The sequence below is a fragment of the Ranitomeya imitator genome, chromosome 4 (assembly GCF_032444005.1).
Source record: "Ranitomeya imitator isolate aRanImi1 chromosome 4, aRanImi1.pri, whole genome shotgun sequence".
NCBI lineage: Eukaryota > Metazoa > Chordata > Amphibia > Anura > Dendrobatidae > Ranitomeya > Ranitomeya imitator.
In genome coordinates this window covers 181,962,346-182,034,434 of record NC_091285.1, presented here as the reverse complement: position 1 = coordinate 182,034,434, position 72,089 = coordinate 181,962,346, and the positions used below count along the sequence as shown (strand labels likewise).

Here is a 72,089-nt window from a genome sequence, read left to right as displayed (position 1 = left end):
TGTCCTCTGCATTTGGGAGACCTTGTTGCAATGGACGGCGTTGATAGTTATTGTTCCCGCCTGAGTGGGAGTAGTTATATCGCCCTCGCTGCAGCGTGTGTTGTGAATTCTGTTAATGAACTCCCTCCTGTGGTCGTGAATGGTACTTCGGCGAGTTCTGTCCATGGACTCTCTCTGGTGGCTGTGAGTGAAGCTGCTGCTTCTGAGGTTCCTTACACAGGTGACGTGGTTTATCCTTTGGTTGGCTGCTCTATTTAACTCCATGATTTTTAACTTTCATGATTTTGTCTTGCTAGCTGGAAGCTCTGGGATGCAGGGTGGCGCCTCCGCACCGTGAGTCGGTGCGGGGGTCTTTTTGCACACTCTGCGTGGTCTTTTGTAGTTTTGTGCTGACCGCAAAGATACCTTTCCTATCCTCTGTCTATTTAGTTAGCCTGGCCTCCCTTTGCTAAACCTGTTTCATTTCTGTGTTTGTGACTTTCATCTTAACTCACAGTTAATATTTGTGGGGGGCTGCCTTTTCCTTTGGGGAAATTTCTCTGAGGCAAGGTAGGCTTTATTTTTGATCTCTAGGGCTACCTAGTTCTTAGGCTGTGTCCGAGGCGTCTAGGCCTGTTAGGTACGCTCCACGGCTATTTCTAGTGTGTGTGATAGGATTAGGGATTGCGGTCAGCAAAGTTCCCACTTCCCAGAGCTTGTCCTGTGAGTTTAACCATCAGGTCATTCCTGGTGCTCCTAACCACCAGGTCATAACAAGCGTGCCAATTAGCCAGTACAAAGAAGGCAGACTTTCTGGCTACTAATTATCCTAGGTGCAGTACCCTTTCTGACCTGAGGGTAAGGGGGGGTGCCATAGAGCTGCAAGTTCAAAACCGGAACTTTGAAGTGGGACAGAAATAATTCCCCTTCAGAAAGAAGTGAGCAACCTAACAACCCCGGTTCATGTCCTATTGGTGTTAGTGGCGGGGATCATAAAGTTATCCTCCCTATCAGGAACATGAGGTATTTGATTGTGTATTATCGCACACACCGAGCTCTGCTACAACCAAGAGCAGAGAACAGACGCTGTGGGTCATTCCGACCCCCCTCTTCTGCTTTCTGCTATGAGTGTAATTCAAAACCCTCACTAGAAGTTATGGCTGTAGCTGCCGTTAGCAGTCTCTGTGAAGGCTGCTCATTTCCCCCCCTCCCACCAAAGACTAGTTTGAACTGGTGTAAAGCCCTGAGTTTCTTTGTACTATTAAAGTTATAGCGCCACTGATTTCAGCTACAAAAATAAGAATTATATATTCCGGACATCCATCGATAGATCTATCACACACTGAAAGCGCTAGCAGCTAAACCCAACGAGGGCAAAGTGCAGATTTTTCCGTAAGCGGTTCAGGGAATCAATCCGTACTTACAATTAAAAGAATCGCCCCGACGTAGTGCACCGCTTAATCCTGGTGTATTTCATATACGAGGTTCATACAGTGAGATATGCATAAAAATGGTTTTAATATTTTCAGTAAAGGGGAGGTTTCAGCCCCAGAGTGATGTCACTACAGGGGGAGTGCCTGGGTTTTTGGGCTAAGAATATTTTTGTGTTTCAGCATTCCAGCAGTCTTGGTGCAGGAAGCAAACTAACAACAGCTCGGTAAAGCTGTGCTCATGCATCTGCATATATGGAAGCCCTTTCTCCTCCTGAGCACAAGGCCGCCATGATGATATCAAATGACCTGAACGACCTGTAATTGTTCTCTATTCAATGAGTTTGTCTTCTTTAGAACATCTTTTATACTTTGTAAACACTGTCTTCCTTTTTTTATGGAGTAAAATATCTAATTTACTAGCTTGTCTCCTATGCTCTATAAACGAACTGTCGCTTCCTCTTAAAGGGCCACTGTCACCCCTGTTATGATCTGGTGGCCTTGGAGCAGCATGAGACGTACTCTGGAGAACGTGGTCCCTGTACTGACCGCAAACCCTGAACCTAGCAGCGCAACTAGAAGTAGCCGTGGGGGGTACCTAACACTCCCTAGACCCTAGACCCCTCGGCACAGCCTAAGATCTAACTACCCCTAAAGACAGAAACAGGAAACCTATCTTGCCTCAGAGAAAATCCCCAAAGGATAGATAGCCCCCCACAAATATTGACTGTGAGAGGAGAGGGAAATAACATATGCAGATATTAAATCAGATTTTAGCATAGGAGGCCATACTAGCTAAAAAGAAAGAATAGAACAGAGTACTATGCGGTCAGTAGAAAAACACTAGAAAATATCTACTGCAGAAAATACGGATCACCACATCTGACTAAAGACATGGTGGGTATATCTGAATCTCCAGAGAAATAGCTAGGCTGCAAAAAATCCTTCACAGACAAAGCTGGACAAGACAAAAACATGAAAATGCACAGAACTATAAGGTCCACAGCAGGTGGACAGCAAAAACAAAGCCAGGACTTATCTTTGTAGAAAAACACAGCAAACTGGAGAGACCAGCAGGGAAGTGAATCCTTCAAGAACAATGGACAACTGGCACTGACTAAAGGATCCAGCAAAGCTATATACCCCAGTCAGTTTTGCAATCAGCAGATACACCTGTCCACTCCTGCAGTCCAGGCACAACAGCATTACCCTCTACAACCACCGGAGGGAGCCCAAAAGCTGAATTCACAACACACCCTCCTCCAGCCGTTATAAACTAAAAGAGCCACCTTGTGCAGCAGTAATGCTGCATTCTAACAAGGTGGGTCTTAGTTTTTGGTTCATGTATTCCGAAAATAAAGCGTTTTGAAAGTTATGCAAAATACCTATCTTTGTCCATGGAGGCGGGTCCTCACTCCCCAGCTTGAACCGCTACTCTGCCGTCACTCAAATCTTCAGGGGCTTTCGGCGCCGCCCCCTCTGCGCTGTTTTTGCTTCAAAACCGGAGCCTGCACTGTCTACTACTGTGTTTGCAGGCGCAGTAAGCTCTGGCCGTCTGACGTCCCAGCCAGGCTTGCACACTGCTCCTGTGCGGGCATTGTGGCCACCCACCTTGGGAATCCCTGCCCCGCACTGTGTTATGCATTATGCATAGTGCAGGGCAGGGATTCATAGGCAGGGCAGCCGCACACGCGCAGTCTGCAAGCCTGGCTGGGACGTCAGACTGCCAGAGCTTACTGCGCCTGCCCCACACAGTAGTAGACAGCACAGGCGCCGGTTTTGAAGCGAAAACAGCGCGGAGGGCGCGGCACCGAAAATGGGTTGTTTGCCCACTTTGATGCCAGTTCTGGTGCCCAGAACCGATTTTGGTGTTGGCCTAATGCATATTGATCTGTATGTATTGCAACAACTATTGTTTGTTTAATATGATGTGATTTATATATCTGCATGCATATTGTTCACATGTCAACAAAGTAAAAAAAAAAAAAAAAGTCCTCATTTACAGACAGGATGTTCCTCCTCCCCTTCCCTGTGAGCACATTTCTTTCTTGTGTGGAGCTGAAACAGAAGGACTCACAGCAGATCTGTCTCTCTCTCAGAAACCAGATTGATCCTGTTCTCATGTTTTAAGCTGGATATTCTTAATTCTTAATAAATGAACATTCTCTGTTGCTCGTTGTGGACATCACGCTGATTAACCCGCTGCTAACATTTGGCCAGGCTGAAGGGACCTGGGTTTGATGCAGGGCATCACTGTCTGTGAATTTTAAGTGTCGTATTAATGGCCCAAAGGCATTTAACCCCTTAAAAACATCACTTATTCAAATCTGTGAAAATTGGCTGTTTGCCCAATTTGATGCCAGTTCTGGTGCCCAAAACCCATTTGGGCCAGGCTGAATGGACCTGGGTTTGATGCTGGGCATCACTATCTGTGTATTTTACGTGTCAGATCAGTGGCTCAAAGGCATTTAACCCCTTAAAAACATCAGTTACTTATTCAAATCTGTGAAAATGGGCTGTTTGCCCAATTTGATGCCAGTTCTGGTGCCCAAAACCCATTTAAGCCAGGCTGAATGGACCTGGGTTTGATGCTGGGCATCACTGTCTGTGAATTTTAAGTGTCGTATTAGTGGCCCAAAGGCATTTAACCCCTTAAAAACATCAGTTACTTATTCAAATCTGTGAAAATGGGCTGTTTGCCCAATTTGATGCCAGTTCTGGTGCCCAAAACCCATTTAAGCCAGGCTGAATGGACCTGGGTTTGATGCTGGGCATCACTATCTGTGTATTTTACGTGTCAGATCAGTGGCCCAAAGGCATTTAACCCCTTAAAAATATCAGTTACTTATTCAAATCTGAGAAAATGGGCTGTTTGCCCACTTTGATGCCAGTTTTGGTGCCCAGAACCCATTTGGGCCAGGCTGAAGGGACCTGGGTTTGATGCAGGGCATCACTGTCTGTGAATTTTAAGTGTCGTATTAGTGGCCCAAAGGCATTTAACCCCTTAAAAACATCAGTTACTTATTCAAATCTGTGAAAATGGGCCGTTTGCCCACTTTGATGCCAGTTCTGGTGCCCAAAACCCATTTGGGCCAGGCTGAATGGACCTGGGTTTGATGCAGGGCATCACTTTCTGTGTATTTTAATGTCAGATCAGTGGCCCAAAGGCAATTAACTCCTTAAAAACATCAGTTACTTATTAAAATCTGTGAAAATGGGCTGTTTGCCCAATTTGATGACAGTTCTGGTGCCCGAAACCCATTTGGGCCAGGCTGAATGGACCTGGGTTTGATGCAGGGCATCGCTATCTGTGTATTTTAAGTGTCAGATCAGTGGCTCAAAGGCATTTAACCCCTTAAAAACATCACTTACTTATTCAAATCTGTGAAAATGGGCTGTTTGCCCACTTTGATGCCAGTTTTGGTGCCCAGAACCCATTTGGGCCAGGCTGAAGGGACCTGGGTTTGATGCAGGGCATCGCTATCTGTGTATTTTAAGTGTCAGATTAGTGGCCCAAAGGCAATTAACTCCTTAAAAACATCAGTTACTTATTCAAATCTGTGAAAATGGGCTGTTTGCCCAATTTGATGACAGTTCTGGTGCCCGAAACCCATTTGGGCCAGGCTGAATGGACCTGAGTTTGATGCAGGGCATCGCTATCTGTGTATTTTAAGTGTCAGATCAGTGGCTCAAAGGCATTTAACCCCTTAAAAACATCAGTTACTTATTCAAATCTGTGAAAATGGGCTGTTTGCCCACTTTGATGCCAGTTTTGGTGCCCAGAACCCATTTGGGCCAGGCTGAATGGACCTGGGTTTGGTGCAGGGCATCACTTTCTGTGTATTTTAAGTGTCGAATCAGTGGCCCAAAGGCATTTAACCCCTTAAAAATATCAGTTACTTATTCAAATCTGTGAAAATGGGCTATTTGCCCACTTTGATGCCAGTTCTGGTGCCCAGAACCCATTTGGGCCAGGCTGAATGGACCTGGGTTTGATGCAGGGAATCGCTATCTGTGTATTTTAAGTGTCAGATCAGTGGCTCAAAGGCATTTAACCCCTTAAAAACATCAGTTACTTATTCAAATCTGAGAAAATGGGCTGTTTGCCCACTTTGATGCCAGTTCTGGTGCCCAAAACCCATTTGGACCAGGCTGAATGGACCTGGGTTTGATGCAGGGCATCACTTTCTGTGTATTTTAAGTGTCAGATCAGTGGCCCAAAGGCATTTAACCCCTTAAAAACATCAGTTACTTATTAAAATGGCAAGAATTGACTGTCTGCCCACTTTGATGCCAGTTCTGGTACCCAGAACCCATTTGGGCCAGGCTGGAAATAACTGGTTTGGATGCGGGGCGCCCTGTTCTATATGTCTGCAGTGTTAGATCAGTGGCCCAAAGGCAATTAACCCTTTCTTCAGCGCTCTTTGGTGCCCACTTTGATGCCCATTTTTGTGCCAGTTTTATTATTTTTGTAGCCGTTTTTAAGCGTATTCACATCAGGGCTCCTCACTGCATTGTATGTTATTATTGTGATGATTATTTTTAGTTGTTAAACTTATAAAAAACAGAAAAGAAAAAATTGGCGAATAAGAAACCAACTTCAGCTCCGAATAAGAAACTGAACGAATAAGAAACCAACTTCAGCCTCGTGCTCCTGTACTTAGTGCAGCGCTCCATGTTCCAAACCAGGGTGTCACATTTTTATTCCTTCATTTTCCTAGCAACGATCTAAACCCAAATGAAAAAGAAATTAATAGCTTCTATTGTAGCAGACAGGCATCAATTGAACTTGTAAATGGTTAAAAAAAATCCTCGGTCAGCACCACGCTTGTCTGCAGGCTGTGTCTGGTACTGCAGCCCAGCCCTATTTATAGCCCAGGCAGGAATTTCAGTGTCCTCTTCAGCTATGTCAGTCAATATATAACTAAGTGCTCAGTAGCAAATCGATAAGATGTGGCGCATTTAGCCCTTGGCCACATCAAGACTGCACCAAATGCCCTCATTTGTAAATTTATTATTTGTTGTTGTTTTTTTTTTTTATTTGGGGGGGGAATAAAACTAAACCGCTAAAGCCCCCGTCACACATAGCGAGATCGCTAGCGAGATCGCTGCTGAGTCACAAGTTTTGTGACGCAACAGCGACCTCAGTAGCGATCTCGCTATGTGTGGCACGTAGCAGCGACCAGGCCCCTGCTGTGAGATCGCTGGTCGTGTCGGAATCGCCTGGACCTTTTTTTGATCGTTGAGGTCCCGCTGGGTAGCACACATCGCTGTGTTTGACACCTTACCAACGACCTCGTTGACAGGAGTCCCTCATTGAGGTCTGTTAATCGTCATGAAATAACTGCCATGTGACATCGTTGTACAGGTCGCTACAGGTCGCCGCATCGCTGCTGCGTCGTTGGGGAGATCGCACTGTGTGACATCTCACCAGCGACCACATAGCGACGCAGCAACGATCCCTGACAGGTCGTATCGTTGTCGGGATCGCTTTAGCGTCGCTAAGTGTGACGGGGCCTTAAGCCACGTTCACAAGGTCAGTATTTCATCAGTTTTCCACCTCAGTATGTGTAAGCCAAAGCCAGGAGTGGGACAATCAGAGAAAAGTACCATAGAAACACGTCACCACTTCTGTATTTATCACCCACTCCTGGTTTTGGCTTACACATACTGAGGTAAAATACTGACCAAATACTGAACGTGTGAACGTGGCCTAAAGCTAAACTACATGTATGTACATGAAAGGGAGGCGTTGCGCCAATCCTATTCCATTCTTCCACAAAATCCCACTAATGGCTTTTCCGGAGACATTTATGAGATCTTGGATAGAGCTTATACGCAGGGAGTAATACCCAAAAAGATCTTTGAGGGTTTACACGTGAAAAATCCGGTGGTCCCTACCTTCTATCTTCTGCCAAAAATCCACAAGGATCCAGTTGATCCTCCTGGGCGTCCGATTGTCTCTGGCATGGGAGGGCAGTGTGACCCTATATGTAAATTCATTGAATACTATCTCCATTAGTGATGAGCGAATATACTCGTTACTCGAGATTTCCCGAGCACGCTCGGGTGTCTTCCGAGTATTTTTTTGTGCTCGGAGATTTAGTTTTCCTCACCTCAGCTGAATGATTTACATCTCTTAGCCAGTTTGATTACATGTGGGGATTCCCTAGCAAGCAACCAGGCAACCCCCACATGTACTTATGGCGACTAACAGATGTAAATAATTCAGCTGCAGCGCTTAAAACTAAATTTCAAAGCAGTAAAAAATACTCGGAGGACCACCGAGCATGCTCGAGAAATCTCGAGTAACGAGTATATTCGCTCATCACTAATCTCCATCCTTTACTGGAAACCCTGCCCTCTTATGTCAGGGATACTACGGATGTCCTGAGGAAGCTGAATGGCCTCCATCTTGAACCAGGTACAGTATGTTCTTTGCAACAGTGGATGTTGAATCCCTTTATACGAGCATTGGGCATGCTGATGGGCCGGAGGCGGTGGGATTCTTCCTGGGCATGAGCAATATAGACCCTGCATTACGTTCTTTGATCCTGGAACTTTTAGAATTCATTTTGAGCCATAACTATTTCACCTTTAAGGACAGGTTTTACTTACAGTGCCGTGGCACTGCGATGGGCGCGGCGTATGCGCCATCCTATGCTAATCTCTTCCTTGGGTACTGGGAACGGGAGATTTTCAGGGATGGCGCGGGCGCCGCCTCCCAGGCGCAGTGCTGGTACAGATACATTGATGATGTATTCATTATTTGGCAGGGTCCCGAGTCTGGTTATCTTGACTTCATCCGTGGACTAAACCGGAATGACCGCAACATCAAATTGACATATAAAATAGCCACAAATGTAATTGATTTTTTGGACATAAAAATTATGTCATGTGCGGATGGTACTATTCATACTGATGTTTTCCGTACGGAAACGTCAGTTAATTCACTACTTCATGCCACATCCGCACATACATCATCGACCATTCGTGTTGTTCCCACCGGTCAATTTCTGAGAATGAAACAGATTTGTTCCACGGATGTTGTCTTTGAGAACCAGGCCCGTGACCTTAAACAATGGTTACAGGATCGAGGGTATAGTATGAGGATCATTAGAAAAGGTTACTCTCGGGCCAGGGTAACCCTTCGCCACCAGCTCCTCACCAAAACTAACCATATTGATCGTGGAGATCCACCGCTTAGGTGTATCTTAACATATAACAACCAATGGGAGAGGATTAGGCAAATTATGGATAAACATTGGTCTGTTTTACAAACTGATAGAACCCTTAAACAGATTCTGACTGACAGACCACTCCTGACTGCAAGGAGAGGTTGTAACCTTAAAGACCAATTGGTTAGGAGCAACTATATTGCAAGACCGCCAAATCCTTTTGGAGCAGGTCCTCAAAGGTGGGGGTGTTACCCTTGTGGGTCGTGTGTAGTATGCAACAACATCGTCAGAGCTACCACATTTACATCTGCAGATGGAGGTAGGGACTACCGGATCACATGTTACGTGTCATGCAGCACCAGCTACGTGGTCTATTATGCTGTATGTACATGTAGCTTAATTTATATTGGTCTCACCTCCCGTGAGCTCCGCATCAGAGTTAGGGAGCACGTAAGGGACATTAGGGCGGCTAGGGATGTCACTGACATTTATGAATTAAAGACTATAGGCCCCGTCACACAAAGCGACGCTGCAGCGATACCGACAACGATCCGGATCGCTGCAGCGTCGCTGTTTGGTCGCTGGAGAGCTGTCACACAGACAGCTCTCCAGCGACCAACGATCCCGAGGTCCCCGGTAACCAGGGTAAACATCGGGTAACTAAGCGCAGGGCCGCGCTTAGTAACCCGATGTTTACCCTGGTTACCATCGTTAAAGTAAATAAAAACAAACGCTACATACTTACCTATCGCTGCCTGTCCTCGGTGCTCTGCTTCTCTGGTCTGGCTGTGAGCACAGCGGCCGGAAAGCAGAGCGGTGACGTCACCGCTCTGCTTTCCGGCTGACCGGCACTCACAGCCAGACCAGAGAAGCAAAGCGCCGAGGACAGACAGCGATAGGTAAGTATGTAGCGTTTGTTTTTTTACTTTTAGGATGGTAACCAGGGTAAACATCGGGTTACTAAGCGCGGCCCTGCGCTTAGTTACCCGATGTTTACCCTGGTTACCAGCGAAGACATCGCTGAATCGGCGTCACACACGCCGATTCAGCGATGTCAGCGGGACCTCAACGATCAAAAAATGGCCCAGGCCATTCCGACACGACCAGCGATCTCACAGCAGGGGCCTGATCGCTGGTACGTGTCACACATAGCGAGATCGCTACTGAGATCGCTGTTGCGTCACAAAACTTGTGACTCAGCAGCGATCTCGCTATGTGTGACGGGGCCTTATCCCGCCGCATTTCAAGCTGTGCCACAATTGTGATCCGCGGGCACTTAATATCCCGGGTATTGATAGGGTACACATGGGTATCAGGGGCGACGACCTCAAGAAAGCATTGGCTGAGATGGAATGCCGCTGGATAGTCTCCCTGGGTACCATGTCGCCTCATGGGTTAATTGAGAAACTCTCCTTTGTGCCCTTGCTATGACTACTGCTAGGCACCTCCTTTGTAGTATTTACCTTTCTCTGGTTCCTTCATTCCTTGTTAATTCAGTGTGGTGTGTTTATCCTTTTCTTCTTTGTTTTTCGTTGTCTCTCTTGTTTTTATTATTGGGTGCTGCTTATTCATTTTAACCATTTTTATCTTCAGTATATATGTATTGGACTTTTGCTGATGTATCTTCGCTTGGAGGGACTCTCTGGCCAATCTAACACAATTTACCCAGGACTGCATTTGGGCGTTTCTACAGCCACCAATACAAGTGCGGAATTGCGGATCAACATTATGAAGAATCCCTTTTAAATTATAATTTATTAAGTTGTCACCGTATCTGTATAGATTGTGACTGCTTAGTTTGGACTTTGTTCTGCTCTGTCCGCTGTGGCGCATGGCGATTGAATGGTATATTTGCCCTATCTTCAGGCTGGATACTTACGGTGCTTTTGCCCATTCTGCAGCCAGTAAGATGGCGGCCGCGGTGCGCGCATGCGTGGTTGACTTGGACTACGCACATGCCCCTGATGGCATCCAATCAGCGCTGTGGGGATCACTGACGTCACGGAGAGATTTTCTCCCTATCCCCCTCAGCGCTGGGACCGCTGGACGTGACGCTGATGCGGTCCGTGGTCCGCCCCTCATGCGCTCCATGAAGCAACGTCAATTACCATCAACTGTTTGAGCCGGCAATTTGATACTTTGTACTTAACTGGGGTAACGCTGTGGACCTGTGATTTCGACTTCTTCCTGTAGTCATGCAATATCGGCTTCTACATTTTGGCCATGCATTTCATGAACTAAAGTCTTTGTTGCTACTAAGTGCTAATATTGATTTCTATGATATCGCTGTGTCTGTTTATTGTGTCATCACCAACCATCCATCATTTTACTGATTTTTTATGATATTTTGTATTTTTCAATAAAATATATATACATTTTTTCACCATTATGTGTACATTGAAATATATTTTTGGGGCGTTATACTCCGGTGGTCTCTATAAGTTTAATTTATATTGGGAGTTGTCCTGCTGTCCAGAAATCATTCGGACATCCTTCCCGTATTGGGTAATAGTTGATGTCTTAATTATGTCGGTTTATGTTAAAATACAGTACAGACCAAAAGTTTGGACACAACTTCTCATTTAAAGATTTTTCTGTATTTTCATGACTATGAAAATTGTACATTCACACTGAAGGCATCAAAACTATGAATTAACACATGTGGAATTATATACTTAAAAAAGTGTGAAAAAACTGAAATTATGTCTTATATTCTAGGTTCTTCCAAGTAGCCACCTTTTGCTTTGATGACTGCTTTGCACACTCTTGGCATTCTCTTGATGAGCTTCAAGAGGTAGTCACTAGGAATGGTCTTCCAACAATCTTGAAGGAGTTCCCAGAGATCTCAAGCACTTGTTGGCCCTTTTGACTCCACTCTGCGGGCCAGCTCACCCCAAACCATCTCGATTGGGTTCAGGTCTGGTGACTGTGGAGGCCAGGTCATCTGGCGTAGCACCCCATCACTCTTCTTATTGGTCAAATAGCCCTTACACAACCTGGAGGTGTGCTTGGGGTCATTGTCCTGTTGAAAAATAAATGGTGGTCCAACTAAACGCAAACCGGATGGAATAGAATGCCGCTGCAAGATGCTGTGGTAGCCATGCTGGTTTAGTATGCCTTCAATTTTGAAGAAATACCCAAACAAGTCTCTTCTGCTTGTTGCCTGTCCTTAGCAGTGGTTTTCTAGCAGCTATTTTACCATGAAGGCCTGCTGCACAAAGTCTCCTCTTAACAGTTGTTGTAGAGATGTGTCTGCTGCTAGAACTCTGTGTGGCATTGACCTGGTCTCTAATCTGAGCTGCTGTTAATCTGCGATTTCTGAGGCTGGTGACTCAGATAAACTTATCCTCAGAAGCAGAGGTGACATTTGGTCTTCCTTTCCTGGGGGTGGTCCTCATGTGAGCCAGTTTCTTTGTAACGCTTGATGGTTTTTGCCACTGCACTTGGGGACACTTTCAAAGTTTTCCCAATTTTTTGGACTGACTGACCTTCATTTCTTAAAGTAATGATGGCCACTCATTTTTCTTTACTTAGAATTTGTATTATGGCAAGAAAAAAGCAGCTAACAGTCTATTCAGTAGGACTATCATCTGTGTATCCACCAGAGAATGTCAAGACTGTGCAAAGCAGTCATCAAAGCAAAAGGTGGCTACTTTGAAGAACCTAGAATATAAGACATTTTCAGTTGTTTCACACTTTCTTGTTAAGTATATAATTCCACATGTGCTAATTCATAGTTTTGATGCCTTCAGTGTGAATGTACAATTTTCATAGTCATGAAAATACAGAAAAGTCTTGAAATGAGAAGGTGTATCCAAACTTTTGGTCTGTACTGTATATCCCATTACATCTGGCGTAGAAGTAACACAGCATTTAAGAAAAGAAACATCATACCAACAGTAAATTATGGTGGTTGTGGTAGTGTGATGGTCTGGGGCCATTTTGATGTTTCAGGAACTGGAAGACTTAGGGTATGTGCACACGTTGCGGATTTGGCTGTGGACTCGCAGCAGATTTTGCCCTGCGGATCCGCAGCAGTTTTCCATGTGTTGAACAGTACCATGTAAACCTATGGAAAACAAAATCCGCAGTGCACATGCTGTGGAAAATTCTGCATGGAAACGCTGCGGTTTATTTTCCGCAGCATGTCAATTCTTTGTGCGTATTCCGTAGCGTTTTACACCTATTCCATAATAGGAATCCGCAGGTGTAAAACTGCACAAAATCCACAGTAATTCCACAATGCAATCCACAACGTGTGCACATAGCCTTAGGGTACCGTCACACAGTGGCACTTTGATCGCTAGGACGGCACGATCCGTGACGTTCCAGCGATATCCTTACGATCTCGCTGTGTCTGACACGCTACTGCGATCAGGGACCCCGCTGAGAATCGTACGTCGTAGCAGATCGTTTGAAACTTTCTTTTGTCGCTGGATCTCCCGCTGACGTCGCTGAATTGGCGTGTGTGACGCCGATTCAGCGATGTCTTCACTGGTAACCATCGGGTTACTAAGCGCAGGGCCGCGCTTAGTAACCCGATGTTTACCCTGGTTACCAGCGTAAACGTAACAAAAACAAACACTACATACTTACCTTCCGTGTCTGTCCTCCGGCGCTGTGCTTTCCTCTGCACTGTCAGCGCCGGTCAGCCGTAAAGCAGAGCGGTGACGTCACCGCTGTGCTTTCCGGCTGGCCGGTGCTCACAGCCAGTGCAGAGAAGCACAGCGCCGGAGGACAGACACGGAAGGTAAGTATGTAGTGTTTTTTTTTTTTTATTCAAAGGCTTACTCAAAGTCTGGACCTTAATCCGATTGAGATGTTATGATATGACCTTAAAAAGGTGGATAATTCTCAGAAACCCTCCAATGTGGCTGAATTACAAGAGTTCTTCAAAGATTAGTGGGCCAAAATTCATTCTGAGCGTTGTAAAGACTCCTAGCCAGTTATCGCAAATGCTTGATTGCAGTTGTTGCTGCTACGGGTGGCCCAAGCAGTTATTAGGTTTAGGGGGCAATCACTTTCACACAGGACCCTGTAGCTTTGGATTTCTTTTTCCAATCATCATAAAAGGCTTTTAATTTAAAATTGCATTTTGTGATTACGTGTGTTATCTTTGTCTAATATTTAAATTTGTTTGTTGATCTGAAACATTTAAGTGTAATAAACATACCAAAAAAATTGAAAATCAGGAAGAGGGCACAAACTTTCACACAACTTTACATATAAAACCACAAGAAAAGCAAACCTACTCATAGATATCCACATGTCTGTAATAACTTGAAGAATTCAACAGATTGTTTGATGCGAAGCTTGATCAGTAAGAGATCAGTAAATCAGTAAGAGATATGCAAATAGCCTCTTCAAAGAGAAAGAAGACTTTACTAAAGGGAACCTGCCCTTAAGCTGGAGTCACACATAACGATATCGTTAACGATATCGTTGCAACGTCACGCTTTTGGTGACGTAGCAACGATCCCGCTAACAATCTCGTTATGTGTGACAGCGACCAACGATAAGGCCCCTGCTGGGAGATCGTTGGTCGCTGGGGAATGATCAGGACCAGTTTTTTGTCGCTGATCACCCGCAGACATCACTGGATCAGCGTGTGTGACGCTGATCCAGCGACGTGTTCACTTGTAACCAGGGAAAATATCGGGTTACTAAGTGCAGGGCTGCGCTTAGTAACCCGATATTTACCCTGGTTACCATTAAGTTATAAAAAAAAAACAGTACATACTCACATTCTGATGTCTGTCACGTCCCCCAGCATCCACAGGGTTAAAACTGCTTTCGGCAAGAGCGCTGCTAATGCACGCGCTCCGGCCGATAGCTTCCCTGCATTGACTGTGTCAGCGCCAGCCGTAAAGCAGAGCACAGCGGTGACGTCACCGCTGTTACTGCCGGCGCTGACACAGTCAGTGCAGGGAAGCTATCGGCCGGAGCGCGTGCATTAGCAGCGCTCTTGCCGAAAGCAGTTTTAACCCTGTGGATGCCGGGGGACGTGACAGACATCAGAATGTGAGTATGTACTGTTTTTTTTTTTTACTTTTACAATGGTAACCAGGGTAAATATCGGGTTACTAAGCGCGGCCCTAGTAACCCGATGTTTACCCTGGTTACCCGGGTGCTGCAGGGGGACTTCGGCATCGTTGAAGACAGTTTCAACTATGCCGAAATCGTTCCCCTGATCGTTGGTCGCTGGAGAGAGCTGTCTGTGTGATAGCTCCCCAGCGACCACACAACGACTTACCAACCATCACGGCCGTATCGATGGTCGTGATCGTTGGAAGTCGTTTAGTGTGACTAAAGCTTTAGTCAAGTAAATCAATGTTTAAAAGAGGAATTATAATCTATTTTTATTACGCTAATTATGCCTTTGAATATTCGACGAGGCTTTAGTTACTTCAGCATAGTCATCCCTCTTTGCATGTTATCACGCCCCTGTGGGTTTGATAACATGATTTGCAAAAACCACAGTAATTGCCATCTCCCTGCAAATCTTGCTCATGCACGCGGCTCTATATGGCAGAGTCATTGTGCCTCTGAAGCTAGGTATATGCTTCCCAGCTCCAGAGAAGAACTGCACATGACCGGAAGTGCAGCAGATGCAGGCGAGACAAGTATACTACATTTCTGCAGTAGCCAGGTCTTCTGCAGTCCGAAGAAATGTATCAAATCCAGTTGTTTTTTTTTTTAAATAAATACGAAGTTCACTAGTTTTGGGTAATTACTTTACTAGGTATCAAGACCAGATTAGAAATGTTGGGTATGTGCACATGATCAGGAAGAGCAGCGTTTTGGACACAGCGCACCTGCACTGCGTTCTACATTGGAAGCACAGTGGATGCAAACTGTCTCTTCAGAGAGGGAGAGGACTAGAACTCTAGTGCCACCTATTGGAAGTAGCAATCCTAACAGTCAATGTCGACCCTTTAACGAGCCTTGTCACATGACTTGCCATAAGAGCCAAGCCAGATCTCCACTTTGCACTGACGAGGGGCAGTACCCCGAAACACAGTGTCTACAAATTGAGATCTGGTTTGGCTCTTATCCTAAATCATGTGACAAGGCTCGTTAAAGGGTCGGCATTGACTGTTAGGATTGCTACCTCCAATAGGTGGCACTAGAGTTCTAGTCCTCTTCCCCTCTGAAGAGACAATTTGCATATTTCCCAGAGGAGTATTGCGGCTTTACGTCTCCTCATCTCGACATGCTTAACATGTCACTCTCCGCAAGGAGAAATGATACTTTTTGGATCCCGAAGCACAGTGGATGGAATTTATAGAAATCCCATGCCCACCATGTTTCTATTTAACACTGTGCAAACTCAACTTATAATGGACTGGTCAGATCCACAATATAGATCAAAGTAGTGCATACTGCAATCTTTTAAATGCAGACCTTCTCTCAGAATGTAAAGCTTTTCATTGGACCAAACACATTGACTTGCATTGGTCCTTGTGTTGTGTCTAGGCTGTTGTTTGAACCTTTTCCAACATGTGCCATAATAATACGCATGTAGGAATCCCAGTTTGGTGCGAGCACGACAGCTGATCTATACAGCTGACATGTGCCTGCAACAGCTGCGGGTGGCATGGCGATCCACCTGTGGCTATTAACTAGATAAATCCCGCTGTCCATATCTGACACCGGCATTTAACTCGCTCTTACAGGAAGCGTATCACTGGATCCGCCCATCAGTGACCCAGTCACATGATCACTGGTCACCGATGGGTCACCATGACAACCAGAGGCCTGCAGCATACCTCTGTGGTTGTCTTTGCCAGATTGCTATGTGCTACGCCCTAGTGGTCGGCGCTCACAGCAACTAAGCATTTCTCCTACACACAGGCAATCTGATCATCGCCTGTGTGTAGCATAGACTAAAGTACTGCAGCTTCTAGTCTCCCATGGAGAATATTAACCCCTTCAGGACTGGAGCTTTTTTCATTTTTCACTCCCCTCATTCCCAGAAACATAACTTTTATTTTTCCGTCAATATGGCCATGTGAGGGCTTATTTTTTGTAGGATGAGTTGTACTTTTGAATGACACCATTGGTTTTACCATGTTGTGTATTATAAAACGGGAAAGAATTTAAAGTGAGGTGAAATTGCAAAAAATAGTGCAATCCTACACTTGTTTGGCTTTTTTGCTAGGTTCACTAAATGCTGACCTGCAGTTATGATTCTCCAGGTCATTCCAAGTTCATAGACACCAAACTAGGTTCTTTTTTATCTAAGTGGTGAAAAAAATTCCAAACTTTGCTTAGAAAAATAAATTAAAAAAATAAAAGGCCCAATTTTCAGATACCTGTAGCGTCTCCATTTTTCGTGATCTCTGGTTGGGTGAGAGCTTATTTTTTGCGTGCCGAGCTGATGCTTTTGATGATATCATTTTGGTGCAGATACGTTCTTTTGATCGCCCGTTATTGCAACCAAAAAAACATAATTCTGGTGTTTTTACTTTTTCTTAGGCCGGCGTCACACACAGCGTAAAACAATACAGTCCGTATATTATGGCCGTAATACGCTGAAAAGTCCCCAAAATAGTGGTCCGTAGCTCCTCCGTAGGCAGGGTGTGTCAGCGTTTTTTGCGCATGGCATCCTCCGTATGTAATCCGTATGGCATCCGTACTGCGTGTTTTTCTCACAGGCTTGCAAAACCAACATACCGCTATAGAAGGGATCCATGTGTCACAAAAAAAAAAATATCTCTATATCTCTATCTATCTATCTATATCAGTAGACACATATATATATATATATATATTAATATTTCTTCCAGCGCGAAATAGCTTTAAAGCCGGTAATTCAATTACCGGCTTTTGCTCTCTCCTTCCTAAACCCAACATGATATGAGACATGATTACATACAGTAAACCATGTCATATCCCCCTTTTTTTTGCATATTCCACACTACTAATGTTAGTAGTGTGTATATGCAAAATTTGGCCGTTCTATCTACTAAATTAAAGGGTTAAATGGCGGAAAAAATTGGCGTGGGTTCCCGCGCAATTTTCTCCGCCAGAGTAGTAAAGCCAGTGACTGAGGGCAGATATTAATAGCCTGGAGAGGGTCCATGGTTATTGCCCCCCCCCCCCCCTGGCTAAAAACATCTGCCCCCAGCCACCCCAGAAAAGGCACATCTGGAAGATGCGCCTATTCTGGCACTTGGCCACTCTCTTCCCATTCCCGTGTAGCGGTGGGATATGGGGTAATGAAGGGTTAATGCCACCTTGCTATTGTAAGGTGACATTAAGCCAAATTAATAATAGAGAGGCGTCAATTATGACACCTATCCATTATTAATCCAATACTAGTAAAGAGTTAAAAAAATACACAAACACATTATTAAAAATTATTTTAATTAAATAAAAACAAAGGTTGTTGTAATATTTTATTCAACGCCCAATCCAATCACTGAAGACCCTCGTTCTGTAACAAAAATAACATAATAAACCAACAATATCCTTACCTTCCGCAGATCTGTAAAGTCCAACGATGTAAATCCATCTGAAGGGGTTAAAATATTTTGCAGCCACGAGCTTTGCTAATGCAACGTTGTTCGTGGCTGCAAAACCCCGGGGAATGAAGGTAAAGTAGGTCAATGACCTATATTTACCTTCATTTGCGGTGAGGCGCCCTCTGCTGGCTGTTCCTAGATCGTGGGAATTTTCCTAGAAAGCTCCCAGGCTCGAGTTCATATGAGGACAACCAGCAGAGGACGCCTCTTATGAACTCATCATAACATCAGGGGATACGGACATTGGGGTATTAGTACGTCCGATGTCAGTAAGGGATTAAGGCATGCAAAAAGTTAAAAAAATATATATATATAAAAAGTTCAAATCACCCCCCTTTTGCCCCATTCAAAATAAAGCAAACAAAAATTTTTTTTTGTTATTGCTGCATTCATAATCCCCCGATCAATATAAAAAAATTAACCCGATCTCTAAACGGAGTAACAAGAAAAAAATTCAAAATGAAAATTACTTTTTTTTGGTCGTCACTGCATTGCAATAATGGGCAATCAAAATATTGCATTTACACCAAAGTTATATCAATAAAAAAATTAGCTCCGCGCAAAGAAATAAGCCCTCACCCAGCCCCAGTTCATGAAAAATGGAGACGCTACAGCTCTCGGAAAATGGTGCTTTTTTTGTTTAAACACATTTTGGATTTTTTTCAGCACTTAAATAAAAAAAAACCTATACATGCATGTTTGGGGTCTGTGAACTCATAATGACCTGGAGAATTATAATGGCAGGTCAGTTTTAGCATTTGGTGAACATGGTAAAAAAAAAAAAAACAAGTGTGGAATTTCACCGCACTTTGAATTATTTTCCTGTTTTCCAGTACACTATATGTTAAAACCAATGGTGTCTTTCAAAAGTACAACTTGTCCCGCAAAAAAAAACAAGTCCTCACATGGCCATATTGACCGGAAAAAACCCACCTGGTCGTCTAATGGTTAGAAGGAGACCTGGAGATGCGTACAAGTCACAGTGTCTTACACCCACTGTGAAATTTGGTGGAAGATCGGTGATGATTTGGGGATGCTTCAGCAAGGCTAGAATTGGGCAGGTTGTTCTTTGCGAAGGACGTATAAATCAAGCCACATACAAGGTAATCCTGGAAAAACAATTGATTCCTCAGGCAATGTTCCCCAACTCTGAGGACTGTTTTTTTCCAGCAGGACAATGCGCCATACAAGGTGTGTATGAAGGACCACCACATCAAATCTCTGTCATGTAGAGCCCAATCTCCAGACCTGAACCCCATTGAAAACCTCTGGAACGTAAATCAAGAGGAAGATGGATAGTCACAAGTCATCAAACAAAGAACTGCTTACATTTTTGTACCAGGAGTGGCATAAGGTCACCTAAAAGCAGTGTGAAAGACTGGTGGAAAGCATGCCAAGACGCATGAAAGCTGTGATTAAAAATCATGGTTATTCCACAAAATATTGATTTCTGAACTCTTCCTGAGTTAAAACATTAGTATTGTTGTTTCTAAATGATTATGAACTTGTTTTCTTTGCATTATTTGAGGTCTGAAAGCACTGTTATTTTTTTTTTAAATTTTGACCATTTCTCCTTTTCAGAAAAAAAAAATGCAAAATTTATTGCTTGGAAATTCAGAGACATGTTGTCAGTAGTTTATAGAGTAAAAGAACAATTTACATTTTACTCAAAAATATACCTATAAAGAGAAAAATCAGACAAACTGAAAATTTTGCAGTGGTCTCTTAATTTTTGCCAGAGCTGTATATTATAAATATATATTTAAAACGTAGCTTGCAAATATCATAGAATGCTAAGAGTTGTAAGGGACCTACAGCGTCATCGTGTCCAACCCCCTGCTCAATGCAGGATTCACTAAACCATCTCAGACAGATGTCTGTCCAGCCTCTGTTTGAAGATTTCCAGTGAAGAACTCACCACCTCTCGTGGCTGCCTGTTCCACTCATTGATCACCCTCACTGTCAAAAGTATTTTCTAATACCTTATCTGTATCTTTTCCCTTTCAGTTTCATTCCATTTCTTCTCGTGTTTCCATGTGCAAATGAGAATAGGGATGATCCCTCTACTCTGTACCATCCATTCAGATATTTGTAGACCACTATTACGGCTCCTCTTGGCCTTCTTTTTTGATAAACAATCTCAGATCCTTTAGCCATTCCGTGTAGGACATACAATGCAGTCTTCTCACCATTCGGGTAGCTCGTCTCTGTACTTGCTCCAGGTTTTTTTTTTGTCTTTTTTAAAATATGGTGCCCAGAACTGGACACAGTATTCCAGATGAGGTCTGACCAAGGTGGAGTAGAGGGGGATAATTACTTCATGTGATCTAGGCTCTATGCTTCTCTTAATACATCCTGGAACTGTGTTTGCCTTTTTTTGCTGCTGAATCATACTGTTGACTCGTGTGCAACCTGTGATCTATTAGTCTCTCACAAAGGACGTTGCCTAGTTCTATTCTCTGTAGTAATTTAGTTTTTCTTTCCCAGATGTAAAATCTTGAAATTCTGTTAATAATTAGTCATTGCCCACTGTTCAAGCTTATCTAGATCCTTCTGAATCCTATCCGTCCTAGCTGTGCATCATCTGTAAATTTGATCAGATCATTTATTAAAATGCTGAACACTGAGGCCAAGACAGCCTTGTGGTACCCTACTTGAAACCCTTTTCTAATTGGATGTGCAACCATTTATTACCACACTGAGTAGGATCACTGAGCCAACTGAGTCCACCTACCTGTAGACTTGTCAGTCCCACACTTGGTAATTTTTTCAGTAAGCATAGTACAAGATACTTTAGCAAATGCCTTGCTGAAGTTGAGATATACTATATCTACCGCATTTCCTTGATTGACCATGTCAGTGATTCCATCATAGAAGGAAATTAGATTAGTCTGGCATGACATGTTTGCTACAAAATCATGCTGGCTCTGGTTAACTAATGTATTCTTATTCAAGTATTTGCTGTCTGTTTAATAATTTATTCAACGGCATTTCCTGGTATAAAAAGTAAGGCTCACTGGCCTTTTCCAATTTTCTAGGACGTCGCCTGTTCTCCAGGAATTTTCAATTCTCCTGGCTAGTGATTCTGCAATTTCTTCTGCCATCTCTTTCAGTAACCTAGGATGTAATTCATCTGGACCAGGAGATTTAAAATTAGCCAAGTGTTCCCTCACCATCTCTCTATTTATAGTGAGGATTCTTTTGCTAGGACAGTGAAGATCAGTTGATATTACATTTGCTTTCTTAGAGAACACAGATGCAAAATAGGAATTAACAAGTTCGGCTATCTCATCATTTTTGATCACCATCATCCTTTTCATCTTGTAAAAATCCTACATTTTTGACATACACTCAAAATCCTTTTTATTGCTTTTGGTAAGGGATAAGCAGACCCATGGAAATTTGGGTTCTTGTAACTTTAGTCCAAAGTTTGGATACCAGAACTTGAACATAAACTCCATTGAAATCTATGGGAACCTGAACTTTTGGGCCAGAAAATATATATTCTCACTCCCCATTAAAACGGACTTCCAGGAGAAACCCATAACTTTAAAGTTCAGGTTCGCTCATCTCTACTTTTGGTCTCCCTTGCAAGCCTCACTTCGTTACTGGCTTTAGCTCTTGTAACGCTTGCCCTGCACAGCGCATTATATTCTTCTTTAGATATGCTCCCCTCTATCCATTTGATATATGTTTCTATTTAGCAAGTGTTTATGTTTATCCATCCTGGTCTCTTAAATTCTTCCTTCTTTTCGGGATTATTACTGATTGTGCAGTGAGAATTTACTTTATAAAATCTCCCATCCATTTTTGTTCTTTAGAACATCCAGCCATTCCATTCCTTTCCTAACAATCTGCCTTTCTGAAGTTCAACTTTGAAAAGTCTGAGTCGTCGCAGGTCTTCCTTATTTTGTAATTCAAAATTCAAAGATTGCATGATCTTTGCCTCCTAAATTCACAGCCATCTTTACTTCCTCAACCATTTCCTCCCTGTTGGTAAAAATTAGTTCCAAGATGGCAGATCCTCTCGTTCTCGCCGCTACTAGTGATGAGCGAGTATACTCGTTGCTCAGGTTTTCCCGAGCACGCTCGGGTGGTCGCCGAGTTTTTGTTAGTGCTCTGAGATTTAGTTTTTGTTGACACAGCTGCATTATTTACAGCTGCTGCCAGTCAGAGTATATGTGGGGGTTGCCTGGTTGCTAGGGAATCCCCACATGTATTCAAGCTGTCTAGCAGCTGCAAATCATGCAGCTGCGGCAACAAAACCCAAATCTCCGATCACATCCAAATACTCGGAGACCACCCGAGCAACGAGTATACTCGCTCATCACTAATGTCTACCTTTAGAAAAAAAAAGTGGTCAGCGAGAGCAGATAAGAATCTTCTGGGCTCATTAGTTTGCCTGCGAGATTCCCAACCAATATCTGGATAGTAAAAATCTTCATTGATCATACTTTTTTTTTTTTTTTTAAGGAAAAAAGACATCTGATGTAAAGAGTTCATCAATATCTTCAGTCTGTCCAGGTGGCCAATAGTAAACACGTGTCCTTTCTGTCCTCTCCAAAAGAGCTTATAGAGAGCTACCATTCTCTGAAGCTTGGATCTCTGTGGAGATATATACGCTTTCCTAACATACAATGAAACACCTCCACCCTCTTAAGGCCTGTTCCTTATAAATAAGTTGTCGCCTCAAGGTCTGTATTTCAATCATATGTATCATCCCACCAAGTTTCAGTGATGCCTATGACATGTCTCTCTTCCTGCGTTATCAGCTCCAATTCTCCTTGCTCCCCATGCTCTGTGCTGTGTGAACCTAGCCATATTAAAAGTTTGGTGGCATAAAATAAAAAAAAAAACTTGATCTCCAGAAATGTTTTAAGTTTTCTGAAAATGTTCTGCAGTACTTCCTGCTGGTCACCAGAAGGTGCTCCTTACTCTGCAAAAGAATGAAGAACAAACACTTGCAGCCTTGAATTCAACTCTGTACAGAGTGTCAATCCATTTTCACTTTAACATGGGTAGTAAGGATTAGTTTTATTTTAAATTTAATTGCTTTTCTAAACTAATGCAAAATATTCTGCACAGGACATTCTCAAAGTTTGTAATATATCATGGTTCACAAATCAAATCTTTGCTTCTAGAGACACGCAGAATAGCCCTTATGTACACAACATATGGATGAAGGTCCAAGTGCAGAACTGCTATTCATGGACAATAGGCGCTGAATGAAAATTGTGAAAATGCTAAGACCGAACAAATTACAAAAAAAGGATGAGGTTTTACTGAGTCATGGAAAACTTAATTGGATAATATGGTGTCAGAAGGCAAATATAAAAATTAGAATTACAGTACTAAATATGCACAGAAAATAATTTTATTTGGTGAAAAACAATGACTGTCCCCTGAATAGACAACATTTCATGCTTTGCTGCACCACTATACAAGACCAACAGAGAAACACCATGTCACATGCGTCTGTCGACACCGTACATAAGCCCCATAGAAGAGCCACAGAACTTGTAGTGTTTCCAGTAACAAAACGTACAGAAATATATAGTCACAAGGACAGCGTACTAGCCATGTACAGAGGTAGACAAGGGTGCATACGTGGTACCCTAAAGTTCACTACAAATGACCCGTGCGGGGAACATTTCTCCTTCATTCCAACAGCATGAAATGTTATTCTTAAACCCCCTTTATAAAAGTACAGCCCCTTCAAAAAAAAATAATTATTTACAATATAAAACTAATCAACAGAAAATAAGAAAGTTAAGAAAACGGAAGACTTGTCGTACTAATGGCAGGAGATCCCACCTACGTGAGGCTGCAAACCATCTACTATGCAATTTTCTGCCCATCGTCCCTATCTGTAGAGCTCAGGGATACATAGGGGGTCAGCATTACTACATGACAACAACATTAGTTTACAGAAAGAATGCTTAAAACTTAATACATTCATTCACACAGTAACTTATGTATCTCGTTATATCTGTAAGTGAGAATGCAGGGCTATGCTCGGGGGAAAAAAATAAAATAATGTCCATTTACACAGCCAAAACTAAATTTTGCACAAAGCAATTTGCCTCACATTCAGATGATTAGGGGGTGTAATACTGGACTCTAAAAAGGAAATCCAGTCTCTAGGTTTCCTTCCCAGTTATTTTGCAGCTTTTTTTTCTGGCTTGTAATAAATACCATGAACTTCATACCTCTTACACAAACATTTTTAGTGGGTTTTATGCATTACAACAAAACATCTGCAGCCTTCTTATATTGGTTACCTTTACTCATGCAGTAACCTAGCAGATTTCCCTTGACCATATGGAAGTCTGACCATGCCAGCGGTATGAGGGCTTGTTCAGACATCCGTGGATCTCAGTCTGACTGGATGCGGGTCTCCCAACAGGGGCATGGCAGCTTCTTGCATTTCTAGGAGACTGTCATGCTAGGGGTGGGAGGCCTGTGACCAGGCTATGCATTGCGGTCTGAGATCAGACTCAAATCCACAGACGTCTGCATAAGCTCTAAGGGCTCAGAGGTCATTGATTTTTCGCGTAAGCAAAAAACAATCCAGCAGTGCTTTTGATCAGACTGTTAGTTTTTATTATCACAATTCACCGGTTCAGAGCAGTCATAGCCCATCACGTCAGAGCAGATTTTTCTCTTCAGGGCTGCTCTGTTGACATTGTGTGACTACCAAGGTCATGTTAATTGACAGCTGGCTCCCACAGTTATGTAAAGAGCCTGACATTGGAAGTCACACCACATCAACAGTGCAGAGAGAAAGAAGAAGGGGATCTGTCGACGTAATATCACCGGGAGCCAGGAGCAGTCCATGACCAATCTGAGCCAGCAGACATCAGCACCGGGCACAACAGGTAGGTAGTTAGAAACTATATGCCGGTTAATATAACACCTTTAACTGTATTGAAAAGTGAAGTGGACTACGATTTTCAATACAGCATCCTCCAAAAAGTTGTGTGTAATTCTTTGAAGTGATCCCACTAAAATGTAAAAATAGAATATGGAGGGAGTCTACCCAATGCAAAAGTCTGTTGTATATTCCAGATTCAAGGGAAGACCAGAATGATTCTTAGCTGTGTAAATAACCATAAGTCACACACCGATTCAAAGCTGTAACAATACAAAAGCCCAGTACTTAGAAATGCACAACAATTCAAACTTCTGCTAGTCCCATTTCCACAATTGTGTGCCATTTAATATATACGTGAGAAAAGAGGCAGCATAAGATAGGCACAATTTTGCATTTCTCAGATTCTATGCCGGCCTGGCCACTAGTGACACCACTGCTGGCATATGCGAACCCACATCAAAAGGGTCATTTCATAAATGGGTATGGTTGGATAGTGCTTGTAAAGGTACCTTCACACTGAACGATATCGCTAGCGATCCGTGACGTTGCAGCGTCCTGGCTAGCGATATCGTTCAGTTTGACACGCAGCAGCAATCTGGATCCTGCTGTGCCATCGTTGGTCGGAGCAGAAAGTCCAGAACTTTATTTCGTCGCTGGACTCCCACAGACATCGCTGAATTGGCGTGTGTGACGCCGATTCAGCGATGTCTTCACTGGTAACCAGGGTAAACATCGGGTTACTAAGCGCAGGGCCACGCTTAGTAACCCGATGTTTACCCTGGTTACCAGCGTAAACGTAAAAAAAAAAAAACACTACATACTTACCTTCCGCTGTCTGTCCCCCGGCGCTGTGCTTCTCTGCACTGTGAGCGCCGGCCAGCCGGAAAGCAGAGCACAGCGGTGACGTCACCACTGTGCTTTCCAGCTGGCGCTCACAGTCAGTGCAGTGAAGCACAGCGCCGGGGGACAGACACCGGAAGGTAAGTATGTAGTGTTGGTTTTTTTTTGTGGTTTTTTTTACGTTTACGCTGGTAACCAGGGTAAACATCGGGTTACTAAGCGCGGCCCTGCGCTTAGTAACCCAATGTTTACCCTGGTTACCCGGGGACCGGCATCGTTGGTCGCTGGAGAGCTGTCTGTGTGACAGCTCTCCAGCGACCACACAGCAACGCTGCAGCGATCGGGATCGTTGTCTAGATCGCTGCAGCGTCGCTAAATGTGACGGTACCTTTAGTGCAAGCAGTTTTTCAATTTATTGCTTATTAAAGTTTTCAAATGTTCAGATATTAACACTTTTTAAAAGCTTGATGCCTTAGAGACCGGCCACTGCAGCTAAGCAGTAGAACATGCTGTTTCCTATTGAACATGTAAAGACTTGCCAAAAACTGTCCAAATCTCAGCTTGCTTTAGCATAGTGCTTAGAATCTGCGGCTGCAGCTCACTTCCTTTCAATAACTTAGGCTACTTTCACACTGGCGTTTTTTGCCAGACGTCGCAATGCGTCGTTTATGGCAAAAAACGCATCCTGCAAAGTTGTTTGCAGGATGCGTTTTTGCCCCATAGATTAACATTAGTGACGCATTGCCACACGTCGCAACCGTCGTGCGACAGTTGCGCCGTGTTGTGGCGGACCGCCGGGAGCAAAAAACGTTAAATGTAACAATTTTTGCTCCTGACGGACCGCTTTTTCCGACCGCGCATGCGCGGCCGGACCTCCGCCCCCACCTCCCCGCACCTCACAATGGGGCAGAGGATGCGCCGGAGAAATGCATCCGCTGCACCCGTTGTGCAGTGCATCAAACGCTAGCGTCAGAATCTCTGCCCGACGCATTGCGACGGGGAGATTCCGACGCTAGTGTGAAAGTAGCCTTAATCGTCAGAAGACGAGGAAAGAGAAGCCGGCACTGATTGGGCACTGGGCTCACATGAGTTAGCACCTCAAGTGAGCCCCGGAAAGAGTGCCGACACCAAAGTAGAGCATGTGTTTATGTTTGACAGGGAAACAATCCAATTGGGAAGGGGTTGTCCCATTGGCAGACAACCCCTTTAAGTAAACTGGAAAAGTGCTTGGTTTTTACAACCTCCATCTGACAATATCCATCTATGAAGATGGGAATAACCCTTAATGATAAGAAGCTCCTCATCACACTGCAACAGGCAAAAGTAAAACAAGAACCACTGGAGAACACCAACCTCATTCCAGTTAAGGTTAGAAAAACAAAAAAAACGATCTAATCCCTTTGGTGAGACAATGCTACTACTACTTCTACATTGATGGCGTGTGGGGAGATGGAAGATGCTTCAGAAGAAATGAAAACAACCTAAATAACGCAGCCCCAGTGAAAGCACCTACGCTAATCCTTTGGACAGTTAGAGGAGAATATTCTATAAATATCCATTATCTATTCTTTGTGCCATAAACTAACAATAAATAAGTAAGTCGTGAATTAGTCCCTTAATCCCAGAGATGATTGGTAGGCACAGTGCAAGAACTGTCCCAGTGGGAGGTCACAGTAAGGCACTCCAGCAGTGGAAGTACCAGTGACTGCTGTGGAGTAAAGGCTTTGAGTAATGTGTCCAGGTAACAGAATAAACCAAAGATCAAGTGATCTAAACTCTACTGATAATAAATAAAGGGGATTCTTCAGAAGAACCCAGGAGATACAAATCAGTCCAAATCTTTGTCACTCTTGTGTTAGCACTGCAATTCCAACGTGAGCATGACGTATGGTCCGACCATGTAACTTGTAACCATCCTGCTGTATGGTGGCCACACTCCCAGGCCTCCGGCCTTCTGCTGGCACATGGCAGACTATTTCGTGGTCATAGGGGTCATAATCTCCTCCCATGGGGGTCATTTTCAATAGTCCGTGTTTTGTGAAAATACTTTGCAGTTTCCTTTCAATCGAAGATAATGTTTCCGACACTTCCTTCATCCCTTTTTGCTCCGCTTCTTCCACAGCCTGCTCCAGGAGATCTGCCACATCTACCAAATCCCGACTGAAGCTCTGGATACCTACGAGAAGAAGAGGGAACAGTGAGCAAACTCCCTCTAAAAGATGCTACACAGGACTGTCACGGTATGTAGATTAAAGTCACAACCGGACTTATTCCTCCACCATGTAGCAAATTTTTAAAAAGGAAAATTAGATATTTCACACCTTACACTGAGAGATCATATTGCTCGATGTTTAATGCAACACTGCTTACAGTTCAGTGGCCCCCACCATCGAACTCCATACAGTACAGTGGCCCCCACCACAGAACTCCATACAGTACAGTGCCCCCCCATACACAGAACTCGATACACTACAGTGCCCCCCTCCCCACACACAACTCCAGACAGTACAGTGCCCCCCCCCCCCCCACACACACACAGTACAGTGGCCCCCACACAGAACTTTATACAGTACAGTGGCCCCCACACAGAACTTTATACACTACAGTGGCCCCCACACACACAACTCCAGACAGTACAGTGCCCCCCCCACACACACAGTACAGTGGCCCCCACACAGAACTTTATACAGTACACTGGCCCCCACACACACACAACTCCAGACAGTACAGTGGCCCCCCACAGAACTCCATACAGTACAGTGGCCCCCACCACCGAACTCCATACAGTACCCCACACAGAACTCCATACAGTACAGTGGCCCCCCCACAGAACTCCATACAGTACAGTGCCCCCCCCCCCAACCCCATTGAACTACATAGAGTACAGTGGCCGCCACCACAGAACTGCTTACAGTACAGTGGCCCCCCCACAGAACTGCATACAGTACAGTGGCCCCCCCACAGAACTGCATACAGTACAGTGGCCCCACCACAGAACTCCATACAGTACAGTGGCCCCCACCACAGAACTCCATACAGTACAGTGGCCCCCACCACAGAACTCCATACAGTACAGTGGCCCCCCCCACAGAACTCCATACAGTACAGTGGCCCCCCCACAGAACTCCATACAGTACAGTGGCCCCCACCACAGAACTCCATACAGTACAGTGGCCCCCACCACAGAACTCCATACAGTACAGTGGCCCCCACCACAGAACTCCATGCAGTACAGTGGCCCCCACCACAGAACTCCATACAGTACAGTGGCCCCCACCACAGAACTCCATACAGTACAGTGGCCCCCCCACAGAACTCCATGCAGTATAATTGCCCGCATACAGTATACTGACCCCCACATTGCCCCGCAAACAGTATAATCACCCCCTACAAAGAGGATGCAAATACAGTTGAAAGCAACAGGTCCCCCCCAAATCACAAGCTCCATAGTGGCCACAGTCTACCACTATTAGTGGTACACCACTGATAAACCACTGAGGGGCGCTCCAGACATGATTTACCTATATTGATAATAGCAAATAAAGGGTTAGAAGGAAGAATATAAAATACTCTAGCAAATAAAATCATTTCAATGAGCATCACCAGCACTATGCACTGATAAATGATTGTGGTGTGTACAGAAGCAGCCTCTCTCTTCATTACCCCTGCCCTCACTCACACATAGCCGTCCCGTTTGGATAATATCCAGACCATCTTCTTAGTTGATATTTACTGGAATTCTCTATGGCAGAAATGAGACATTCTGTGGCTTGTGTGAGAGGAGCTGCTGAGTGACAAGCCATGAAGACCATTAAAGCGCCACTCCAATGTTGTATTTCTATTTAATCACCGGTGGCATCACTAGTCCATGTACCCTGCCCCTAGTAATTTGCCAAAAGTCACGATCACAACTCTCAATGTAAGTCCATGAGTGCCTTGTTCTGGCTCTTATAGACTTACACAGAGAAATGACCTCCAGCTCACCCAGCAAACACTGGAGAGACCCAGCACGCTGCAAGTAGCAGACGGCGCCTGGGTAAGGATTTTACAACGACAGGGAACATGCATTAGAGATACCAATCCAGAATGGAAAAAAAAATATTATATGTATGCGATTCTTTAAAGGGAATCTGTCACCAGGTTTTTGCTACCTTTTCTGAGAGCAGTATAATTTAGGAAAGAGACCCCGATTCCAGCAATGTGTCACTTAGTTTACTGTGTGCAGCAGTTGTGACACAATCAGTCTTTTAGTAAAGTAGCAGCATGTAGCAGAGCTCAGAAAGCTTACCCTGCCCACACCACAGCTCTGTGTACATAGTATAGGGACAGTGAGCTGCTTATCAGAGGAGGGGGCATGGTCAGAACAGGGATCGCATGAACTCTGGTCCATGTGGTGATAATCTCCTTGTCATAAAACCTTCATTGTATGGAAATAGCAGACAGCCTAATATGTAACACATCCCTGAAATCTGTGTTTCCGGCGATCAGCGCGAGCAGGGGAGAATGAGGAGCTATATTCAAGTGGTGACAGTGAGAGCAGGAGGCGGCTGATGGGACTATTACTCCCATCTGATGACATCCCTGTGTAGCATCCGTGTGAAGGTGTGCGGGACGTTTTGCAGCCCGTGCTGCTGTTAGAAAACAGACATGCCCACGGACACTTGGTCCTTGGAAACACACTGATGTGTACAGACCCATTCACTTGAATGCGTGTGTAAGTGTCTCTGGTACGCGTGAAAACTGTCACCACACGTACCGGACACACTGACGTCTGAAAGAGGCTCCATGCAGAAGGCAGAGGGAGTTGAAGAGTCTGATAAGTAGAGGCTCAGACACTTTTCTGCGATAAAATAAAAAAACTAAAAATAAAAACTGTTGTAATTGCAGCGCTGGAGTGGTGCTACCAATCTAAGGTCTAATCTAATCTTCATCTTTTACCCACGCCGGTCGGTCTCTAGCAGTCCGTGCCCTACCAGATTGTTCCAGTGTTTGCTGGGGGAGCCGGAGGTTTCTTTTTAATGCAAGTCTGTGAGAGCCTCGCCCTGGCCCTCAGACGAGCACTGAGAGCTTGTGACTGTTACCTCTGACTTCCGGCCAGTCCGATGTAGTGGTCAGAAGGTGGCGCTGGACTGGAATGGCGCGAGAAGAGCTAAAGACAACAGGTGGTGAGTATAATATTAGGCGCAGGGATGTTAGTAGCACTACTCCAGCACTGCAATTTACAAAACAAAACGCTGGAGCGGTGCTTTCAACATTTACCTCCCAGAACCTGGATTCTTACCAAAGAGCTTTGCATCCTCCACAAACTTCTTTGTTTTATTCCGTACAGTCTCAGAGTCTTCTACTGCCTTGTTATAAAGCTCCTAGCAAAGAAAAAAGAATATTAAAGAATGTGATTGAGAAAAAGACCCTGTCACATGATGCAGTATTCAGAAACTACTGCTGAATTGGTAGATCTGCAATTACAATCGTACAATGGAGAGCAGTAGAATGGAAAGATATTGGTGCCAAACCATAAAAATGCAATTATATTTTAATCACTTTTGTCCCCTCCTCCCCCCCCCAAAAAAAGGGCATCACAGCGATCCCACAGCGCTTCCCCCCTGCTCTGTCCGTGTCCCATAAGTCTCCTCTCTTCCTTACCCATCGGTCGCCAATTGCAAACAAAAGCTGCCAGCAGCGGATCTTGATGATTTTGTGCCCAAGTGTATTAGTGTGGCAGACCATTTCTCAGACAACCATTAAAGGGAACCTGTCACCCCGAAAATCGCGGGTGAGGTAAGCCCACCGGCATCAGGGGCTTATCTACAGCATTCTGTAATGCTGTAGATAAGCCCCCGATGTTACCTGAAAAAGGAGAAAAAGACGTTATATTATACTTACCCAGGGGCGGTCCCTCTGCTGGTCAGGTCGGATGGGCGTCTCCGGTCCGCTGCGGCGCCTCCTATCTTCTTTCCATGACGTCCTCTTCTGATCTTCAGCCACGGCTCCGGCGCAGGCGTACTTTGCTCTGCCCTCTTGAGGGCAGAGGATAGTACTGCAGTGCGCAGGCGCCGGAAAGGTCAGAAGCCCGGCGCCTGCGCACTGCAGTACTTTGTCTGCCCTCAACAGGGCAGAGCAAAGTACGCCTGCTCCGGAGCCGTGGCTGAAGATCAGAAGAGGACGTCTTGGAAAGAAGATAGGAGGCGCCGCAGCGGACCGGAGACGCCCATCTGACCTGACCAGCAGCGGGACCGCCCCTGGGTGAGTATAATATAACGTCTTTTTCTCCTTTTTCAGGTAACATCGGGGGCTTATCTACAGCATTACAGAATGCTGCAGATAAGCCCCTGATGCCGGTGGGCTTACCTCACCCACGATTTTCGGGGTGACAGGTGCCCTTTAACCTCATTAATAGCAGGACCAAGGCATGTTACACTCATACTTGATACAGATTAAATTAAGAGGATTTGTTTCCATTTTATTCATCATTGTATATTTTCAACTTGTCTACCATTGATAGGATTTCCATAATTCCACGAGTTTTCCTTGGTATTATAATTTCAATATAGAGGATTGTACAATCTTCGGCATTATTGTAAATCTGAGAGCTGCCCAGGACTTTCCCACAACATCACTGATAACGTTACCAGGTCTTACAATAAACTTACTGTTAAATCTCTAACTTCTTCCTCCAGCTTGACAGTCTTCCTCTCCAGCGATCTCACACTATAAGACTGATCATCGCCCCCTGTGGTTTGGTTCCCGGAACTTCTCTGCTGAGGAGCGGCACCACTATAGGCACACACTGAACTCCTGTCATTAAGATATTAAAGGGTTACAGATTAAATACAAGTTATGAAAGGCTGATATTTCTCATTAGCAATAAAGCAGCTTTCTAGCCCCATTTTGTAGCCACAATCCATATCTAAACTAAAGGCTGCAGTAAGCCAGACCACATATAGTCATGCAGGACAAACGGAGGAACATTATCTAAATTACAGGGCTTCCTCAATTAGCAGCCTGTATAGGGCTGGCAGACAGACGCCATTGTGTTTGTAGTGCCTCTTCCTTGACCCCTACTAATTTACTACAGTGTTGCCAGAAACAATGGGTTATTCCTGGATAGTCACTGCAGGGGCATTATGTAATGTTGTCCTGCACTGGTAATTACAATCATCTCAAAACATTAGAGGAGAAATCACTGCAAATATTTACTTTTCTTACGCACATCCTACTACTAAATCACATTTCTGATGTTCTTTGTACAGAAATGTGTAATGAGCAATTGACTACAAGGCATTTTAATCAGCAAGAGCGAATAACTTTGGTCTAATTTATTAAAGGAATTGTCCAGGTTTGGGATGGAAGTCTGCAGTCACTGAGCACAAGCAGTTGAGATTCTCCGCTGATGGCGACGAGGCCGGGTGGTCATGTGACCGCGAGCATGCAATTTGCATACTTCCAGCCACATTCCGACTAGTCGTGCACAGCCTAGCTCAATATAGGTGAAGTGAACAGAACGGAGCACGTCACCGCATGTAAGCAAATCGCATTCCTGCAATCACGTGACCACCACCTCTCCCGACAACGTACAGTGCACGCGCTGGGAAAATTCGTGCGGCCCAGGTTAATTTCCCCCATAAAGCCATTTTGCCCAACTCCCATATACCAAAGTGCTCGTCCTGACGAATGGTCCTATTTTAGGAGAGCGCCACTTCTCTCTTTGGCCTTTCTCGGCACATGCGCAGAACAGTACTTTGCTCTGACCTCGAAGCGCGCCTGTGCAGAAGCGTGAAGGTGTACACTGTGGCTGACATAGGACACATCATTCATACACAGCAGAGGAAGACGGCATCACAAGTAGATAGGAGGATAGGAGGCGCCAGATGAACAGTGACGCCCATCCAACCGGACCGCCTCGAATTACAGTGTTAAGTGAAATATTATAGAAGCGGTCACATGAGGCTGAAAGGTGGTGGTCCTCTCTCCTCCTGTACCAGTCGTGACTTCTATTGTCTAAGATTACTGTACTTGTTTTTATCACGTTTTCCCCTTTTCTCATGTAAACATCCATGGAATGGAGATTATCTACTATATAATTGTCTAAGGGTCACTTTCGTCTGTCTGTCTGTCACGGATATTCATTGGTCGCGGCCTCTGTCTGTCATGGAAATCCAAGTCGCTGATTGGTCATGGCAAAACAATCAGCGACAGACACAGTCCGGAAGAAAATGGCCGCTCCTTACTCCCTGAAGTCAGTGCCCGGCGCCCACATACTCCCCTCCGGCCACCGCTCACACAGGGTTAATGCCGGCGGTAACGGACCGTGTTATGCCGCGGGTAACGCACTCCGTAACCGCTGCTATTAACCCTGTGTGTCCCCAACTTTTGTACTGTTGATGCTGCCCATGCGGTATCAATAGAAAAAAAATGTAATGTTAAAAATAATAAAAAAAACAAAAAACCTGCTATTCTCACCCTCCGTCGTCGCGTCCTCTCCTCGGCAGTGCAAGCAGCAGGTTCCAGGGCCAAGGATGGTATGCGAGAAGGACCTTCCATGACGTCACGGTCATGTGACCGCGACGTCATCACAGGTCCTGCGCTCATCCAACCCTGGAACCGGAAGCTGCCGCGTGCACCGCACACAGGCGTCAGGACTACAAGGGCTCCCTCGGAAGGTGAGTATATGTTTATTTTAACTTTTTTTAACCTGTTACGTGGCTGGGCAATATACTATGTGGCGCTGGGCAATATACTACGCGACTGGGCAATATACTACGTGGCTGGGCAGTATACTACGTGGCTGGGCAATATACTACGTGACCGGGCAATATACTACATGGCCGGGCCACCATCTAGTTAATATTATACAGTGCTTTCTGCTGAACACTAAGTCAGGGTTTCGGTCGGAATCCTAAAAAACAGAGCCTAGTTGGAGCCACTCACATCAATGAAGCACAAGGTGCAACTTTGGACACTGTTTGGCCACCATCTTGGAAGTGTTCATCTTTTCCCAACACGTACAAAAAAAATGGCAGACCAGTGTCTGAAGAAAAACAAATACTGCCAGGACAAAGGCCAGAAAATGTCCAAGGTGACACTTTCTGCTTCACTGGAGCGAAGTGGCCCCATCAGGGCTGTTTTTTGGGAATTACAACCTGTGTGAACCTAGCATAACAATGGTCCCAAGACAAATCCTCCCCCCCCCCCCCCCCCATGCGCTTTTGCAGGCTTGAGGTACCACAGTGGGCACAGTGTTTGTGCAATCAGATCAATTTTGCTTGAATTGAATTTTTTAGTGCAGCATATTTCTGCACAAATAAAAAAATAAAGCGTGGAAAAATGTCATATGGAAACTTGGCATTCCTGGCCTCACTTGCAATCTGAAAGAAGTTGCAGCTAAAGGGAGTCTGTCAGCAGGTTTTATTGAAACAAGCCCAAAGCCTAGTAAGTGACAAGACACATCAGTGTTTTCGCTCCCACACCATGATGCTTTCAGATCACATAGCAAAAAACTGCTGACAGATTTAGCGTTCATGCACAGCAGAGAAGCTGATGAAGTGTCTCTAGGACCACAGCACAGATGTGCAGGCATATGAAGCACTGAGGTGTAGGGAGAATACCACGTATAAGGACATGTGACTGAGCAAAGCTTTCATTCCTGGAAGTCACAGGAGTACAGTGTTGCCCCATAGCACAGATGTGTGACGTTTCCCCCTCTTCTGTGGCGGGCCTCTCCTCCCCAGCACGAACACTCTATAATCTTGAAGTGACTACGTGAAGGCGAGAGTGAGGAGAATGGATTCTCACTGTCTGGATACTAATCCTTCCCCCTCCCTACAGGAGGTTCCCTACACACAGGCTGCAGCTAGAAAACCACTTTCACCAGTACAGAGACCTATTCAGCACAGAAGGAAAGTTTATGGAATATTCAGAATTCTTTTTTTTATGATGCCTGTACACAGATTTTGGAATATATAGCCTGAAAATTGCGTGGCAAAAATGGCTCGCAAATTAGTGTGCTGTGTCATGTGGCTTCTAAGGATATGTGCACACTTTGCGGATTAGCCTCTGGAATTTTTTGTGCGAATTCTGCATCTTTTGGCAGAAAACGCAGGTGCGGATGTGATGCGTTTTTTTATGCGGATTTACTACGGATTTCATGCGTTTTTCCCCTGCTGATTTCTATAATGGAATGGGTACAAAAACACTGCAGATCCGCACAAATAAATTACATGCTCCTTCTTCTGATCCGCAGCGTTTTCTGTGCAGAATTCTCCGCACCATTAGCACAGTCAGCAATTGTTTTCCCCATTGATTTACACTGTACTGTAAATCACTTGCAGATCTGCAGCATTTCTGCGTGGAAAAAACGCTGCGGATCTGGCCTGCAGTAAATCCGCAATGTGTGCACATAGCTTAAGGCTGCGTGCCCATGATCAGTAATAGTGCGTTTTGGACGCAGCACATTTGAGCCCGCTGTGCTTCCATCTACCCGGGGTGCAGGTTACGAGCCGCAGCGTGTCAATTTCTGTCTCCACTGCAGATTTTGACCAATTGAATGTCACTACATGTGGTGAATACGTGAGTACTAACAAGCAAGTGTAGCAATGAACACAGCAAAAATATGCTGCGTCCAAAACGCTAATATTCCTAATCGTGGGACGTAGTCTAAAAATGATGCACACTGAAGCACTGCACTAGCCACGGCAAGGTACACACCTTCCGATCAAGTGGTAGAATTATTCTCAGCTTAATATTATAGAAAAGGTGGCCTCCTACAGTAGCTGCAAAACGCGAGTAAGACTGGGGAGGTTTTTTCCCTTTATGTTTCTTGACCTGTGGAGTCAAAAAGGCTGCATGTCAATAATGTCTGCATTTTACCTCACTGGAATCAAGGAGGCTGAGAAAATTTAAAACAAAAAAAACAAACAAAAAAAAAAAAACAATGCACTTTTTATCGTGGCTGTAGTTGGGTTTTTGCAGCTTTTTTAGGGAGGAAAATAATGCAGGAAAATTAATCTCAATCACTGTAAAAATTACATTTTAATCCCAAATTGTCGTGGCTTTTTTCTTGTTATTTTATTTTTTATTTTCTGCGAGAAAAGCGCTGATTGTACCCCAATCTTGATGTAGAGAACCACGCATCAAAACATGCAGTTTCTCACAATTTGTGATTTGGTTATAGGTTGTACATTGAGGAATTTGTTGTAAAATGAATGAGGTCTACCAAAAAAAAAAGTCTGCAGGGTTGGCAGGGTAAAGTTTACGGAAAAAGGATAAACCCTTCAAGTCTGTAACAAATATACCAAAGCTGAATCTGCGGCACAACCCATCTGACATTTGGATTTTCAACGTTTCCAAGCTGACATGCCTTGGATGTCAGATTCACACTGCAAGCTGGCTTACTCGTGGATTTCTTGTGCAGTCATATGGAAGGGTCCCTTCACCAGAAAAGTCCAGATAGAAGGGCTGAACCCACCCAATGTGACCATTACTGAGCTAGAGCTACTGCTCTGCACAGTGTAAGGCCACGTTCACACGTTCAGTATTTGGTCAGTATTTTACCTCAGTATTTGTAAGCCAAAACCAGGAGTGGGTGATAAATACAGAAGTGGTGCATATGTTTCTATTATTTTTTCCTCTGATTGTTCCCCTTCTGGTTTTAGCTTATAAATACTGAGGTAAAATATTGACCAAATATTGAACGTGTGAACCTGGTCTGATAGTTAAGCCCTCACCGATTGTGGTAGCGCCATTCACACACACATTGCAGCAGTGTGCCATCGCTAGCCTTTCACAACAAATGGGAACAAACAATGTGCCTTTATCTCCAGACAGACACCTTGACAAGAGCTGAGACCACCAAGGCTGATAATTAGCCAGAAAGAACACGCAATGATCTGACACTGAACACTGTGTAAAGACGCCTTCCAGATATGTAACCTTTGCCCCTCATTAGCTCCAATTACCTGGAAAGCATACTGAAACTACGAGGTGTACAGCAGGCCGAGACCAATGGAAAGAATGCCTAATGCAATAGTAGAAGTGACGCAATAGTGGAAATGGAGATAGTTCCATTCCGGACTGACCGAGATCAACAAGTAACTATTCGCCTTTAACAACGTCTATCAGCCCATGTATCTGCTGGGGCACGGTGCCCTTCACTCAGGGTTGGACCTGTAGGATAGTATAAAGGAAGCACAGATACAGTCATGTTCGGTTTCACCAGACTGGTGTCTGTCAGCATTTCGGAAAAACCTGCATACACACAGCTGCTACATGAGGCAGGAAACACAAGGAAGCCCCCATACATTAGTATTCACTAACGATCACTCAGCCGACAGCCATGTCCCCCATACCCAGGCAGTGTTAGCCAAGCGCTCCCGTATTCTCTATCAGGGCCGCTCACCTCTGCCCCAAAACAAAGGATCGGCTTTGGAATTACAACGTGTCGTCGAATCCTTCTCCCCCGAATCTGCTATTCTCTTTTCAGGAAGCGTCAAGAGGCTGCCCCCATACACAGGCTGCCGGCTAATCCCACTGGTATCAGCAGGTTGGGCCAGATTTAAAGTGTAGGGCACCTTAACGGGATCAGACCAATGTTTAGATTTATTACGCTTGATTATAGCGCCATCATATTCCTCTGCAATTTAGGCCTCGTGCACACATCCGTGTTTAATCACATGAAAAAAATGGTACTGGTGTCATCAGTGTGTCCATTTTTTCAGGGACTCATACACTTGTAGAAATATTCTTGGGTACAATGTGGTCTTCCTGGGATAGAGGTTGTCCCGTTTCAGAAAATCCTGGATATAGTTATAATAAAAAAAAACAAAAAAAAAAAAAAAACGCTTTACTCGCCCTTCCTTGTATTGGCACACAATGATATCTATGTACATTGCTGACCATGAGATTGTGCTCATAGATGGGGCTATGTTAGCCCACCTGCAGACCCCGATCCCAGAAGATCCAGAATGTAAGGTAGATAGGAGAGCTGTCCCTTCATGTGATAACTAGGGTAATCTATGTACACACACAGCAGAGTTTCAGCTCCCAGAAGCAGCACATCTCCTATTCTACAGCTACGTTACGTTCACATTTGCGTTGTGCGCCGCTGCGTCGGCGACGCAACGCACAACGCAAATAAAAACGCACCAAAACGCACGCAAAAACGCTACGTTTTGCGACGCATGCGTTATTTTTTGCCGAAATTTGGACGCAAGAAAAATGCAACTTGTTGCGTTTTCTGCACCCGACGCTAGCGGCAAAAAAAACGCATGCGTCGCACAACGCAGCACAACGCGTGTCCATGCGCCCACCATGTTAAATATAGGGGCGCATGACGCATGTGTCGCCGCTGCGTCGCCCGACGTAAACACGCAAAACGCTAATGTGAACGTAGCCTTACATAGTCATTACCGTAATATATTAGTATACAGACACACCCTCGCGGCTGAAGACATCTGCGGTGGTGGACCGATGATGAAGATGATTAGTTTTTATTTCCTTCTTGATGCCTAAATGATGAGCACATAGTAAAAGATAGGGAATTCTAGAAGAAACTTTCTACTTATTTTTTTTCTAGTCTTGACTTCACATAATCTTTATTTTTATACAGCGCTAACATATTCCGCAGCGCTTTACACACGTGCGGTTATGATGCGCAGTCTGAATGTCTCACAGCACAAGCCGCCATAGTCAGACTACAACAGGTGCCGCCCAAATAGTGGGATCCACTGAGATCCTAGAACTTTATACTACAGGAATAAAAGGGGTTGCCCACTACTGCAGCAGTGTACAATCCCTTTAAGCGAGGAATCATCATGTCTTCCGTGAGCAGAAAGAAGAAGATTTAGGGTATGTGCACACGTTCAGGTTTTTTTTGCAATAAAAACGCATTACAAAACGCCTACATATGCATCCTATCCTTTAGAATGCATTCTGCAATTTTTGTGCACATGATGCGTTTTTTTCCCAACAAAAAAAAAAAAACACGTTGCGGTAAAAAAAGCAGCATGTTCATTAATTTTGTGGATTTTCTGCGTTTTTCCCGTTATTCTATGCATTTGAAAAAAACGCAAGACGCATCAAAAATGCATAAATAATGCATCAAAACCGCAAAAAAAAGTGAAAAAAACGAATGCGGATTTCTGGCAGAAATGTCAGGTTTTTGTCAAGAAAATTTCTGCCAGAAATCCTGACGTGTGCACATACCCTTAGGATACGTTCACATTCGCGTCTTTGGACGCAGCGTCGTCGCCGCAAAACAACGCATGCGTCATGCGTCCCTATCTTTAACATTGGGGACGCATGGGCATGCGTTGTCATGTGTTTTGGTGCGTTTCGCGACGCATGCGTTGTTTCGACGCACCTGGCAGGGCGCGGCAAACGCAACATGTTGCATTTTTTCTAAGTCCAAATTTTTTTTAAAAACGCATGTGTCGCACTTGCATTGCATTTGCGTCATCGATGCGTCAAAAACCCCATTGAAGTGTATTGGCAATGCAGAAGACGCAAGTACTTGCGTTGTTGTGCGTTGTACGACGCATGCGTTCTTTACTTAAAAAATAGATAAGTGTATAGACGGTGTCTAGACATTGAAAAGAATATATATATATATGTATATATTTGAACGCATGCGCCAAAAATGCCTGCGTTTTACATGCGTCTTTCGTGCGTCGTGCATTGCGTCCACGACGCTGCGTCCAAAGACGCGAATGTGAACGTAGCCTTAGAGAAAGATTTTTAAGCCCTCTGATCATCTCTTGTAGAAATAACCTCCATCTAAGGAGCCGCTGCCATCTTACATCTGTGGCCAGATTTTCAGAGATCAATACAAGGAACAATGATGGCAGCATCTGACTCCAGATGGACAATACTGGCAGTGTAACTATTTACATCTATTACACAATGTTGTGTAAATGACAACACTAGATTATTAATCAGATACTGATTCCATGTACATATCTATCGTCCCTTACTCACTGAGCACACACGAGACCGGCTGCACACAGCAAGGCGGCCAGCCAATGAGAACACAAGTGGATTCACTATGTACAGCCTTCCAAGCCTACCTAGGGGGCACTAATCTGTTGGGAGGCGCAGAGATAAGGGGGCACCAATCTGGGGAAGGGGCAGCAAAGTAGGCACCAATCTGGAGAAGGGGGGAGAGCAAAGGAGGCACCAAATCATAGGTTGGGGGGGAAGAGAGCGAAGGGGTTACCAATCTTCAGGAGGAGGGAGAGCGAGCGAAGGGGGCACCAATCTTCAGGAGGAGGGAGAGCGAGCGAAGGGGTCACCAATCTTCAGGAGGAGGGAGCGCGAGCGAAGGGGGCACCAATCTTCAGGAGGAGGGAGAGCGAGCGAAGGGGGCACCAATCTTCAGGAGGAGGGAGAGCGAGCGAAGGGGTCACCAATCTTCAGGAGGAGGGAGAGCGAGCGAAGGGGTCACCAATCTTCAGGAGGAGGGAGAGCGAGCGAAGGGGTCACCAATCTTCAGGAGGAGGGAGAGCGAGCGAAGGGGTCACCAATCTTCAGGAGGAGGGAGAGCGAGCGAAGGGGTCACCAATCTTCAGGAGGAGGGAGAGCGAGCGAAGGGGGCACCAATCTTCAGGAGGAGGGAGAGCGAGCGAAGGGGTCACCAATCTTCAGGAGGAGGGAGAGCGAGCGAAGGGGGCACCAATCTTCAGGAGGAGGGAGAGCGAGCGAAGGGGACACCAATCTTCAGGAGGAGGGAGAGCGAGCGAAGGGGGCACCAATCTTCAGGAGGAGGGAGAGCGAGCGAAGGGGTCACCAATCTTCAGGAGGAGGGAGAGCGAGCGAAGGGGTCACCAATCTTCAGGAGGAGGGAGAGCGAGCGAAGGGGTCACCAATCTTCAGGAGGAGGGAGAGCGAGCGAAGGGGACACCAATCTTCAGGAGGAGGGAGAGCGAGCGAAGGGGGCACCAATCTTCAGGAGGAGGGAGAGCGAGCGAAGGGGGCACCAATCTTCAGGAGGAGGGAGAGCGAGCGAAGGGGGCACCAATCTTCAGGAGGAGGGAGAGCGAGCGAAGGGGTCACCAATCTTCAGGAGGAGGGAGAGCGAGCGAAGGGGGCACCAATCTTCAGGAGGAGGGAGAGCGAGCGAAGGGGGCACCAATCTTCAGGAGGAGGGAGAGCGAGCGAAGGGGACACCAATCTTCAGGAGGAGGGAGAGCGAGCGAAGGGGGCACCAATCTTCAGGAGGAGGGAGAGCGAGCGAAGGGGTCACCAATCTTCAGGAGGAGGGAGAGCGAGCGAAGGGGGCACCAATCTTCAGGAGGGAGAGCGAGCGAAGGGGGCACCAATCTTCAGGAGGAGGGAGAGCGAGCGAAGGGGGCACCAATCTTCAGGAGGAGGGAGAGCAGGCTATGCACAGTACAGAATGAGACCTCAGCCTATGAAATGTCATCATTGCTGTGCGCTTACACGGAGAGTCTGTATACCAGCCCCGGGCACACGTGATACTTGGCCCCGCATCGACAACTCATCCGCAGTTTCCCGTTACCAAGCAGCCCCCCCCGGGTTACAGTGCCCCCTCCTCTGCAGCAGGTGTGCGCCGGCTCTTTAGCGGTTACTATGGAAACACTACTGTACCGTGCACGTCGTCCAGCCGTATAATGTGCGGTCACGGCCATGTAAAGACCTGCACGGTCCCATACACAGAACACTATGGGTGGTGCACCTGCGGTACAGCCGTGCCTGCTCTTACCTGCTGTGCCGGGCGCCGTGTGACTGCACTCTCCGGAGCTGTTCGGCCACAGCTCTCATCCTGAACGCGGCCATCTCCACACTTCTCTGTCCGCCTGGTACTACACGACGGTGTGCGCACGCGTAGTAGGACTACTACAGAACACGAGACAGAGCGGAGAGCAGCCAATAGAAAAATGGGGGCGGATCAAACTACAACTCCCAGTACGCTCCGCGCCGCGGGCCCGGCTAGGAGCCAGTGACGTGAGAGTCCTCTGGGGCTTATCTGTGAGGTCTGGTAGCGCCTCTGTGTACCTGGAGGCCGCAGCTGCCGGCACAGTGAGAATTCAGAGCCAGGTGTTATAATGCTGGTTTCACCAGGGCCGGACTGGCACTAGGATTCAGCCCTGGCATGTGAAGTCACACAGGCTCACTTGTCACATGGTGACTGTATAATATCTTTGTTACACTTGTAGGTTACAAGAAGTGAGGGGAGTGTAACACAACTATATAACATACTAGATGGTGACCAGATTCTAATGCATCAGGTATTCTAGAATATGCATGTCCACGTAGTATATTGCCCAGCCACATAGTATATTGGCCAGCCACGTAGTATATTGGCCAGCCACGTACTATATTGCCCAGTCACGTAGTATATTGCCCAGTCACGTAGTATATTGCCCAGCCACGTAGTATATTGCCCAGCCACGTACTATATTGCCCAGTCACGTAGTATATTGCCCAGTCACGTAGTATATTGCCCAGTCACGTAGTATATTGGCCAGTCACGTAGTATATTGGCCAGCCACGTAGTATATTGCCCAGTCACGTAGTATATTGCCCAGTCACGTAGTATATTGGCCAGTCACGTAGTATATTGGCCAGCCACGTAGTATATTGGCCAGCCACGTAGTATATTGCCCAGTCACGTAGTATATTGGCCAGCCACGTAGTATATTGGCCAGCCACGTACTATATTGCCCAGTCACGTAGTATATTGCCCAGTCACGTAGTATATTGCCCAGCCACGTAGTATATTGCCCAGCCACGTACTATATTGCCCAGTCACGTAGTATATTGCCCAGTCACATAGTATATTGCCCAGCGACGTAGTATATTGCCCAGTCACATAGTATATTGCCCAGCGACGTAGTATATTGCCCAGTCACGTAGTATATTGGCCAGCCACGTATATTGCCCAGCCACGTACTATATTGCCCAGTCACGTAGTATATTGCCCAGCCACGTAGTATATTGGCCAGCCACGTATATTGCCCAGCCACGTACTATATTGCCCAGTCACGTAGTATATTGCCCAGTCACGTAGTATATTGCCCAGCCACGTAGTATATTGCCCAGTCACGTAGTACATTGCCCAGTCACGTAGTACATTGCCCAGTCACGTAGTACATTGCCCAGTCACGTAGTACATTGCCCAGTCACGTAGTACATTGCCCAGTCACATAGTATATTGCCCAGTCACATAGTATATTGCCCAGTCACATAGTACATTGCCCAGTCACATAGTATATTGCCCAGTCATATAGTATATTGCCCAGTCACGTAGTGTATTGCCCAGTCACATAGTACATTGCCCAGTCACGTAGTGTATTGCCCAGTCACATAGTATATTACCCAGCGACGTAGTATATTGCCCAGTCACATAGTATATTGCCCAGCGACGTAGTATATTACCCAGTCACATAGTATATTGCCCAGTCACATAGTATATTGCCCAGTCACGTAGTATATTGCCCAGTCACGTAGTATATTGCCCAGTCACGTAGTATATTGCCCAGCGACGTAGTATATTGCCCAGTCACAAAGTATAATGCCCAGCCACGTAGTATATTGCCCAGTCACGTAGTATATTGCCCAGCCACGTAGTACATTGCCCAGTCACGTAGTATATTGCCCAGTCACGTAGTACATTGCCCAGTCACATAGTATATTGCCCAGCAACGTAGTATATTGCCCAGTCACAAAGTATAATGCCCAGCCACGTAGTATATTGCCCAGTCACAAAGTATAATGCCCAGCCACGTAGTATATTGCCCAGTCACATAGTATATTGCCCAGTCACATAGTATATTGCCCAGTCACATAGTATATTGGCCAGCGACGTAGTATATTGCCCAGTCACAAAGTATAATGCCCAGCCACGTAGTATATTGCCCAGTCATGTAGTATATTGCCCAGTCACATAGTATATTGGCCAGCGACGTACTATATTGCCCAGTCACATAGTATATTGCCCAGCGACGTAGTATATTGCCCAGTCACAAAGTATAATGCCCAGCCACGTAGTATATTGCCCAGTCACGTAGTATATTGCCCAGCCACGTAGTACATTGCCCAGTCACGTAGTATATTGCCCAGTCACGTAGTATATTGCCCAGTCACGTAGTGTATTGCCCAGTCACATAGTATATTGGCCAGCGACGTAGTATATTGCCCAGTCACAAAGTATAATGCCCAGCCACGTAGTATATTGCCCAGTCATGTAGTATATTGCCCAGTCACATAGTATATTGCCCAGCGACGTACTATATTGCCCAGTCACATAGTATATTGCCCAGCGACGTAGTATATTGCCCAGTCACAAAGTATAATGCCCAGCCACGTAGTATATTGCCCAGTCACGTAGTATATTGCTCAGCCATGTAGTACATTGCCCAGTCACGTAGTATATTGCCCAGCCATGTAGTACATTGCCCAGTCACGTAGTATATTGCCCAGTCACGTATATTGCCCAGTCACGTAGTATATTGCCCAGTCACGTAGTATATTGCCCAGTCACATAGTATATTGCCCAGCGACGTAGTATATTGCCCAGTCACAAAGTATAATGCCCAGCCACGTAGTATATTGCCCAGTCACGTAGTATATTGCCCAGTCACGTAGTATATTGCCCAGCTACGTAGTATATTGCCCAGTCACGTAGTATATTGCCCAGTCACGTAGTATATTGCCCAGCCACGTAGTACTGTATATTGCCCAGTCACGTAGTATATTGCCCAGTCACGTAGTATATTGCCCAGTCACATAGTATATTGCCCAGCGACGTAGTATATTGCCCAGTCACAAAGTATAATGCCCAGCCACGTAGTATATTGCCCAGTCACGTAGTATATTGCCCAGTCACGTAGTATATTGCCCAGCTACGTAGTATATTGCCCAGTCACGTAGTATATTGCCCAGTCACGTAGTATATTGCCCAGCCACGTAGTACTGTATATTGCCCAGTCACGTAGTATATTGCCCAGTCACGTAGTATATTGCCCAGTCACGTAGTATATTGCCCAGTCACGTAGTATATTGCCCAGTCACGTAGTATATTGCCCAGTCACGTAGTATATTGCCCAGTCACATAGTATATTGCCCAGTCACATAGTATATTGCCCAGTCACGTAGTACATTGCCCAGTCACGTAGTACATTGCCCAGTCACATAGTACATTGCCCAGTCACATAGTATATTGCCCAGTCACATAGTATATTGCCCAGTCACATAGTACATTGCCCAGTCACGTAGTATATTGCCCAGTCACATAGTATATTGCCCAGTCACATAGTATATTGCCCAGCCACGTAGTATATTGCCCAGTCACGTATTATATTGCCCAGTCACAAAGTATAATGCCCAGCCACGTAGTATATTGCCCAGTCACATAGTATATTGCCCAGTCACATAGTATATTGCCTAGTCACATAGTATATTGCCCAGTCACATAGTATATTGGCCAGCGACGTAGTATATTGCCCAGTCACAAAGTATAATGCCCAGCCACGTAGTATATTGCCCAGTCATGTAGTATATTGCCCAGTCACATAGTATATTGGCCAGCGACGTACTATATTGCCCAGTCACATAGTATATTGCCCAGCGACGTAGTATATTGCCCAGTCACAAAGTATAATGCCCAGCCACGTAGTATATTGCCCAGTCACGTAGTATATTGCCCAGCCACGTAGTACATTGCCCAGTCACGTAGTATATTGCCCAGTCACGTAGTATATTGCCCAGTCACGTAGTGTATTGCCCAGTCACATAGTATATTGGCCAGCGACGTAGTATATTGCCCAGTCACAAAGTATAATGCCCAGCCACGTAGTATATTGCCCAGTCATGTAGTATATTGCCCAGTCACATAGTATATTGCCCAGCGACGTACTATATTGCCCAGTCACATAGTATATTGCCCAGCGACGTAGTATATTGCCCAGTCACAAAGTATAATGCCCAGCCACGTAGTATATTGCCCAGTCACGTAGTATATTGCCCAGCCATGTAGTACATTGCCCAGTCAAGTAGTATATTGCCCAGCCATGTAGTACATTGCCCAGTCACGTAGTATATTGCCCAGTCACGTATATTGCCCAGTCACGTAGTATATCGCCCAGTCACGTAGTATATTGCCCAGTCACATAGTATATTGCCCAGCGACGTAGTATATTGCCCAGTCACAAAGTATAATGCCCAGCCACGTAGTATATTGCCCAGTCACATAGTATATTGCCCAGTCACATAGTATATTGCCCAGTCACATAGTATATTGCCCAGTCACATAGTATATTGCCCAGTCACATAGTATATTGCCCAGTCACATAGTACATTGCCCAGTCACATAGTACATTGCCCAGTCACATAGTATATTGCCCAGTCACATAGTATATTGGCCAGCGACGTAGTATATTGCCCAGTCACAAAGTATAATGCCCAGCCACGTAGTATATTGCCCAGTCACATAGTATATTGCCCAGTCACATAGTATATTGCCCAGTCACATAGTATATTGCCCAGTCACGTAGTATATTGCCCAGTCACGTAGTGTATTGCCCAGTCACATAGTATATTGGCCAGCGACGTAGTATATTGCCCAGTCACATAGTATATTGCCCAGTCACGTAGTATATTGCCCAGTCACATAGTATATTGCCCAGCCACGTAGTATATTGCCCAGTCACATAGTATATTGCCCAGTCACGTAGTATATTGCCCAGTCACGTAGTATATTGCCCAGTCACATAGTATATTGCCTAGCGACGTAGTATATTGCCCAGTCACAAAGTATATTGCCCAGCCACGTAGTATATTGCCCAGCCACGTAGTATATTGCCCAGTCATATAGTATATTGCCCAGTCACATAGTATATTGCCCAGCGACGTAGTACATTGCCCAGTCACGTAGTATATTGCCCAGTCACGTAGTATATTGCCCAGTCATATAGTATATTGCCCAGTCACATAGTATATTGCCCAGCGACGTAGTATATTGCCCAGTCACATAGTATATTGCCCAGCGACGTAGTATATTGCCCAGTCACATAGTATATTGCCCAGTCACATAGTACATTGCCCAGTCACGTAGTATATTGCCCAGTCACGTAGTATATTGCCCAGTCACATAGTATATTGCCCAGCGACGTAGTATATTGCCCAGTCACAAAGTATAATGCCCAGCCACGTAGTATATTGCCCAGTCACGTAGTATATTGCCCAGCCACGTAGTACATTGCCCAGTCACGTAGTATATTGCCCAGTCACGTAGTACATTGCCCAGTCACACAGTATATTGCCCAGCAACGTAGTATATTGCCCAGTCACAAAGTATAATGCCCAGCCACAGAGTATATTGCCCAGTCACATAGTATATTGCCCAGTCACATAGTATATTGCCTAGTCACATAGTATATTGCCCAGTCACATAGTATATTGGCCAGCGACGTAGTATATTGCCCAGTCACAAAGTATAATGCCCAGCCACGTAGTATATTGCCCAGTCATGTAGTATATTGCCCAGTCACATAGTATATTGGCCAGCGACGTACTATATTGCCCAGTCACATAGTATATTGCCCAGCGACGTAGTATATTGCCCAGTCACAAAGTATAATGCCCAGCCACGTAGTATATTGCCCAGTCACGTAGTATATTGCCCAGCCACGTAGTACATTGCCCAGTCACGTAGTATATTGCCCAGTCACGTAGTATATTGCCCAGTCACGTAGTGTATTGCCCAGTCACATAGTATATTGGCCAGCGACGTAGTATATTGCCCAGTCACAAAGTATAATGCCCAGCCACGTAGTATATTGCCCAGTCATGTAGTATATTGCCCAGTCACATAGTATATTGCCCAGCGACGTACTATATTGCCCAGTCACATAGTATATTGCCCAGTCACATAGTATATTGCCCAGCGACGTAGTATATTGCCCAGTCACAAAGTATAATGCCCAGCCACGTAGTATATTGCCCAGTCACGTAGTATATTGCCCAGCCATGTAGTACATTGCCCAGTCACGTAGTATATTGCCCAGCCATGTAGTACATTGCCCAGTCACGTAGTATATTGCCCAGTCACGTAGTATATTGCCCAGTCACGTAGTATATTGCCCAGTCACGTAGTATATTGCCCAGCTACGTAGTATATTGCCCAGTCACGTAGTATATTGCCCAGTCACGTAGTATATTGCCCAGCCACGTAGTACTGTATATTGCCCAGTCACGTAGTATATTGCCCAGTCACGTAGTATATTGCCCAGTCACGTAGTATATTGCCCAGTCACATAGTATATTGCCCAGTCACATAGTATATTGCCCAGTCACATAGTATATTGCCCAGTCACATAGTATATTGCCCAGTCACATAGTATATTGCCCAGTCACATAGTATATTGCCCAGTCGCATAGTATATTGCCCAGTCGCATAGTATATTGCCCAGTCGCATAGTATATTGCCCAGTCGCATAGTATATTGCCCAGTCGCATAGTATATTGCCCAGTCGCATAGTATATTGCCCAGTCGCATAGTATATTGCCCAGTCACATAGTATATTGCCCAGTCACATAGTATATTGCCCAGTCACATAGTATATTGCCCAGTCACATAGTATATTGCCCAGTCACATAGTATATTGCCCAGTCACATAGTATATTGCCCAGTCACATAGTATATTGCCCAGTCACATAGTACATTGCCCAGTCACATAGTACATTGCCCAGTCACATAGTATATTGGCCAGCGACGTAGTATATTGCCCAGTCACAAAGTATAATGCCCAGCCACGTAGTATATTGCCCAGTCACATAGTATATTGCTCAGTCACGTAGTATATTGCCCAGTCACATAGTATATTGCCCAGTCACGTAGTATATTGCCCAGTCATGTAGTGTATTGCCCAGTCACATAGTATATTGGCCAGCGACGTAGTATATTGCCCAGTCACATAGTATATTGCCCAGTCACGTAGTATATTGCCCAGTCACATAGTATATTGCCCAGCCACGTAGTATATTGCCCAGTCACATAGTATATTGCCCAGTCACGTAGTATATTGCCCAGTCACGTAGTATATTGCCCAGTCACATAGTATATTGCCTAGCGACGTAGTATATTGCCCAGTCACAAAGTATATTGCCCAGCCACGTAGTATATTGTCCAGCCACGTAGTATATTGCCCAGCCACGTAGTATATTGCCCAGCCACGTAGTATATTGCCCAGCCACGTAGTATATTGCTCAGTCACGTAATATATTGCCCAGTCACGTAGTATATTGCCCAGTCACGTAGTATATTGCCCAGCCACGTAGTATATTGCCCAGTCACATAGTATATTGCCCAGCCACGTAGTATATTGCCCAGTCATGTAGTATATTGCCCAGTCACATAGTATATTGCCCAGTCACATAGTATATTGCCCAGTCACATAGTATATTGCCCAGTCACATAGTATAATGCCCAGTCATGTAGTATATTGCCCAGTCACATAGTATATTGGCCAGCGACGTACTATATTGCCCAGTCACATAGTATATTGCCCAGCGACGTAGTATATTGCCCAGTCACAAAGTATAATGCCCAGCCACGTAGTATATTGCCCAGTCACGTAGTATATTGCCCAGCCACGTAGTACATTGCCCAGTCACGTAGTATATTGCCCAGTCACGTAGTATATTGCCCAGTCACGTAGTGTATTGCCCAGTCACATAGTATATTGGCCAGCGACGTAGTATATTGCCCAGTCACAAAGTATAATGCCCAGCCACGTAGTATATTGCCCAGTCATGTAGTATATTGCCCAGTCACATAGTATATTGGCCAGCGACGTACTATATTGCCCAGTCACATAGTATATTGCCCAGCGACGTAGTATATTGCCCAGTCACAAAGTATAATGCCCAGCCACGTAGTATATTGCCCAGTCACGTAGTATATTGCCCAGCCACGTAGTACATTGCCCAGTCACGTAGTATATTGCCCAGTCACGTAGTATATTGCCCAGTCACGTAGTGTATTGCCCAGTCACATAGTATATTGGCCAGCGACGTAGTATATTGCCCAGTCACAAAGTATAATGCCCAGCCACGTAGTATATTGCCCAGTCATGTAGTATATTGCCCAGTCACATAGTATATTGCCCAGCGACGTACTATATTGCCCAGTCACATAGTATATTGGCCAGCGACGTAGTATATTGCCCAGTCACAAAGTATAATGCCCAGCCACGTAGTATATTGCCCAGTCATGTAGTATATTGCCCAGTCACATAGTATATTGGCCAGCGACGTACTATATTGCCCAGTCACATAGTATATTGCCCAGCGACGTAGTATATTGCCCAGTCACAAAGTATAATGCCCAGCCACGTAGTATATTGCCCAGTCACGTAGTATATTGCCCAGCCACGTAGTACATTGCCCAGTCACGTAGTATATTGCCCAGTCACGTAGTATATTGCCCAGTCACGTAGTGTATTGCCCAGTCACATAGTATATTGGCCAGCGACGTAGTATATTGCCCAGTCACAAAGTATAATGCCCAGCCACGTAGTATATTGCCCAGTCACGTAGTATATTGCCCAGCCATGTAGTACATTGCCCAGTCACGTAGTATATTGCCCAGCCATGTAGTACATTGCCCAGTCACGTAGTATATTGCCCAGTCACGTAGTATATTGCCCAGTCACGTAGTATATTGCCCAGTCACGTAGTATATTGCCCAGCTACGTAGTATATTGCCCAGTCACGTAGTATATTGCCCAGTCACGTAGTATATTGCCCAGCCACGTAGTACTGTATATTGCCCAGTCACGTAGTATATTGCCCAGTCACGTAGTATATTGCCCAGTCACGTAGTATATTGCCCAGTCACATAGTATATTGCCCAGTCACATAGTATATTGCCCAGTCACATAGTATATTGCCCAGTCACATAGTATATTGCCCAGTCACATAGTATATTGCCCAGTCACATAGTATATTGCCCAGTCACATAGTATATTGCCCAGTCACATAGTATATTGCCCAGTCACATAGTATATTGCCCAGTCACATAGTATATTGCCCAGTCACATAGTATATTGCCCAGTCACATAGTATATTGCCCAGTCACATAGTATATTGCCCAGTCACATAGTATATTGCCCAGTCACATAGTATATTGCCCAGTCACATAGTATATTGCCCAGTCACATAGTACATTGCCCAGTCACATAGTACATTGCCCAGTCACATAGTATATTGGCCAGCGACGTAGTATATTGCCCAGTCACAAAGTATAATGCCCAGCCACGTAGTATATTGCCCAGTCACATAGTATATTGCTCAGTCACGTAGTATATTGCCCAGTCACATAGTATATTGCCCAGTCACGTAGTATATTGCCCAGTCATGTAGTGTATTGCCCAGTCACATAGTATATTGGCCAGCGACGTAGTATATTGCCCAGTCACATAGTATATTGCCCAGTCACGTAGTATATTGCCCAGTCACATAGTATATTGCCCAGCCACGTAGTATATTGCCCAGTCACATAGTATATTGCCCAGTCACGTAGTATATTGCCCAGTCACGTAGTATATTGCCCAGTCACATAGTATATTGCCTAGCGACGTAGTATATTGCCCAGTCACAAAGTATATTGCCCAGCCACGTAGTATATTGCCCAGCCACGTAGTATATTGCCCAGCCACGTAGTATATTGCCCAGCCACGTAGTATATTGCCCAGCCACGTAGTATATTGCTCAGTCACGTAGTATATTGCCCAGTCACGTAGTATATTGCCCAGTCACGTAGTATATTGCCCAGCCACGTAGTATATTGCCCAGTCACATAGTATATTGCCCAGCCACGTAGTATATTTCCCAGTCACGTAGTATATTGCCCAGCCACGTAGTATATTGCCTAGTCACGTATATTGCCCAGCTACGTAGTATATTGCCCAGCCACGTAGTATATTGCCCAGCCACGTAGTATATTGCCCAGCCACGTAATATATTGCCCAGCCACGTAGTACATTGCCCAGTCACGTAGTACATTTCCCAGCCACGTAGTATATTGCCCAGCTGCGTAGTATATTGCCCAGTCATGTATATTGCCCAGTCACGTAGTATATTGCCCAGCCACGTAGTACATTGCCCAGTCACGTAGTATATTGCCCAGTCACGTAGTACATTTCCCAGCCACGTAGTATATTGCCCAGTCACGTATATTGCCCAGTCACGTAGTATATTGCCCAGCCACGTAGTATATTGCCCAGCCACGTAGTACATTGCCCAGTCACGTAGTATATTGCCCAGTCACGTAGTACATTTCCCAGCCACGTAGTATATTGCCCAGCCACGTAGTATATTGCCCAGCCACGTAGTACATTGCCCAGTCACGTAGTATATTGCCCAGTCACGTAGTACATTTCCCAGCCACGTAGTATATTGCCCAGCTACGTAGTATATTGCCCAGCCACGTAGTATAATGCCCAGTCACGTAGTATATTGCCCAACCAAGTAGTATATTGCCCAGGGTATGGTCGACCAGGGCCTCATTGCAAAATTATCATAAATGCAATATCGTTCCTAGAGGCATACGAGTCCAACTTTACCCAACCTTTGAACTCGGTGATGCTGCTTTTAACACTAGATGGAAGGAAACGGCCAGGGCTTGCTCTTTGAAATTTATAGAAATTATTAATGATAAGAACACGGCACTTCTGCGTGAACTTGATTCACAAATCAGTTATATGCAGACACAAATGTTGCTTGATTTTTCTAAAGAACAGATGGATCAATTTTTTCTTGATGTAGCTAAGGGCATGGAGAAATGGGAGAAAGATGTTTGTGAGACCAAAACTAAAAAATATGAAAGAGACCTTAATGACTATGAGACAGGAAAAATATTCAAGTGGCAATACCGTAAAGAGAAAAGAGGTACTCCTTCCAGAAGTCGTCCATTTCTTCTGTATCGTCTCTCTCCAGCCAAGGACACAGGATACAGATAGAGCTCGGTCTTATAATATGAAAACTAGGTTTGGTGGCAAATGGAACAATCATGGCCCTTCAAGAAAACAGGGATCAAAAAACGACCAACCTAAGGTAATTAACCTATCCAATCACATCTTAACTCCTGAGCAGGAGGACCTCTTGCAACGAGGCTTAACCTTTTCCCCTGCTAAATTTCTAGATTCCTTCACGGCGGTAAAGGATGTTCACCTTTTCGCCCGTAAATTGATCCTGAAGAGGTATCATGAACGATCTACTTCCAACTGTCAGTCTGATCTGACTGATGACCAACAAGTGGTTGCGGTGTTGGAATCTTTATTGGATGAACAAAATCCCACTTCGGTGAGTAATTTTCCAACTCACCTATATAACAAATCTAAAAAGTTTCCTCCTCTCAGTACATGTCCTGCAGTTGATGTTTTTGTAAAGATGGTCTCTAGCGACATTGAACAACTATTCTCCACTAAAAGTTTTGGCAAAAATCATAGTGAATACAAAATCATCAATGAAATACAGAATTGGACTGATGTGACAATTAAGCAGGCCGACAAAGGGGGCAATGTTGTGATATGGCCCAATTGTCAATATGAAAAACAGGCCCAAAAATTATTGGCTGACAAAGCTTGCTATAAAAAGCTATACTACAACCCCCTAAATGAGTTTAAACAGGATCTTGAAGCAATTGTTACACATGCATTTGAAACAGGGATTATCCCCCAAAAACTTATGGATACAGTGGCCCTTATTAAACCTAGGATGCCTACCCTATATCTTATCCCTAAGATTCACAAAGATCCCATCAACCCCCCAAGGAGACCAATTGTTTCAGGAAATGCCGCACTTGCGATGGTCCTTAGGTTGCCATGGCGGCGGCGCATGCGCCACTTATACCGGATATCACTGGGCGTCAGCACGGCTGCGTGTCTTATTTCATGCACGGGCGGATATGCTGTTTGCAATTAAAACTTGATTCTCCATTCTTATTGGCCAGACTGTGTATAAATAATTGGAACCCCCCCCCCCCCTAATGCACGTCTCCTGAGGAAGTCTCGATGAAACGTGCGTTGGGGCGGCAGGGACCAATTTGTTACCAGCACTCAGCTCTCTTTCACTTAGTAAGTATATCATGCCCTGATTCTTAGCTTGATCTCGTGCCCTTATGGTCTGTTTAAGCCCTTCATGCTTCATGCACTTTGCACTTATTTAAATTACGTGATTTTCTAGCTACAAAACTTTTGCACGGACAGTTTGTCTAGCCCTTTCTTATATGTAATCAATAGGGCATTGATTAACTACTTATTTCAATTGTCATTACTAGCTTAGTGTGCTGGTCACTTTGTGTCCTGTATATTGGTCATTCAGTGGTTCTCATTTTATTGTGTCTGTTATTTATTTATTTTTCGTGAATTGTTGCAATAAAATTAATATTTTAGGACTATACTCAGTTGTGGTGTGTGTATATCCACCTATTGTGGTAATTATGCTATTTGGAGTTTTTGGTCCTTTCTACTGATGTCCAGGACATTTGTTTAGCATTTATATTGCCCAGTGACGTAGTATACAGCACAGAGCCACGTAGTATATTGCACAGCGAAATAGTATACAGCACAGAGCTACGTAGTATATTGCCCAGCCACGTACAGTATGTCATAGGTTAAAAAATAAAAAATATATACTCACCTTCCGATCCGAGGGCCCCTTGTAGTTCTGTCACCTGTGCGCGGTGCACGTGGCAGCTTCCGGTCCCAGGGTGTGATGACGTCGCGGTCACATGACCGTGACGTCATGGCAGGTCCTTCTTGTGCAGGACCTGTGATGACATTGCGGTCACATGACCGTGACATCATGGCAGGTTCTTCTCGCGCAGGCCCTGTGATGACGTCGCGGTCACATGACCATGACGTCATGGCAGGTCCTTGTCACATACCATCCTTCGCACCGGAACCTGCCGCTTGCATGGAGCGGTCACCGGAGCGTCGCGAAAGGTGAGTATATAATGATTTTTATTATTATTATTTTTAACATTAGATCTTTTTACTATTGACGCTGCATAGGCAGCATCAATAGTAAAAACTTGGTCACACAGGGTTAATAGCGGCGGTAACGGAGTGAGTTACCCGTGGCATAACGCGGTCCGTTACCACTGGCATTAACCCTGTGTGAGCGGTGACTGTGGGGAGTATGGAACGGGCGCCGGGCACTGACTGCAGGGGAGTAGGGAGGGACTAATCGGACTGTGGCTGTCGCTGATTGGTCGCGGCAGCCATGACAGGCAGCTGGCGAGACCAATCAGCGACTTGGATTCCATGACAGACAGAGGCCGCGACCAATGAATATCCGTGACAGAAAGATGGAAGTGACCCTTAGACAATTATATAGTAGATAATCACAGCTGTATCCAGCATTACAGCTCAGTCCTCTTTATTGCTTTTAGTTGCAGTACCAAGAAAAGCCGCTACTTTACCTACATAACTGGATCTTGTAGATAATGAAGGGATGAGACGACCAAAGGCTATGGAACCTCATTCTGATGCTCCATAAACATTGCCTACAGCCGCTCAACGTCACCGCTCTTCAGATATTCCGGGTCTTGTGCTGAGCTCAGCGACTGTGAAGAGCGGTATTGTTACGACCGTCAACGCTCTTCAGAGTCGCTGGGTCTCGCCAGGTCTGGGCTCGTAGTGGGGGTGTCTGATAGACACCTCTCCATTACTTACACCAGGGATTGATAGCAGTTGACATTATGCAGCTGACATCAACCCTAAAAATCATTCCACAACTGAATTAAATGCTCTGGTGGCTGGGAAAAGCAGTTGAGCTAGCGCTATTCCCAGGCTCCGGGTGCTAACTACAACTGTCATCACCCTTGCCTCATCAACCTGCGAAGCATTTCTGCAGTATTTACATGCGCTGATCTCAGGCCGCTAAACGAGTGTGATGACAATACTGAAGTCGTTCGCTTGTTTCCCGGCCTCTTTACACCAACTGAGAAAGAATGAAGGGAACAGAACAATCACAATTAGATCAATCTGTCCCCATACAGTATCATGTTATCAGCAGCACATCTACAGTTTACACCGGCGATGTGCTGCTGAGAACAAGGATTTCTGTTCTGTTCCCACATAAACAATCCAGTCACTCGATGAATAGGCAGCATTTTGCTTGTTTAGTATAATACCCCCCATAGTCCTCCATATTTTATAATGTGCACCTCAGTCCTCCATCTACTATATAATTGTCTAAGGGGTACTTCCGTCTGTCTGTCTGTAATGCAGCATCAATAGTAAAAAGATGTAATGTTAAAAATAAAAAAACAAAAAAACTGCTATTCTCACCTTCTGTCGTCCCGACGATGTGCTCGCGCCTGCCACCATCTTCCATTCCCAGAGATGCATTGCGAAATTACCGAGAAGACTTAGCGGTCTCGCAAGATGCAAAGTCATCTGGGTAATGTCGCAATGCATCCTGGGAACGGAAGATGGCGGCAGCCGCGTGCGCATCGCCAGAGCTTCGCTGGATCCCGGCGGGTGAGTATATAACTATTTTTTATTTTAATTATTTTTTTCAACAGGGATATGTGCCCACACTCGCTATATACCATGTGGGCTGTGTTATATATTGCGCGGCTACTATATAATACGTGGCCAGTGTTATATACTGCGTGGGCTGTGTTATATACTGAGTGGGCTGTGCTGTATACTACGTGCCTTGTGTTATATACTGCGTGGCCTGTGTTATATACTACGTCGCCTGTGTTAGATACTGTATGGCTGCTATATACTGCGTGGGTTGTGTTATATAGTACTTGGGCTGTGTTATATACTGTGTGGGCTGTGCTATATACTATGTCGCCTGTGTTAGATACTGCGTGGCTGCTATATACTGCGGCGTGGGCTGTGTTATATAGTACGTGGCCTATGTTATATACTGCGTGGCCTGTGTTATATACTACGTCGCCTGTGTTATATACTACGTCGCCTGTGTTAGGTACTGCGTGGCTGTGTTATATAGTACGTGGGCTGTGTTATACATTGTTAGGGCTGTGTTATATACTGCATGGCCACTGTTACATACTGTGTGGCCTGTATTAACGCATCAGGTATTCTACAATATGTATGTATGTATATAGCAGCCACATAGTATATAGCACAGGCCACGTAGTATTTGCTATATACTACATGGCTCCTATATACAATGTGGCCTGTGTTGTATACTATGTGGCTGCTATATACATACATAAATACATATTCTAGAATACCCGATGCGTTAGAATCGGGCCACCATCTAGTATAGTATAATACACTCCTCAGTCCTCCATATAGTATAATACACTCCTCAGTCCTCCATATAGTATAATACCCTCCTCCGTCCTCCATATAGTATAATACACTCCTCAGTCCTCCATATAGTATAATACACCCCATAGTCCTCCATATATTATGTGCACCTCAGTCCTCCATATAGTATAATACACTCCTCTGTCCTCCATATAGTATAATACACTCCTCAGTTCTCCGTATAGTATAATACACTCCACAGTCCTCCGTATAGTATAATACACTCCTCAGTCCCCATATAGTATAATACACTCCTCAGTCCTCCATTTAGTATAATACACTCCTCAGTCCTCCATATAGTATAATACACTCCTCAGTCCTCCATATAGTATAATACACTCCTCAGTCCTCCATATAGTATAATACACTCCTCAGTTCTCCGTATAGTATAATACACTCCACAGTCCTCCGTATAGTATAATACACTCCTCAGTCCCCATATAGTATAATACACTCCTCAGTCCTCCATATAGTATAATACACTCCTCAGTCCTCCATATAGTATAATACACTCCTCAGTCCTCCATATAGTATAATACACTCCTCAGTCCTCCATATAGTATAATACACTCTTCAGTCCTCCATATAGTATAATACACTCCTCAGTCCTCCATATAGTATAATACACTCCTCAGTCCTCCATATATTATAATACACTCCTCAGTCCTCCATCTATATATATAACTAGATTGTGGCCCGATTCTAACGCATCGGGTATTCTAGAATATGCATGTCCCCATAGTATATGGACAATGATGATTCCAGAATTCGCGGCAGACTGTGCCCGTCGCTGATTGGTCGAGGCAACCTTTATGACATCATCGTCGCCATGCTGTGCCCGTCGTTGATTGGTCGAGGCCTGGCGGCCTCGACCAATCAGAGACGCGGGATTTCCAGGACAGACAGACGGAAAAACCCTTAGACAATCTATATATATAATTGCCTAAGGGTTTTTCCGTCTGTCTGTCTGTCTGTCTGTCTGTCCTGGAAATCCCGGCTCTCTGATTGGTCGAGGCCGCCAGGCCTCGACCAATCAGCAACGGGCACAGCGACGATGATGTCATAATGGTTGCCATGGCGACGATGATGTCATAAAGGTTGCCTCGACCAATCAGCGACGGGCACAGTCTGCCGCGAATTCTGGAATCATCATTGTCCATATACTACGGTGACATGCATATTCTAGAATACCCGATGCGTTAGAATCGGGCCACAATCTAGTTATATATATAGATAGAATTGTCTAAGGGTTTTTCCGTCTGTCTGTCTGTCCTGGAAATCCCGGCTCTCTGATTGGTCGAGGCCGCCAGGCCTCGACCAATCAGAGACCGGCACAGCATCGACGTAGAAATCCCGCTTCTCTGATTGGTCGAGGCCGCCAGGCCTCGACCAATCAGCAACGGGCACAGCGACGATGATGTCATAAAGGACGTAGACATCCCGCGTCTGATTGGTCGAGGCCGCCAGGCCTCGACCAATCAGCAATGGGCACAGCGACGATGATGTCATAAAGGACGTAGACATCTCACGTTTCTGATTCAGCGACGGGCACAGTATCGACGTAGATGTCATAATGGTTGCCATGGCGACGATGATGTCATAAAGGTTGCCTCGACCAATCAGCGACGGGCACAGTCTGCCGCAAATTCTGGAATCATCATTGTCCATATACTACAGGGACATGCATATTCTAGAATACCCGATGCCATATAATGGTTGCCATGGCGACGATGATGTAATAAAATTTGCCTCGACCAATCAGCGATGGGCACAGCGACGATGATGTCATAAAGGACATAGAAATCCTGCGTTTCTGATTCAGCTACGGGCACAGTATCGACGGAGATGTCATAATGGTTGCCTCGACCAATCAGCGACGGGCACAATCTGCCGCGAATTCTGGAATCATCATTGTCCATATACTACAGGGACATGCATATTCTAGAATACCCGATGCGTTAGAATCCGGCCACAATCTAGTATATATAGATTGTCTAAGGGTTTTTCCGTCTGTCTGTCTGTCTGTCTTGGAAATCCCTGCTCTCTGATTGGTCGAGGCCGCCAGGCCGCCAGGCCTCGACCAATCAGAGACCGGCACAGCATCGACGTAGAAATCCCGTGTCTCTGATTGGTCGAGGCCGCAAGGCCTCGACCAATCAGCAACGGGCACAGCGACGATGTCATAAAGGACGTAGACATCCCGCGTCTGATTGGTCGAGGCCGCCAGGCCTCGACCAATCAGCAACGGGCACAGCGACGATGATGTCATAATGGTTGCCATGGCGACGATGTCATAAAGGTTGCCTCGACCAATCAGCAACGGGCACAGCGACGATGATGTCATAATGGTTGCCATGGCGACGATGATGTCATAAAGGTTGCCTCGACCAATCAGCAACGGGCACAGTCTGCCGCGAATTCTGGAATCATCATTGTCCATATATTACAGGGACATGCATATTCTAGAATACCCGATGCGTTAGAATCGGGCCACAATATAGTATAGTATAATACACTCCTCATAGTCCTCCATATATTAAAATACACTGCTCAGTCCTCCATATAGTATAATGCACCGCCATAGTCATCCATGTAGTACAATTCACTTCCCATAGTATAATGCACCCCATAGTTCTTCATATAGTATAATGTATTCCCCATAGTCCTCGATACAATATAATGCAGCCCACATACAGTATAATGATGCCACCCCAGAGTATAATGCAGCCACCCACAGAATATATTGTAGCCCCGAGTATAATGTAACCCCCAGAGAATATAATGCAGCCCCCTCATATAATATAATTCAGCCCCTGCATATATAATATATGGTTGCCCCCTCATAGAGCATAATGCACCCCCCCCATAGAATGTAGTACAGCCCCCCCCATAGAATGTAATGCAGCCCCCCCATAGAATGTAATACAGCCCCTCCATAGAATGTAATACAGCCCCCCCCATAGAATGTAATGCAGCTCCCCATAGAATGTAATGTAGCGCCCCGTCAATAGCCCCACAATCCAGTTATCACTCATTGATATATTAAAAAAAAAACATACAATCCTCACCTCTCCTCGTGCCCCATGCTGCTCCTGGCTCCGGTCTCAGCGGCCGCAGTCTTCCCGGTACACAGCAGGTGCACGATGATATGATGTCATCGCGCACCCGCAGCGTCACTGCCAGGCAGAGTGGGGAATGATAGGAGAGGGAGGGTCAGCGGACACTCTCTTCTCCATCATTGCATTCAACTGTACCGACATCATAGACGCTGGTATAGTTAAATGCGGCGGCGCTGGCGGGGGGTGAGTAGGCGCTGGCACCGCTGACAGCGGCACAGCGTGCACAGATCGAGTGACCCACTACTGGCACGACCCTTCTGGCATTTGCCAGAAGTGCCCGATGGCCAGTCCGGCCCTGGATTTCACTGTAATCTTGCAGTTTAAACAGGTTTCCGGTCACCTGACTGAGGGAAACGCGCTTTCATAGTGTGAAATGGGCTTTGTGCAGCACAGACATTTAGGCTATGTGCACACGTTGCAGATTTCCTGCGGATCTGCAGCGTTTTTTTCCACGCAGAAACGTTGCAGATCCGCAAGTGATTTACAGTACCATCAATGGCAAAAAAATGCTGTGCTAATGATGCGGAAAAATCTGCACGGAAAATGCAGCAGATTCAAAAAAGGACCATGTCACTTCTTTTGTGCGGATCTGCAGCGTTTCTGAACCCATTCCATTACAGAAATCCGCAGGGGTAAAACGCATGAAATCCGCACAGAATCCGCAGGAAAACCACACAAAATCTGCAAGAAAAATGCATCAAATCTGAACCTGCGTTTTCTGACAAGATGCAGAATCCGCACAGAAAATTCCATAGGCAAATCTGCAACGTGGGCACATACCCAAAGATTCAGTCAAATCTGCAGCAAAACTGCAGGATCTGCGGTTTTGCTGCGGAGTTGCGTGCGAGAAACGCTGCAGATCAGGAGGGAGAAGAGTGTGTGGGTGGAAACTGTGCGGAGAAGATGTGTGTGTCTGTGTGCGGAGATGTGTGTGTTTGCAGGGGTCTGCGAGGCTGTGTGTGCCTGTGCGCGGCCCTGCGCTTAGTTACCTTTATTCAGCGACCAACGATCTCCCAGCAGGGGCCTGATCGTTGGTCGCTGTCACACATAACGATTTCATTAACGATATCGTTGCTACGTCACAAAAAGCAACGATATCGTTAACAATATCGTTATGTGTGAAGGTACCTTTACAGACATAGCAGCAGTGAAAAGGGAACAGTGAAAGAGGAATTAGACAAGATGAGAACCAAGCCATATCGCCACGCTTGTTGTGGCTTCCTCAGGGACTTACCCTTACACCTGATGATGGCACGACAGGTGTGGCCATACTGTAGGGCCTCTGGTCCTCATCCACATTTCATTCCTCATTGTGGCCCACGCAGAGGTGTAGCTAGGGTTTTGGTTCAGGGGGGGCGAAACTTCTGAGTGGGCCCCTAACCAGGTAACCTTGATTACAACTGGGTGACGAGCCCTAATACTGGAGGAGAACCTCAGCAGATGACCGCTCTGTTACTGAAGATAATCTCTATATAAAGACCAACATTGATATTACCGCCATATGGTCAGTGGTAGATACCAGTCCTACAGAACATGTAAGAGATCACGGCACAGTTACAGATAATGACTTACCGCTGACGTCCTTTCTGATTGAATCGTTCATTTTTCCCGTCTTTTCCATCTGGCCCAGACCGACATGACAACTTCTTCCAGCTAAAACTCGTCTGAAGAGAATACAACAAAGACACATTTCACTTCTCACATTCCAGCCCCATCACATTTCACCATCTATTCCCAAACTACACAAACTCCTCATCCTGCTGATACCCCGATACTGACCCGCTGCTGCCGTGTGTGTCCCTATTACTGCCCCTGATACCCCAATACTGAGATGCCGCTGCCGTATGTGACCCTATTACTTCCCCTGATACCCCAATACTGAGCCGCTGCTGCCGTATGTGACCCTATTACTGCCCCTGATACCCCAATACTGAGCCGCTGCTGCCGTATGTGTCCCTATTACTGCACCTGATACCCCAATACTGAGCCGCTGCTGCCGTATGTGTCCCTATTACTGCACCTGATACCCCAATACTGAGCCGCTGCTGCCGTATGTGTACCTATTACTGCCCCTGATACCCCAATACTGAGCCACTGCTGCGTATGTGACCTTATTACTGCCCCTGATAGCCCAATACTGAGCTGCTGCTGCCGTATGTGTCCCTATTACTGCACCTGATACCCCAATACTGAGCTGCTGCTGCCATGTGTCCATATTACTGCCCCTGATACCCCAATACTGAGCCGCTGCTGCCGTATGTGACCCTATTTCTGCCTCTGATACCCCAATACTGAGCCACTGCTGCCATATGTGACCCTATTACTGCCCCTGATACCCCAATACTGAGCCGCTGCTGCCTACCAGACTGCAGAGACCCGTGTGTCGTAAACAGTGCCTTCCCCCGTCCCACCACTCCATAATAAAAGATACCGACAAGCCTGGATGGGTTGAACAAGTCGGTCACAGTTTATTATTTGCAAAGTAAAGAAGGGCAATTACAATTCGTGACAGACTCATTGCTGAAGGCCCCGCCGACGACCGCTCGGCCAGGAAGCCGATGAGAGGTTACGAACCTTTGCCCCCTCTACCTACCGCCACAGAGGATCATGTTTATAACCTACACAGGACTCCGACCCCCACACAACATCATTACAGCCTGTTCAACACCATCCCGCAAACCGGCCAAGAATATGTCGAGCCCGACGTCCGTGAGGTGGATGCCGTCCGGTCTTAGTAGAGCTGAATTGTTCCCTTCTAGCTCTTGGTGGCGAACCACAATGCCATAATTTTCTCTCACAAACTTCGACATCTTTGTGCTAATCTTTTTTCTCGATTTATTGATGGCTTTCACGTCCTTGGCTCTGTGCCAAACCGCTTGAGGTATTATCTCAGACCACACCACCACAATATCCGGTAATAAACAAACAAACCGCTCAATGTCCATTGACATTACTGTGTATAGCTCGGCCCCTTTTCGATTGCCCAAATCATTGCCTCCGGCATGTAGCACTAGAACCACCGTCCTCTTGGCGATGTCAACCATCTTCGGGAAGATCTGACACCACCGAAGCCCTCTGATGCCTCTCCAGTTGACTTCCAGCTTCGGGAAGCCAAAATTTGTTCCGCCTGGCTGCAGCTTGGCCCTTTCACATGCCCAGTAGACAAAAGAATGCCCCACTACCCAAACTGTGGGCTTACGGCTGCCTGTAAGAGACAAGATGTGTTAAAGCAGGTCTGGTCTTATGTATCTGGCAAATCATGCGGATTTCCAGCGGCCCATTCTCTGCACCTCGACTTCCGATACCCCCGCTCTAGCTGCTTCGGTAGCCGCCCCTAATCGGAAGGAATGTGTCCCATATTCTTTTGGGGCAATGCTGACTGCCTCTAAGCACAGTTTAAAAATTGCGTGAAACTGATCTTTAGTAAGAGGGGACCAGTCGGTGTGTGAAAGAAAAAATCTACCCGCATGTCTCACTACAGAATAGTGTTTGACTATTTTTACAGGGCATGTAGGGCCGTCTGACGGCTTGACCAATACCCATGTCCCCCTCCCGGTGGGATCGCATTTGGATCTACGTACTCTAATGCGCAGAGCTTCGCTGCCTATGACGAGGTCCTCGTTGATTAACCCGCCTACTCATGCCGCTTTTGACTGCGGCACTAATTCGCTGATGCGAAGTGCCCCGAAGAAGGCGATAGCGAACGCTGCAGATATCAGTGTTGCCTCGTATTGTGACTTGCACACTGATGAAGATATTGCAATAATGCCGTGCAGTAGCCTTAAGGAAACTGGGCGACGTCATTCCTGTCTAGGTTGAAGCCTTTTCCAGCCTTTAACGGCTTCTTTGATGATAAAATATTTGGTAACGTCCACCCACCCCAGCAGCTGAAAGAAGAAGGCTATTCCCGATAGATGACGTTGCGCTAATGTCCCTGACGCACCTCTACATCTGAGCCGTTCTAAGAGTTCTACTAAGACGTCGTATCTCGCCCGGTCGCACCTATCGACTGGTCTTCCTTGAGTTAGCGAGCACCACTCCTCCCACGCCTTACCGTAAACCTGCCAGGTAGCCGGTGTCACTGAAGCACGGATTAAGGGCATCAGTGATTGGCCACCGTGTCCAAGAGGGAAGGAGGACATCGTAGGCCCGATGTTTGCGCATTGGGAATGAAGACTTTGAATGCCTGCCAATCGGAAGATAACAAAGAGTTAACAATTTTATCATCTACAATCGCTGTAAATCTGGCACGGCACCAGATGTTGTGTCTGAGGCATAATAGTGCTAGGCGGCGCAACAGCGCGAGTACTGGCTGAGAAGAAGAGGACATGCTGTTTAAGGTTTTTGCTGTTCTCGGCTGCTTGGTTAGAAATCTGATGTTCGTATTTTCCAGTTGGGCACCCCATAGCTCGACTGATGTTACTATTGCCAAAATTTCTACCAGTGCTGGGTCACGGCCCCATGCGGCTGTGGTCCATAGTTCAGGCCATGGGCCTTTGCACCACTGGTCCTTGTAGATTGCCGCAAAACCATCTATAATATTTCCACCGACCACTAGGCCTAAATCTTTGCTTGGCGTCTCCCATGATATGACGCATGTATGCCCATTACTAAAAACTCTGTGTTATTTAAATGCATTTTTGCTTTTTTTACTTAGTTATTTCAGGGTTTTCATTTACTTTTTTCTCTTGTAGGTTTTATGTTTTGTGGCCATTTTTAACATGCGTTTTACCTCTGCATGTATACCAACTTAAGTTAAGCTCAATTTTGTGTTGTTTTTTTTTTTCTGTGTATTGTTGCATTCTGTGCAATCCGGGGTGTGGCCTCCCTGTTTCTGAGCTAAAAACTATATAAGGCTTCCCTAGTCTAGTGTTTCACTGTTTGGGCGCAGTCCTTTCATCTGCCCTTATTCACACTGAGGTCCACATTGACACATGGTAAGGTTTTAATATTAGATAGTTTAAGACTGTCCCGATCAGAGTTACCGTGACGAGGTGGGATGGCTTTTGTGCTATTTTTTGATCAAAAAACAGTATTACTAAAAACTCTGTGTTATTTAAATGCATTTTTGCTTTTTTTACTTAGTTATTTCAGGGTTTTCATTTACTTTTTTCTCTTGTAGGTTGCTTGTATGCCCATTGTAGGACTCTAGGAATGTCCTCCAGACCAGCAAGTCTGCCTTCAGGGAGCGGTTTAGTCTAATTCTGTGGCTCGGCTGGGCTATGCCCTTGGTTGCTAGTGATAGTCGGCATGATAAAGCTCTGCCCACTGGCATTATACAACAGGCAAAGTTGAGCAATCCTAGCAGGGACTGCATCTGCTGTAGGGTGACTTTTTTTGCTTCGTGGAAGTTTTTAACCATTTGCAGAGTTTTTTTGCAGTTTATCAGCTGGTAGTCGAAAAACCATTGCATTGGTGTCTATTTCGATACCGAGAAAAGGCAGAACGTTACAAGGGCCAACTGTTTTATCCGGTGAAAGTGGTACTCCGAATTTACAAGCTAGAAACTTAAACTTTTGGAGAAGAAAGGAGCAGAGTCTGGAGTCCCCGGGGCCAACGAACAAAAAATCGTCGAGGTAATGAATTGTTGAATTGCTATCAGTTTCGTATCGTACTACCCAGTCTAGGAAGGTACTGAAAAGCTCAAAATAATGACAGGAAATGGAGCAGCCCATCGGTAGGCACATATCGAAGTAGAATAGCCTGTCCGACTCACAACCTAATAAATGGAAACTCAGGGTGAACGGGCAAAAGGCGGAAGGCTGCCTCTATGTCAGATTTCGCCAGCAGGGCACCGGGCCCAGCTGCGCGCACAAGCTCGACGGCCCTGTCAAAAAAAGAGTAGGTTACGGACGTCTCTTCCGTGGGTATCGCGTCGTTAACCGATGCGCCTTTTGGGTAAGAAAGGTGATGTATTAGCCGATACTTTCCTGGCTCTTTTTTGGGAACGATACCTAATGGCGAGATCCTGAGATTCTTGAACGGCAATGATTTAAATGGGCCCGCCATCCTGCCCAGTTCTACTTTTTGGATTTTTTAATGTAAAATCTCGGGGAATTCGCGTGCCGATTTCAAATTATTTGCCGTAGCCGGTGTGGGACTGGTTTGAAGGGGATATAAAAACCGTATTTAAAACCGAAATATAGTTGCTGCGCCGCTTCTTTATTGGGATAAAGGTTTAGCCATGGGCCCATTGCGGTTATGTTCACCGGTGTTAAGCCTCGCGGGCGCTCTGTCTGCTTGGCGGGTACACCTGGATGCAGGGTGTCCACCTCCGCAGGAGGAGCATTTGTGTCTATATTTACAGGACCCATGGAAACGGCAGTATCCGTCGTTAAAAAGTAAGCAGGCCCCAGGTCCGCGTACGACCACTGCATTCTGGCCTGCTGCTGCTGAGTAATAAGTGGTTGCTGCTGAAAAGGGGGGCTGTTTTTGGGACAGCATGAGTCGTAACCATACATTTACCCCCCAGCCCAAGTCTGGTTGCATGGCGAACTGCCTGCGGAACTCCTCGTCGTACCTTTTCCATGCAGACCCACCGTGACACTTATATGAATTATATATTAGGTCCTGATAAATAAATAGTTCGGAACGGCGTTCTGGGTGCTTTTGGCCCATGATGCAGCCGAGAACCGCAAAAGCCTGAAGCCAGTTATTCATCGTTTGCGCTATTTTTGGTTTGCTCTTATCTTGTAGCCGCTTGCCTATCCTCCTTTCCTTGTCTACGGACTGTTGGTCTGCCGATAGCAGTGACCATATATCTACGTATTCGTTATCCCATATTTTCTGTTTTGTTTATAAATCTACATGTGCTCCCAATGGGCTAACTCCACAAAAAAATACATCCTTGTGAAGACTAGCTGCTTGGGTGGAGCTAGTGTCAGTTGGTACGCCTGGGCGAGTCAACTGCTGAACTAAGGCCTTGATAGCGGATGCTAGCTCGCTTTCTCCCACATTTTGTATTGCAGAGTGCTCACCGAAATCAAGGAACTCACCGCTGTCAGGTGCAGGCAGAGTGTCTCCGGACGGAGGGACTCTGGCTCCGGCCGTGGCGCTGTCCTGGTGCTGACCGCCCGCCCGGAAAGATGAAGATGGTAGGCCAGTGGCCAGCGCCGTGGCACGGGGATGTTTTCTGCTGCATTGCGTCTGGTGCCGAGCGACCCTTGGTGAGGGAGGAGCTCCGGCTTCTATTGCCTCGATGGTTCGGTGCTGGCTGGTGGACCGGGGAGGTGTGTATGGTAGTTCTCCCTGTGCGGCAGCCAAGGACGGAGCACGTGATGGATGAGATCTGTCGTGTGCTCGAGGACAAGAGGCTACTGCTGCTGGCGGGGCTATGGCCCCTGCCTGGTCGGTGATGGGGGGTGTCGATGTCTGTTCTCTCCGGGTAACCACTCTGGGTGACCGGTGAGACCGCCGTCTTTCGGCATGCGACGGACACCGCCAGTTGTGACTCCCCGATGTGTCTGAACCATCGGTTGTGGATGGCGAGCGCCATCTGGAGGAGCGGGATTTACGGCGGCTCCTGTATGAGCTGCGTCGGCGTCTGGAGTGGGAATGCCGACAGCTAGAGGAATGGCAAGGACGGTGGCGGGAATCTTCTGATGAGGGTGAGGACGATCTGCGGCATCTATGCCTGCGATCGCCATGTCTAGGGGTTGTGTTGGGGACATTTAATTCGGGAGTAGCGGGGTCATTATTCTGGCTATGGGGCGTGGGTGGAAGTGTTGGGCATAGAGCAAAGGAAGGCGCAGCAACTGTTAGACTTGCACTGCGGGGTGAGCTTAAAGGGGCGGGGGCTGATAGGAAACTGACAGCGATTTGTGTTTGGGACCATGGGGGTGTCGGTGGTGAATAATTTATTGTAGCTGTGTTTGTGCTTGGTGCGACTGTGTGCGTGCTTGGTGCGTACACTCCAGGCTGCGGAGCGTGCTGGCCGGTCCGGTTAGACCGGTCATCATGCTCTGCGGCCGTATGGTGGGCTCTGGCCCCTGACCGCCCGCCCCCCAACAGGCAAAGCTGATGTGCCTGCTGGAGGGACATAGCGTGCCAGGAGTGGGCTGGCCAGAGGTCCAAGGTGGTGCAGCCCTGGTGTGGCTGGGGCCGGTGCAGCGCTGCGTGGTGTGGCTCGGTCCCGGCCTGTCAGGTAATTAGGCCTGGGCACCGAGAATGGAGAGGGAGTGAGCAGAGCTCCAGCTGCAAGACCGGAAGTTCAGGCCCACAAATCGGAAGTGGGCGGGGCTTCGCCTGTGCGCGCGATGTAGGGCCTGCTGGCTGTCTGGGCCCGGGCCCTGGAAGGCCCAGACCGCGGCCCCTGCATGGCGCCCCCCGCAGCAGCGACGAGGACAACGGATGGAGTGATGGCGGAGCGGGCACATCGACTCAGGAGCGCCGGACCGCCGCCAACATGAAGACGCTCCGGGGGGCGGGAGGACCGAGCGGAGCGCCTGCCAGCCCCCACAGCTGCAGCCATGGGAGCGGTGGACAGCACGGGGGAGGAGGTGAGCAGGGACTGGGTAGCACGGCCTCTATGATGAGGGGAGAGCCCGGAGCAAGACTGGGGCCTGGGGGATGAAGGGGAGGCCAGCGGTCCGGGCTGTGGTGGGGGCCCAGGCAAGTCAGAGGAGGCCCGAAAGGGCACGGGGACATGCAAGGCCGACGAGCTCCGCAGCACAAGAAGGGATGGGGGCCCAGAGGCTGTGGGAGATGACTGCGGCCCAGGAACAGATGGTGCCCTGGGGAAAGAGGGGGAGGCCTGCGGTGAAGTTAGTGGGTCCTGAGAGGGCACAGGGAAGGGAGTCCCCAGGCTGGACGAAAAGTTTCTTAGCCATTCCTCACCTTTCTGTGCTGCTCTCTGCCGCAGGACCTCGAACAATGCTTCGGACATGGCTGCAGGGGAGATCCTGGGGGTCCTCGGGACAACAGCTTCCAAGGGTCAGCCGGGGAGAAAGAGGGAGACACTAGTCCCGGTACTAGAATTTAACCCCTGAGGGTGTGGCCAGACTCCCCTCTTCTCCTCAGTTGGTCCGCTGGGCGTCTTAATTATGACATCACCTGGGGGAGTAGTGGGAGGGGGGAATTGGGCACTGCACAGTTTTTCCCATTTAGCTAATGCCTTAAGGGCTCTGCAGTACCGTGCCTACCATTACTGCACCTGATACCTCAATACTGAGCCACTGCTGCCGTATGTGACCTTGTTACTGCCCCTGATACCCCGATACTGAGCCGCTGCTGCCGTATGTGACCCTACTACTGCCCCTGACACCCCAATAATGAGAAGCTGCTGCCGTATCAGTCCCTATTACTGCACCTGATACCCCAATACTGAGCCGCTGCTGCCGTATGTGTCCCTATTACTGCACCTGATACCCCAATACTGAGCTGCTGCTGCCGTATGTGTCCCTATTTCTGCCTCTGATACCCCAATACTGAGCCGCTGCTGCCGTATGTGACCCTATTACTGCCCCTGATACCCCAATACTGAGCCGCTGCTGCTGTATGTGTCCCTATTACTGCCCCTGATACCCCAATACTGAGCCACTGCTGCTGTATGTTACCCTATTACTGCTTCTGATACCCCAATACTGAGCCGCTGCTGCCGTATGTGACCCTATTACTGCCCCTGATACCGCAATACTGAGCCGATGCTGCTGTATGTGAACCTATTACTGCCCCTGATACCCCAATACTGACCTGTAGCTGCTATATGTGACTATTACTTGCCCTGATACCCCAATACTGTGCAGCGCCCCAGAGACCTGGTCGTTGCAGTATGGCGCTCTGCCGCTAAAAGGAGCAGCGGTACGTCTGATGACACTAAGGAGTTCTCCTGACCAGGTATCACTAGAACACATTACACTTCACACTCCGGCCACTAGGGGGAGAAAAAGGCTTTATTTATTGGGCCACTCCTCACACTGGTAAAACTAGGGGCTGGGGAGGAAGTTAGTCAGAAGCTGACTGGGTTGGAACCAGGCAACATCCCGTGGCAGGGGGTGTTGCAGGGAGAAGGCACAGGGGGGTCCCTGTCAGGCGTGGGATCCTGGCAGGTGCCTAGCGAACAGAACGTAACGGAACCGCGCCTGCACACCCTGCGGCGGTATCCAGGAGAGAGACACGAAGGGAAGGATATTGTGGAACAGTGTAAACGAGATCAGCACAAAGGAGAGCCAGTAAGAGTCGTACCGAGAGAGAAAGGCAAAATCTTACTGAGGCGCGTAGTGGGTGGAAGGATCACCGTAGGAGTAACTGACTTCAGGCCTTACTTCAAATTCCGCTGGACTGTTAATCATAGGTTGGCTGTCTACCTTCTACACCTACGAAGACATAGGGGGCAACATTGGGAGAGGGGTGTCTCTAGGGTCCCGGAAGACCTCCAAGCCTTCCCGTCATACGGGTGGCGTCCTAGCCATAACATACCTGGGGGACGTTAGAAACTAGTAACATTTGGAACCAAAGAACGAGAAAGAGAGCTGTAGAGAATGAACGAACGAGAACAGCAGTTGTGAGGACTATTACGAATGCTCAGCAGGGTAGGACTACAACACACAGGCGCTATTGGTAGGCAACGATTTCCATCTGCGAAGGAAACTCTGGATGTGCCCATCGGACCGGCCGGTATCTGATAGCCCGGTTGAACGTGCTCTGGATTGAGGATATCGAAGCCTTCAGTAAAGAGGTAAAGAGACTGCAACCTTGTGTCCTCGTTATTGCCTGCACCTCACACCATCACCATCTACCTTACTGGGAAGCCCTGGGGACATACTTCACCTGTGGGAAGGTATACCATCCAGCTGCCATTCCATCACCCCAGCGGACCCCACAGCAGCGTCG

General features: G+C 46.2%; 1 protein-coding gene across 2 annotated transcripts; it reads right to left on the bottom strand.

Moving 5' to 3' along the window:
* Window positions 1–26,075: 26,075 nt before the first annotated feature.
* On the bottom strand, window positions 26,076–42,656 carry GRPEL2 (GrpE like 2, mitochondrial). 2 transcript variants are annotated; one of them, XM_069764143.1, is made up of 5 exons: window positions 42,543–42,656; window positions 39,233–39,330; window positions 32,479–32,623; window positions 31,110–31,191; window positions 26,076–28,004 (listed from the first exon to the last, which is right to left on the bottom strand). In XM_069764143.1, the coding sequence occupies exons 2-5, from the start codon at window positions 39,274–39,276 to the stop codon at window positions 27,673–27,675; spliced, it is 603 nt and encodes a 200-aa protein (XP_069620244.1). In that variant the 5' UTR covers window positions 39,277–39,330; window positions 42,543–42,656; the 3' UTR covers window positions 26,076–27,672. The 2 variants fall into 2 exon arrangements, with proteins under 2 accessions (XP_069620244.1, XP_069620243.1); XM_069764142.1 differs by lacking the exon at window positions 39,233–39,330.
* Window positions 42,657–72,089: the final 29,433 nt, after the last annotated feature.

What these genes read in the sequence shown, in the direction of transcription:
- GRPEL2 (XM_069764142.1), bottom strand. Translation starts at nt 42,616, where the DNA reads ATGGCCGCGTTCAGGATGAGAGCTGTGGCCGAACAGCTCCGGAGAGTG. An exon ending in CACGGCGCCCGGCACAGCAG is followed by an intron (nt 32,624 to 42,542) that starts GTAAGAGCAGGC and finishes TCTTAATGACAG; the next exon opens with GAGTTCAGTGTGTGCCTATA. An exon ending in GGAGGATGCAAAGCTCTTTG is followed by an intron (nt 28,005 to 31,109) that starts GTAAGAATCCAG and finishes TTCTTCTCGTAG; the next exon opens with GTATCCAGAGCTTCAGTCGG.